A 72,089-nucleotide genomic window follows, 5' to 3' on the forward strand; every position below is an offset into this window, starting at 1 on the left:
TATTTCTCATTGTTGCGGAAGTGGACACAGTGTAGAATAAGGGTAGTTAACCCCTATAACAACGGATTTTAATACCATCTTTTTCAGCGCAAATCTATTTATGACGCTTCCATTAAGTTTTGTGCTAATCGATTCTCAATTAGTGGATGCTCAAATTGAACAAGTTGCAGACACGCGTATTGCTAAATGTACACTTTATTGAAAAGGTTATAATTGTCAAAAAAAACGACCTCCAAAATGAAGTAATCGCTATTATGTTTTGCATGTCTGTAAAATTTTAAAATCGCGTGGCATTTAAAATACGTAGTAAAGGTTACAAAAATTGCGTGCCATACGTTATGCTAAATTTACCTAATGCTGGTGCGTAACAGTGACTTTTTAATGAGTCATCGAGACCCGAGCCGATAATTTCGTAAATTTACGTTCAAGTGGCGTTTTACAATTTCAAAATAGTCTAATAAATAATGTTTTGCATATTGCTTCATCAAAAATTCACGATGGGAAGGATGCATTTGTCTTTTGCTATATAACGGATCGAAACACTCGTTTCAACAGGTTTCCGGAAAACAATTTCGAAAATTTATTAACAATGTAAGCGTATAAATTCGAATGGTGATTGAAGTTTTTCCTTCCAAAAATTAAATTAGGGCTACAAATATTCACATCTTTACGGACTTTTCGCATGCAATGCTTGTTCGGCGGTAAATCTCGGTTTTTTTTTTGTAGAACCGCGACAAGAACTTAAAAAGGGATCGAATTATTTACAACATGCGTGCCTTTAATTATCAAATTTTTTTCCTTAATATCTGGTTGAAGAGCACTCCTGCAATTGTAGGTGAATCTTTCTATAATTTTAATCGAATAGGCCGAATCGTGTTTTCTATCGACCCAATAAATTAGATTAGTTATACCAATGTTAATTGATAGAAGTGAAACAAAACTTCCAATCCGTATTTGAAAAATAGTAGTTTTGAACAACTTTAAGATCCGATTTCTGAGAAATATCATTGAATTTAAAATTCAATGGAAATATGTATGGATAAGGATTAAATTGCGCTCACTGTAATCCAAAATACTTAGATGCTCGTTTTTTGTACTTACCAGATCAAAACGGCTATTTAACCTCTATTTTTGAGGGCAGACGTTGTTTATTTGGGAATTTTTTGTAGGCACTTGAAATGTGGGTGTAAGCTTGTGCCCCCTTCATGAATAAATTTTAATTTTTAATTGAAAGCTATAGGACATACAGTCAAACTTTAAGTTTGAAATGTTGAATTCAGAATCTCAATTCGAAAATTAATTTTTTGTGCATCTTTTCACCTCGAATTGAAAATGTAAAATACGTCTTTTCACGTAAGTACCCTTCTCAACATTTCATGTGCAATTTTTGCCCTCCTTTGTTTTAGCATGAGAATGAATCACACTTTTTCTGTGAACCCTTCATCCATCATATCAGTAAATGTTTTTAGCGCATTTCCACAAAAATAAAAATAAAATGCGCTATTGTGGCCACTTTGTCCGTCCGTCCGTCCGTCCGTCCGTCCGCCCGCTACTTTTGCGACGCTACTAGTTCTTTATCTTAAGAGCTATTGTTCTACTTTTTTCGCTATTTGGTTCGTTATGGTGTCGAGTCTTGTACCAAGGAAGGAATTTTTTCTGTACCGCTTACAAAAAAAGTTATTGTAAAAAAAACAAAAAACCGTTTTTTACATGTTCCATAATTTTACACTTTTGCCGTTTATTAACCATCCTAGAGATCGTTTATAATTTTGCATTGCTATCTGTCGCCTGCCGGTTGGTCTCTCCGTCTGTTCCTTTGTCTGTCTGTCCATCTATCTGTCCGTGTGAACGATAATTTTGTTTAGAAATGTTCGATCGCTTTTACATCTCCGTTAGTTATGAACTGAATTGCATGAAATTCAATATGGGCATAGCTTTAGCCATATAATACGCAATGCCAAAAGTTGAATCGAATCGATTCAAAATTCACAGTGCCCTTTTCGCATCTCGACCATTTATAAACCGAATTGCAAACTTTTTTACTTATAAAAGTATTTGAATGAAATTTGATACATAGGCACTTGGAATAAAGGAAAATCAAACGCCAATTTCAAAATTTGGTTTTGCGCATGCGCAGTGCCCTTTTTTATTTATGGAAGAATTTAAATGAAATTTGATACATAGGCGCTTGGAATAAAGGAAAATCAAATGCCAGTTTCAAAATTTGTTTTTGCGCATGCACAGTGCCAACTTTTTATTTATGGAAGAATTTAAATGAATTGTGATACATAGGCACTAGGAATAAAGGAAAATCTAACGCCAGTTTCAAAATTTGGTTTTGCGCATGCGCAGTGTCAACTTTTTTATTTATGGAAGCATTTAAATGAAATTTGATGCTTTGGCGCTTGGAACAAACGAAAATCTAACATTGGTTTCAAAATTTAGGTTTGCGCATGCGCAGTTCCAACTTTCTTATTTAGAAAAGCATTGAAATGAAATTCTTCTTATAAACTGAAATTGAAATAGCATGTCAAAAATGGATGGCTCATGTGCAACGTATCTTTCATATTTGTGGCCGGATTTTTACGATTTTAACAGAAGTTAAGCATCTTACAAATGGGAAATGAATGCAAGTGGAAATACGCTTTATGTAAATCGTTTACGATTACTTTTTAACTTGTTCAAGTTAGATTATAAAGCTGGCGAAAGGTTGAAAGTGTATCTTGTAGTTTCAGAATTGAAAATAGGGACTTTTAGTTTATTCAACTCTCCGGATTTTGAGATATCCAAAGTTTCGGCTGAAAATATGTCTGTTTATTTCTTGTCCAAACTTCGAGCTCTAAATTTTAAAATCCAGAGGTGTCAAATCTTCCAATTTTAAACCAGGACATTTTATTTCCAAATCGCGACTAATATGCGTCCTTCAGGCCCAAAATTTTAAAACTTTCTACGAGTTTAAAACTTAATTTGAAGCTTCGTTTCAAAATCGCGAAATAAACATTAATTCTTTATTCACAAATCATAATCACGGCATGAATTATTTTGAATACTCCCAGACTTCCAAATTTTCGAACTTTTGGCTCTCAAGTTAAAGTAAAAAAACTGCGAGTGTTCGTTAAACTTCGCTCAGAATCGTCAAACTTCGATATTTGACTTTCCAGTTCTAGGTTTCAGCTTCAAATTCAGATTTCATACTATACACATTTTAAATTTCAATGGAATTTTAAAGTTGTAAATGGGTGACAAGCTTAACCTTTCAGATCTCTGCTTGAAACAATCGTTTTAGTCTGGGAGTTTATAGGAAAAAAGTTCGCACTTTCATATGCTTTTGACCCTTCCCTCTTGGTCAGACTCTTGGTCAGCACGGCTCATCCAATCACACACCACAGTGAGCCACCCCCTGGAAATATAAGCAGCGTCGAAACGGCCAGAAAGCTCAGTGCAGCTGGAAAACCTTGCCCTTAAAGCGACCACTGAAACTGGTGGTCGCGGCTCTTCTTCCACTTTCAATCCGAGGCAGTCTGCTTTTGCTTAAAATGAAGTGAAAAATTGAAATATTGAATAATACGCAGAGTGTTCCATTAAACAATTAAATTGAACTCTTACATACAGGGGTTATCCAATGAGAGATCGTTTTAGTTAAATATTAACACCTCATTAGGCATTAAGTCATCACTCGACAATAATAGAATTAATACTGACATTTTTAAATTGGGCAGGTAATCCTCCCCCCCCCCCCCTCCCGTAATACGAAAATTAATGGTTTCATTTACTTATTTATGTGCTTTACTGAGCTAAGATCAAATAATAAAAGCGCCCTTCTGTTGATATATTATGAAGTTTATAGTAGTTGCGTAGCTTTGTGTATGGAATATCAATTATCCAGTTTTTGAAAGCACGTTTCATTATTTTTATAAAACTGCATGAAAAATAGTGTGCATTTACGTGTATTAACATGGGTACAGGGTGGCCCGCTGAAAGCAGTCAATGCCAATTTTGCCCACTTAAAGACAGTTTTACCAGAAACGCTCGAACACGTCAATTTTAGTTTTGAGGGGGACACCTAAATTAAGTAATACTACTTACATAACTTTAACCCTGAGAAGGGGGTGAATTACCCCCTAAAAATTTTAAATGGGAAGGGGTAGTAAGTGTTAGATAGGTCGAAAGGAATGTTCATTATGTGTTCAGAACGGTTTTTATTTTTCAAATCCGATCAGTAGTTCTAGAGAAAACTCGATTTAAATGGATTTGCAGAGCCGTTTTAAATGTTTCTTAAGTAGGCGTTGAAGTTGAAATAATTGACAGCTTGTGTCAGAAAAGAACGTCTGACATAAGTGCACAAGCAAGGAAGCGAACTTCAACGCCTACTTAATAAACATTTAAAACGGCTCTGCAAATCCATTTAAATCGAGCTTTCTCTGGAGCTACTGATCGGATTTGCAAAATAAAACCAGTTCTGAAGACATACCTTTCGACCTATCTACATTTACTACCCCTTCCCATTTCAAATTTTTGGGGTGCAATTCGCCCTCTTCTCAGGGTTAAAGTTATGTAAGTAGTATTATTTAATTTAGGTGTCCCACTCAAAACTAAAATTGACGTATACGGCCGTTTCTGGCAAAACTGTCGTTAAGTGGGCAAAATTTAAATTGGCATTGACTGTTTTCAGTGGGCCACCCTGTATTTATCCATTTTTATTGAATAGGTAGGTTTCTGGGAAATATAACGTGTTTGTTCGATAACATTTGAGAATACTGGATAGCGTTCTAAAATAATTACTGGTATAAATTAATCCTTTTTAAGATACATACCTATATGTTATCAATTTATTGTTTGTTAATTGCGATAAATATACCACGTAATTAAACTTACATTTCAATATTAAATCTGAAAAATAGGTATATCATTGACTGTAAACACTGTCCAAAAAATAGAATGTTTAGATGTAAATAACAAATTTTACAAAAACTTTATTTTTTAGATGAAAAATCGCTTTTTCTCGTTCAAACATGGATTATACACTGAAAAATTATGGCAATTTTTATTTTCAAAAATTTAGTGGCATTTACTTCCCAGATAATAGTCGACTCAACACGTCACTGGCCACCCTTCTGGACCACTTCCTTTTTGTCCAAGTACCCTACCTGAGTATAAAAGCAGATTAGAAATAGAGCGAGACCCTTCAGGCACTAATCAGCTAATTATATACACTGAACCCTGCGGTTTGGGCGATTTTTCTTTTTGATTATTTTCAGCAGTTCACTACTTTACCTCAACATCTAACTTTATTCCAAGGTAAGATGTTTTACTTATACTTGGCCCTATACGTGTAAAATTTTGCCCGAAATATCAATTTAATTGTGAAAAATTGTGTTTTAGGATTCAGTAATTAATTGCTAATCGGTCATTCTTGATTTGGGGGATTCTGTTAATTTCGAAGCTTCAATTGCGCATTTACTATACTAGTTTGGAGTAATGTAAGTAATTATTTTGAATATTTGGGAGAATATTTTGTATTTGTGTGGTACGCTAATCAATTGTGGAGTTTTTATTTTTGATTTGATATTTGATACTTTTACAGGGGTAGGTTGACTTCCTAACTACCCCCAAACCAATTTCCTACGTTAAATCTTAGGTTCAACTCACACGCTAATCTTGGCTATAGTACAATAAAATTAAAAAAATTAAAAAATGTAAAATAGTTATTTTAATTGAAGGATAAACCAACCTTCAATGGTGAATATGATTGTTTCTTTTAAACCCTGTTAAAAATATCCAAAATCTCGAGAATTTAATTGTACTCGCAGTATAGTCAACTTCAACAATAGTCATTGAAATAACGGTCTAGAAGAATGATGGGGGGGAGTGAGAAATAAAATAACTGTGCAAAAATATGATACGGACACGACCTAAACAAGTGTATAAACGAAAAGTAAATAAAGGAAATAAATAAAACGTCTGTATAAAGGTTTATTTCGCCGAAGCGAATATATAGTTGAAATTTAAATTTTTTATTTAGGATATAAGGATAAAAAGATTTCGAGATACTCAAATATCTGGTATATATTTTGTGGTATGGTTTCTGCGACAAAACATTAATCCCCCGCTCTACACGGTATATATCAGATGATGGAATAAAGACGCGTGTCTCCATTCATCTGAGAAATCTGGTTTTACATTCTAGGCCCTTTTATTAAGCCAGTTGCCTAGATACGGAGCCCTTACTTCCAATCACAGCTCAAATAAAAAATTCCATTCGATGTGGAGTCCAAACATGTATAGTTAGCGAAACTATTGAATGAAATTTTTCGCGCCTTGTTAGTCGACGTTCTCATAGAGCTTTTGTATGGAATAAGTATGATTGATGATCGTGACAAATGGGTACCTATATCAGATATGTAAGGGCTAATGTTGCCCAGGTGTACCAATTTATGAAGGATATTGTTGTATATTGATTCATATTTTTCAATTCAACTATTCTGCCATTTTTAAAATTACATTAGTATAGATACGAGCTTCTGAATAAGTACTAAATAATACAGGAGACGTTATAAAACGTGGGGGAATCAGATTTTTCTAGTTGTCCAGCTGTTTCATTACACAAAAAATCGAAATTTCCGCAGCGAAAAACTACGCTACTGTCCTTTTCAAGTCATCATCTGAGGCAAATTTGCCTTTAAGGCCTTTTTTAATTGTTTCAACAAAAAGTGTTTGCATGGTCTAATTTCTTTCATTTCTGGGAGTTCTTCCTAGTTTGGCAAAAATTGTAGTGAGATTTCAAGAATGATCGTAAGAAAGTTCTTCCCGTCTTAACCCCCAAGAAAATTTTGCTAAAATTTGATTTGCAATCAACCCCTTTGGAGTTCCAAGTTCCAATGGTTCACGCACAGCAAAACAAAGATGGGGGTAATGCTGATTATGACTTGCAAACCAAAAGGAGTCATGCTTAAAGTATGGGATAGTAGCCGAAAACTAGTTATTTTGACAGTTCGAGAAGTCGGTAAAAGCTGTAAAACAAACGGGGGATGTTCGATGTTTTTTTTTCGCATATCGACTGATCCTATTCAATTGACGTCATACCCGAGAATAATAGGTAATGGTATTGAGTCATAGACCGACCGGCATTTATACGAGAAAGCCTGTTATAGATACATATAGGGTTAGCATTGATAATAAATGTAAGGTAATATTTAAAATTAGGTGTTGTAGAAACGTAGATGCGAGTGGTTGTGGAAAACACGAAGCACCCTATTTAGGAAAACACAGGTAAACAATTATTCATATCTTGGGAATTTGTTGCGAATGCCACCTAACCCTTTCCACATTCAGTTATTCCAATTAATTTCACTAAAAGGAAATTGCGTAACATTTGAGTGAGTTTTTTTTTCATTTTAAGCATTAGGATTTCGGAAACCGTAAGACATAGAGATTCGGTTAAATGAGGAAAGAGTTGTAGTTTTAAGAGCTTATTCAAGATATGCTTTTGTTTTTTTTTTAAATCCACAGTTCACTAGATATGAGCGAAAAACAGATTTAGTGATTTTTCATTTACCTAGCTATTGTAGAATCGTTAGTATTAATTAATCGAAAGGATCGTTCGGTATTCAGTTGTAACGGATTTTTATCAGAGACTTGTTACTATAGTATAACAAGTCTCTGATTTTTATATTTGATTTTGTGATAATGGAAACTTTCTCTAAACATTTCTAAATAGTTCTCAAATATTTGAATAACTTAAAAGTATTCAAATACTTTGCGAAGTATTCGAATACTAAATATTTGTGAAAGTATTTGAGTTACAAATACAATTACTGCTTCCATAAAAGTGTTTAATTACAAAGTATTTGAATACTGAAAAGTATTTACAAAATCGAATACTGCCCAGCTCTGGTTGAGATGTCGCCACGTACGAAACTACCTTAAAGAGAACATTTTAATTTAAGCACTTAATGGCCACGTCCGACTCAATTTTCCTTAAAGGGCAGTTGAAAATGTGCAATTTCATGTATTTCAAACAGTTCCAAGATTGGGCATACTAGTTCAAAAGCTACAGCCTTTTGAATTTTCTTTCGAAATTGGTTTCTAGTCTATAACTTTTGATTGAGAAGTCTAATCGAAAAAGTACGAGTTGTTTTGGATTCTACGCACCAAAATTAATACGAAAAAGTGTTTTCCCGAGAAATTTTGGTGTAGTCGATTTTTGTTAAAAAAGGAAGTACACTGCCTTTTTTTTTGGCCGAAAAAAAAATGTCTCAGATCGACCGGGAAAAAACATTTTCTTATAGAATGAGGCCTGTAGAATCCATAATTTCAAACAGTTCCAAGATTGGGCTACTAGTTCAAAAGTTACAGCCCTTTGAATTTTCTTTCGAAATTGGTTTCTAGTCTATAACTTTGATTGAGAAGTCTAATCGAAAAAGTACGAGTTGTTTTGGATTCTACGCACCAAAATTAATACGAAAAAGTGTTTTCCCGAGAAATTTTGGTGTAGTCAATTTTTGGTAAAAAAGGAAGGTTGTACACTGCCTTTTTTTTTGGCCGAAAAAAAAATTGTCTCAGATCGACCGGGAAAAAAACATTTTCTTATAGAACGTGGCCTGTAGAATCCATAATTTCAAACAGTTCCAAGATTGGGCTACTGGTTCAAAAGTTACAGCCTTTTGAATTTTTTTTCGAAATTGGTTTCTAGTCTATAACTTTTGATTGAGAAGTCTAATAATAATAATATTTATTCCTCCACTGTTTTACAAGTAGTATATTTACAAACATAAACAAAAATTAATATGCAAACAGCCAAACCATACAAGGCGTTGAGGAAAAAAAACTCGAGTACGTAATATATATATATATATATATATATATAAATAAGCTTCAAAATATAATATTAAATGAACTAAATGGAAATAATTAAACAAAAATAAAAAATAAGGAATTATATTAACCGGTTGTACTTGAAAAAAACTCATCCAGTGAATAAAACTCATTTTGTTTTAGCCACGATTTAAGTTTGCTTTTGAATTTATTCATAGACTGTAAATTTGTAATATGTGACGGCAACTTATTGAATATTTTAAGGCCCTGGTATATTGGAAAATTTTGTAATTGAGTACTATGTACCTTAGGTAAACGAAGTTGAGTGTTTGTTCTAGTTTTGTGCTCATGTACATCTGACGGCTTAATATACTCGTAGTTATGTTTATTATTATAAATTTGTAGAGATATTCTAAAAATGTAGAGATTTGTTAATGTAAAAAGTTGCATGAAACAAAACTTTCCTCTGCAAGAATCTAAACGGTTCATATTGAGAATCGTGCGAATCGCTCGCTTTTGCAATTTAAACGCCTTATGCACATCAACACTACTACCCCAAATCTCAATACCCAATATATCCTTTACGCTTTTAATAAGAAAAATCGACTTAGCTAGTTTGGGGCAAAGGTCTTCTATATGCGGTGCCCAAGAGAAGGTATCGTCAATTGTAATGCCAAGAAATTTGGTGCATGAGACCGGTTTAATGTGATTGTTATCTAGAGATATCGGGACAGTTGATTTGTACATTCGATGAATGAAAAAAGATGTAGCATGACTTGTTGATATTTAAGAACAGCTTATGATGATTCATCCAATTGTTTATTTGTCCAATGATATGGTTAGCGTGTAATAAGAGTGTGTTATAGCAAGCGTTGTGAATGATCAGGGAAGTGTCATCTGCAAATAAGGTAAATTTAACAGTGGGGAATGAAGCAACTAAGACGTTGATATACATTAGGAATAGAAGTGGACCAAGTACGCTTCCTTGCGGAACACCACATTTAACCGTTCTGTATCCGGACTGGAAGGTATCAATGATGCCAATATTTGTTAAATATTTAATTTCACACAATTGTTGTCTATTTTCAAGGTAGGAAGTAAACCACAGTTTCGCCACTCCTCTGACCCCAAGCTTTTGTAGTAACAGCTCATGCGAAACACAATCGAAGGCTTTTGAAAGGTCGCAGAAAATCCCTATAGTGAATTGTCTCAGGGACATAGAATCGAAGATATCCTGCATGAAATTCCATACTGCAGCTGATGAGGTATTTTTATTTTTTTGAAAACCAAATTGTTTTTCTGTGAGTAACCTATTTTTTTGAATATATTGAGATAAGCGAGTTTTCGTAGCAGTTTCAATTATTTTTCATATTACTGATAGTTGTGATATTGGCCGGTAGTTGTTAATATCTGCCTTTCTTAAAGAGTGGTTTTATGACTGCAGGTCAGGCAAAATTCCATTTGAGAAGGAGGTGTTTATAATGTTTTCTAGGGGGAATTTAAAAACTTCTACCTATTCTTTAATGAGCAGAGTAAACAAACATCATCAACACCAGTAGAACATTTGTTTGACAATGATTGTATAATATCCGCTGTTTCCTGATGTGTAACAGGGCTTAGAAAGAACGAGTTATGAGAATGAGTTAATCCATAAAAGCATGGTTGGTCATTTGACAGATTACTTGATATATGAAAAGCCGTATCAGAGAAATGTTTATTGAATAGCGAAGCTATTTCGTTTGGACAAGAAGTGGTGTTATTTCTATCCAGTTGGAGTTTAATATTTTCAAAGAGTTTAGGTGATTTAGTGTTTTGCTTTATAATTTCCCATGCGGCTTTCGGTTTATTTTGAGAATTTGCAATTAAATTCGTAAAGTACGATGCGCGTGCAACTGCTATGGTGTTCTTAAGTAGTGTGGACATAATTATGAAAATGTTGACTGGTACTGTAATGTCTCATCTCTAACAGCCATCTCTTATTTCGACAGGATGTCTTGATTCCTTTAGTGATCCACTTCAACTTCTTAACAGTTTTATTATTATAGGATTTCAGAGGAAAAGCAGCATCTGAGCATGACTTGTAATTGGAATAAAATATGTCAAGTTTAGCGTTAACATCGTTGTTGATATATAGAGGTGTCCAATCAATTCTACCAAGTAATTGTATAAATTTTACCTTGTTTTTGTTTAAAAAGCATCTGGATTTTGAAACAATTAAAGAAGGGGTACTCTCAATGATGCTTTCCGAACTCAAAATCTGGCAATGGTGATCCGAAAGACCAGTAAAAATATTCTGGGAATCAAATGTTTTCGAAGGAATATTTGTAATGATATTATCGATTAGGGTGGAAGAAACAGAAGTAACTCTAGTTGGACAGTGTATAGTTAATAAATTGATAAATTCTAATTTTGCGTACGAATTTTCAAGCAGGTTAATGTTACAATCGCCGCAGATAACAACCCATAACTTTAAACTAGTTAGTCTATCTAAAAGTAACGCTAAAAGTTCAAAAAACTGATCAATACTCCCCTCTGGGGAACGATACATACATACCACGATAAGCTTACCAAGTCTGACAGCAACATATTCAAAACTTTTTTCTAAAATCGGTACATCTAGAATAAACTCCTTAAAGTTATAATCAATTCTCGAGAATATGATAACTCCTCCATTTTTATATTCAGTTCTACAAAAACTGGCAGCACAAAAATAGTTATCGATTGCTATATTACTTACCTCTAGTCTATAACTTTTGATTGAGAAGTCTAATCGAAAAAGTACGAATTGTTTTGGATTTTACGCACCAAAATTAATACGAAAAAGTGTTTTCCCGAGAAATTTTGGTGTAGTCGATTTTTGATAAAAAAGGAAGGTTGTACACTGCCTTTTTTTTGCCCCGAAAAAAAAATTGTCTCAGATCGACCGGGAAAAAACATTTTCTTATAGAATGTGGCCTGTAGAATCCATAATTTCAAACAGTTCCAAGATTGGGCTACTAGTTCAAAAGTTACAGCCCTTTGAATTTTCTTTCGAAATTGGTTTCTAGTCTATAACTTTTGATTGAGAAATCTGATTGAAAAAGTACGAATTGTTTTGGATTCTACGCAGCAAAATTAATAAGAAAAAGTGTTTTCCCGAGAAATTTTGGTGCAGTCGATTTTTGGTAAAAAAAAATTGCCTTTTTTTTGCCCCGAAAAAAAAATTGTCTCAGATCGACCGGGAAAAAACATTTTCTTATAGAATGTGGCCTGTAGAATCCATAATTTCAAACAGTTCCCAGATTGGGCTACTAGTTCAAAAGTTACAGCCTTTTTTTTTTCGAAATTGGTTTCTAATCTATAACTTTTGATTGAGAAGTCTAATCGAAAAAGTACGAGTGCAATTTCATGTAGGATTTGTAGAGCAATTGTATTTCAATGATCCAGTATCTGGAATTGTCTTTTGTGTATGCAATTGGTACATTTGCGCCTTCTCTTTGGTAATCCCTATACTTTTCCTTATTATTTTCTTGTAATAGTTGAACCATTTCCAATGATATGTCGCCACGTACATAACTACCTTCACAAGAACATTTTAATTTATGCACTTAATAGCCACGTCCGACTCAATTTTCCTTAAAGGGCAGTTGAAAATGTGCAATTTCATGTAGGATTTGTAGAGCAATTGTACTTCAATGATCCAGTATCTGGAATTGTCTTTTCTGAATGCAATTGTTACATTTGCGCCATCTCTTTGGTAATTCCTATGCTTTTCCAAAAGAATTTCTTGTAATAGTTGAACCAGTTCCAATCAGAGCAGGGCAGAATACTTTCAAAAAGTATTTGCATACTAAATACTTGCAGCTAAACTAGATTTGGCGGGTCGAGAGACGCGAAAAATGGCATCTCTGTCCCAAAAAATTGAAAGGGAAGTTCATGTACCAAACCTTTCATCGTCATTTCCAACATTTGTAAAAGAAATTATAAACTTAACGTTTTCTGCTTTGGCAGGAGCCAATGAATCTGACACAAATTTAAACCATTTCAATGCTGCTAAGAACATGAAAAGGAACTTCATAATCATTTTAGAAAATGAAAATTGGAAGCTTAGGAAAGAGAAACGGATGATCATTTTCAGGATAAGATTGCACTTCAGCACAGGCGTTTCAAAATTACTCCTAGAAGCCTTGACGTATCACAGTAGGCACCATTATTATATTTATAAAAAAAATATTGACGAATTTCAAGTGGGCAGTTACTTTGATCACACTAACAGTTGCCGCTATAAATAAGAAAGAAAAAAATCTTTGCCAAAAATTTAGGTACCTACCACAGAAAAGATGACTAACAAAAAATTTTGGTGATATCGAAAATACAAGATATAGAAACACAATTTACGCACTCATCTTTTAAAATTAGAAAAACAACTGTAGCAAAGTAGAAAAGTATATTAAGATTAGATAATTAAGGACAATTAAAATTTCCTATAGTTCTTCTCCCTGAGTTGTGCACGTAATGACTCAATTTCTTGTAACAATTCGTCGTTTTTTCTAATTAAGTATTCATCACAGACATATTCTCGAATAGGCGTATTGTTAATGGTATCAATTTTGGTCTCGATATCAACAAACTGTTTTACGATCGACATTTGCAAGTCGAGAAGATGACGGCGGATATGGCCGACGGCGTCGGCCACTTCCCAAGTAAACTCCTTTTTGAAGTTTGCAACCTGAATTGCCACTTCTTTGGCAAATCGGTCCGCCAGAATTTGATTCTCCTCCTTGATTGTGTCTTTGATCATCTGCTTTATGTCGCCGATTGAATTCCCGCAGGTACCTTGGCAAACATTCGAGCTGATTATTGGAGACTCGGATATCGGGAGATGTTCGGTCAGATACTTCGGGGTGGACGAAATTTGCTTCGCGGAGTTTGCCGGAGTTTTCATCGCCACTATGTTTTCCGACGGTTGATTCGCCAGAAACGAAATGCGCTTGGTGGTATCGGGCCGTTTGCGAAAGTCATCCGTCGTTTCCATCGCTGTGGAAATTTCCCTGTCGGACAAATGACTGGTGCTGTTCAATCCTAACGCGACTAAGAACGAATCCCCCACGTCCTGGGGGGCCTTCTGCGATATATCTTGATCATTCGAATCGTCGCAAGTTATGAAACTTAGGGAGTCGCCGATTTTTTTTGTTGGTGGTGGGACCGGTTCCTCTGGCGCTATGTCAAACGACCCGTGCTCACTCACGGCGCCCGAGAAGATCGCCTTTTGGAAGAAGAGGTGATGTATTCTTTTATCCGCGTGCGCGACAAACGCGGAGAACGGTTGCCTAAAGTTTCGGGAGTCGTAAACGATTACATTTCCATTTTGCGAGCCCAAACCCAAGTAAGTTCCACACGCGCTGTAATCTAGCGCCGTTGTGGAATTGCTCACTTCCAGCTCAATAACGCACTTCTTCGCCGCAAGATCGTAAAAGGCGACGCGACGATCCATACCGCTTGTAATAATCAGGTCGTTGCGAATCGGGGACAATGTGAGATCGGTGACACGTGCGTGATGAGCGGAAACATCGCACAGGATTTGGTTGGTGTTTATATCCCAACACGCCACCATCCCTTCTTCGCTTCCTGCCGCAAACAAATTCCTCTGGCTGCGATGGAAATTTATGGCGGAGACACTATCCGACTTTGGAACTTTATACAAGGAAGACAAATTCGTCGTTAGGTAATTGTAAAGGAGGATATCGCCATTTTCGCATGAAGCCGCCACGTGGCTATCCTTGGAATTGTACCGGACATCCAGAATTGGCGCCGACGCCCTAGGAAATCGCTTTTTAATATTTTGGGCTTTGATGTCGTACACTAAGACTTGGCCGGATAACGTGCCAATGACGATGTTTTTCTTGGTGTTATTGTGAAAAGCGGCGCACGTGGGGTGGTGGATATTGTGAAGTGTTTGCAAGACTTTGACGTTCCCTTTAATACTAATTACTTCTGCAGGTCCACTGTTTGGAACGATAACAAGCCAGTTGCCGTCCCTCCCCCATGATATTGTCTTAACGGGGCCTTCGTGGCTGTTTGTAGGTCTGTAGTACAGTTTGAGATCGCCTTCGGACCATTCGTGAAATTTGATATCGTCCGACGATGTGGCGATTATTGACATGTTTCTGAAACCAAAGGAGAGATAAGTTGCACTTGCATTGCAAATTTTTAAACGCATGCATTTTTGAATTATTCGCGAAGAACCGTCTAAACCCCGCCCCAGAATATTCGTTCCGAATTAATCTTCCGTCCCTCTCCCCCCAACCGGAATATTTGTCACCAAATTCTTCCCGGAAATACTAACTAATTTGGCCTATAAATTCCTTCACAACAGCTCGCCTCTCAAATATTTCTGTCCAAGATATGCAGGAATTTTTCTGGGCGGGTCAAATGCATGGTATAGATTGCTATAATAGGCAACCAACTCAACCCGACTCTATTTTAAACGATAATCTGCGTCTGCTATGGAAACAGTAACTTGATTATTTAATGTCAAATTATAAGGCTAATCTTCATTTTTATTGTTAACGTCAAATTGTGGTTTTTTAACACAAATACGGATAGCAAAGACGATAAGGTTGAAGTATTGACATGGTATCAGGGTGATAACAGTTTTGGGAACTGTAAAAACAGCCCCAGTTTGTCGCGTGTAATGTTGGTTGCCTGAAGTCATCTATTCCATACCGTGAGATTAGTATCATGATTCCCATGTATTTAATTCCCTGTACTTAGGTACAAAACATAATCAATGCCCTCGGTTGATAGCATTGATTATACACACAACTATAATACCTAATAAATGCTAAGGCACAACGTATACTTGATAGATAAAAAAACGTCTGTTACGCCACTGTAAAGTAGAGTCGATAAAACAGGAATCGGTAATCAGCTGCCGGCCGCAGTTAAAAGCCACGTACGAGGTTAAGCCCACTGTAAACCAAATTTTCAAAGGAAAATTAGCAATTTCCAGTTATTTAGCGTGAAAAACACAAACGGTACGTAAAATGCAATTGAATAAACGTAAATTTCAAATCCAATGTATCAAATGTCAACAGAAAAAAACCGTTAAAACTTGCTAAAGCAAATTGCCCAATTTCTTTCAATTACAAAATCTTACACCTACTGTTCAATGCTCACCTGAATAAATTTTGTTGCGTAAAGGAAAATCAAGGAATAACTTGAATAATAACAACAAACCGAGTTTTAATTTTTAAATATTGGGGTACGGTTGTAATCAGAGTATCAGACAGTGGCGACATCACGCATCAATCAAACAACATATTTTTGAGGTTAACTTGTAATTTCCGTAGATTATTTGTAATTATTAGCGCTTAAATAATTGCGATTCTTCTTGCAGATCAACAATGATAACCGACGTACACCTAGCTGTCCTCGCCAACGCGTTGGGAGTAACGTTATTTTTGCTGGTGCTGCTCTACCATTACATCAATGCAAATTACTCGAAATAGTCTATTATTGTGTTATAATATAATGTTTATATCCTTTTTACGTATTACCAGCAACTGAAATGTATGATTAAAGTACTTTTGTGGCTTATTGCTCGATTATGAAATGGTAATGTGTCTTTTAGTGTGCGTGCGTATTTCGCATCTCGTTTTTGCTGCAATTGGCTACGAATTTGTATAATTAAGACGAAAGGAGCTGATTGTCTTCGTTTCATAGGTAGATCGCACTATCACTCTTAACATATGACTAAATGTAAAGTGATGTTGAGAAATGGCCGTTTGGCATGATTTATGAAAGATTGCAAATTGATCAAACACAGAGATTGTGATTGGGCTGAGAAAGGACCTAGTCAGACACTGAATTGATATTGCAATAGCTCTCCAGATACCTAGGCTGGGTTCAGTCCCACCTAGAACCACGTCTTGCTTCCCCCCGAAACTGGTTTTAATGGTTCCTTTACAAATCTATCTGTCACTGGTATTTGTGTGTGTGCGAGGGTATAAGGGAGGATGTAGATGGTATTTAAGCGGAATATGGCCTGTAAAAAGCCCTATAATGGACCTATATGTCCTTCCTGTTGAGGGCTGCAGCTTCCTTGACTTTTTGTCACATTCTTTATGCTATGCATAATTTGGCATGTCTTTGTTCTGGTACACTTCCAGTGATGGATCCTGTTTATCTCCTCCCACTGGTTTAGGGCTTCTTTTATGTGGCTTTTGTGCAATCCATAGAAGGACTCCAATTCTATCGGCTTCCACCTCTGGTTCTTTATATTTGACCAGTTCATATTATTTATTTCATGTTGCCTGCAATGTCTTAATGCCCTGGCACTCACACGGTTGCCTGAATTTCTTTAGCGCCTTTTTGTTGCCTCCTAGGTTTATGAGGGCTCGTTGAGGTTTATATGGTATTGCGGTATATAGACCTTTGCTTGAAAGACGATGGCTTTTTGCCTCACTCATTCCGAGATTTGGCAGTTTAGGCTGCTGACCCCTAACTCTGTTTTACCGTCTTTTTGTTTTGAACCGCCTGGTATGTGTACCACTGCATAGATTATACTATGGGCAAGTTGACCTCTCGTCCTGAAACCAGGATTTTGCCACTGGAGGCGCCTCAAGATGGTGCGGCCGTGTCCTCCGGGAGCCCATATAACCAAAGAGTATACAACGAATATAACACATCAGGCATCACCTTGGTTACCCTAGGGACGTCCCTTTGAACTTTCATAGACGCGCCATCCTAGGTCCTATCCAATCAGTCCAAGCTCCATTGGTCCTCGCATTCGGCCATAATGGCACGCAACGGAACCCCACACCAGCCGATGGAAAGAACCCCCTCTCCATTCCGTCGACAACTGACGCATTCAATCCAGCTATAATGCACCTCCGGGTGTGATACCGGAACGATGGCACCTTAAGCCTCGCCGCAGCTATACCTGCTCATAGGTTCCTGGTGCGCCCATAACTTTGGGTGCTTCATAATATCTGGGCTGCTTTTCAAGCTGCCCTGAGCCAGACCCTGGAGTGCCTCACTCTAGTGATCTGGGACGCTTGGTCCCTGACGTCGGGTTGTCCCACCCACTGACCCGACGACCCATCCTTAGGCTTTAGCGCAGGGCCCGCTTAATCCGAGGTTTTACCCCCGAACAGGCGGTTCCTGGCCATCACCCTCTTGGCGAAGATCCTACCCCGTTACCGGACCACTTGAGGGCCCGGCTTGTTGGTCCCCTCTGATGAGGAGCTCAGGAAGAGTTGTCCCACGTACGAATATTGCGGAAATGCGGTTTCACCTGGGCAGAGCCGCTTGCCCAAGGTTTGTCTGCCAGCCCCTTCCCGAAAGAAAAGGATCACCCCTCGGAGAGGTCGCCCAGAATCCTGCACAGTATGATGAGGTTCATCCGAGCGACAGCCTTCGTCCCTACCAGTCTGGGTTTTAGCGTCATCTACCCACACCGAAGCACGAATCACTTTCCGATCATTCAGCTGTCTGTATGCTGGACGTCGCGCCCTATCTGCCACCCGGGGACGCGCTCGACGGATGCCTCCACCGCGCGGAGGCCGATGTTAGCATAGAACATTGGGGGCACAAATTTTTGGAATATATAGGTATGGTCTGTGCCGTAAAATGTTCGCCAGCAATTATTGGGATTTTGATCTGGAAATAACTCGGAAAGTTTTGTTTGAGGATTTGGGTGCGTAAAACTAAAAACTGATTTGAAGTTTGGTACAAGATCCGGCCCTGAAGAAACTGTGGGGAAGGAGTAGGTACGTGGAAAACCTGCGTCAGAAATTGGGTGCCATCCATGATTATTGCCGTATAGAATTCAAGTTCCACGGTTTTGCCTTTAACGCCCCGAGGTTGGTTGAACGTTTCATATAGGAGCAGGGGCGATATGTGTATTATACAAAAGTCCGCGGTCTTTTGATAAACCTGGTTGCGAAGATTTTGTAATCCGCTACAGCCCTTGAAACGACAACTACAAACTCATGGTATTACCAAGTAGGCAATTCCAAAGATTGTATGTGGTCTTGGTAAGTTGGACTGGCGCATCCTGCGAAATATGCTGGGGGTGATATTCCCAGGCACCAAGTCTGTTGTTTCAATCCGGGAGGACCCCCGTTACCGTTTCGTAAGACGGTGGACTGTTTTTCTTCAAGAATAGAATTATGTACGAGGGGGTCTTCGTGGAAATACTGCCATCAGGATCGCCTGTAGGACCGTATCCTCGCCAAAACCGTCATCCGTGTTGCTAAACGCAAGAGGGGGTCAGTGTAGCGAGTACCGCAGACAGACAGCGAGCCGTCCGCAAAGCCCATCGTCAGTAATCTTAAATTCTCCAAAAAGTTCAATATCCGTTTTGTGAAATCTGATGTAAGTAAGTAAAACTACGTAATTAAATTTACGGGTACAATACGATAGTTTTGAAGTAAGCATTTTTGCCTAGAAAAGATACCTGTTTCAGGGGACGATTTATTGAAGTTCAACGGTACCTGCATAAACCATATTTTTTATTTGTAGACGGATTTTCGAAAATTTTAACAGAAGATATAGGTAGTACTTGTCAAACTAAATTGAGTGCATGCATAAAAAATATAGATTCCGCATGCGCATGCACAAATTCATGACCAATTTTGACAATATGCTTCTTATAAAACTATCTTGGAAAGTTGATTACGCGTGTGTAGGGCCAAAGTCTTAGCGCATTTCCACAGAAATAAAAAATGTGCTATTGTGGCTACTTTTGCGACGTCCCTCTATCTGTCCGTCCCTACGGCTGTGTCGCTTTCAGATCTTTATCTTAAGAGTTACTTTTTTGTCATTTTGTTACCTATTTTTTAGGTGCTCATAATTGTAAGCTTTTGCTGTTTATTGTATGCGTACTTATAAATGTAACACGTGACTTTTGATTAGCCAAAACTTAAACATGAAACTTTTTTGCGATCATTTTGGACCAAAGAAACGCAAAATTTGGTTGAGATTTGAGGAAGCGGTTAAATGCATTGGCAGAGGTAAATAAAATTGGCTTTGTTGGAAACCGCCTTTTGGATCAATATTTATTATGTGCACTTTCTGAAAAAATAAATTGCGCAGGCGTAAACCCAACTTTCTTATTTATGAGCGGTGTTTTGAAGGTACAGGTTAATGGCACATGGTACATGGAGCCAAGGAAAAAATGCAAGTACTAAAATCCATTATAGAGAACACGAATTCTTTAGGAAGTTGAAACCCTAATTTCGAATTTTCGCTTGTCTAAGGCTCTTGAACAAGAAATATCTCCCTCAAATTTCTTTCTTTCTTTGGAGCCATTTAAAAACAACAGTGTAGAAGACTCCACCTGAAAATATATATACGTACGTTTTCCAAGATAACGGCTCGACGGATTTTGTTCAAATTTTGGAAATGTATTACACATACGGAAACGAAAAATGGCGGGCGCAAAAGTGTTTTGAATGCCATAACGGCGTCCAACTTTTTTTTATCAAATAGAGCAATTTCAAATGTTTATTCAGTTATTCGAAATACCTTATTTTTCTGTATACAACCTACAAGAATTGTTAGGTTTTATTACAAAAAAAAGAAAAAAAAAGTCCTTGTTAAAAAACTAAAATATTTTTTTTCGGCAAAACGATTATTTGATTACGTTGGCATAAAGGATGTACCTAAGACTGTCAAACACTGTTTTTTAGGTAGGTATCTGGACCTAAAATAATGGACATGTAAAGAGCCATGGAGAGATGAATGTTAAGAGTAATATATAATCAGACACAAAATAAAACAAGTGTATGGACGTAGGGTAACACGTAGCCAGGTTCAGGCTCAAGTGGAACTTTGCAGAATACAACAATGGAGACCAAAGACAGGATAATGAGCAAAAGAAGGAACACACTGAAAACGAAAAACAAAAACGTCCACAATTGGAACGACCTTAGGTATTATTTGTCCCATAATCATTTAATTATGACCAAGCTAATATCATTTGAAAAATGTGTGAAATAAAATGATGATTCCTTATTTCGATATAGGTTACAGTTTCGAATTAAATCAAACGGTGTCAATTTATCAATATTCATTCGCATTGTAAGGCAAGAATAGTAGGTTAAGAATTGCATGTAATTTATCATTATAGGTAGTACCTATTTTGTCATCATATTGGAATACTGTACCAAATGTAATGGAAATGCAAGAAACAGAATTGAGGTTCTATTGAACCTCTTTAATCAGATGCGACCCATTATCATCAATGATACCTATACATCTATTGTCCAGTTCAATATCAACATTCAAACGTGAGGTACCTCTATACGCGGTGGTCCCTCGATCGACGGTAATTTACGTTTTATTTAACTTTATTTGTAAATAGTTTTAATTAACGTAATTCGCGATGAATTATAAAGCGATTGCATGGGTTCTTTTACTTCTTCCACATAGATACATTTGCACGGAAGTGTCCGAGGAACTGAATCAAAACTTGTACGATGCACTTTGCCAAGCAGAATGCCTTGCCGAGGTGAGTTACTTTCATTTTTGCATTTTTGATTTTTTAAAAAGATAACCGAATTTTCCCACCTCGAGGATAGAAAGTATTACACATCGTTTACGTTAATGAAATTGATTATTTATAAGTACCAGTCGCAGGTAAAAGCGTGGACACATTTTTGAGTTTCGCATAAAATTTGACGCAATATCATTTGGAAATTGCAAGGTTAATAGCAAACCAATGTCACTTGTCTGATAGGCGAGATGTTTAGCTCCCATTAAAAATTGTCATTAATTTTAAACCCTACCTGTGCCTCATTACTCAATACCTTTTCACCCAAAAATGTTTGATGAATACATTAAACATATAGATTGGATGAATGAACTTATATTAATTATTTATGTATAAAAAATTTAACACGACCTTGTTATTAAAATAATCGTCATTAACAAATTTTTTTGCTTTAAAACTACGCATCTTGTTCCTTTTCTACTACTATCGATTATAAATTATAAACAATTTCATCAATGAACTCGTGCCAAACATTTTCTGCTTATTTTGAAATTCAATGTTATGCGACATTCAGTATCTTGATCGATAAATTGTATTAATTCATTCTCATCCCCTAAACGTGAAAAGGGTTGTGAGGTATCACAAATGCATTTTTGTAGCCCATCTTGTGGCCATCGCAGTTCGCTTGATCCCGTTGATGCTACCAAAGTAGCCACTCCATCAAGAATTTGCAGCTAAAGCTCTACAAGAGATTACCCTTTCAGCTACATCCACTACTCTGTGCATAGCAAGTTCGCAGGATTTTCCTGGATGATAAACACATTTGTGTTTACTGGTGGATTCGGCCCCCAGCACCACATCCCTTATGTGTCACTCAACAAGTTTCTCCATTAGTTTTAGGTTTCGGTATGAATACGACTTTTACTTCCCTCCACCCCCAGAGCAAAACTTGCTTTGTTGTAGTAGAGCAGAGAAGCTTCCATCCATCAGCCAAAACCCAGCCTCCTCGCTGTTCCCCCTGAGAAGTGGTTCCAGAGTAATTGGTTTGCTCGCGCAATTTTGAACGAGGGTCAACCACCTATAACCTTAGAGCTAATCAATGTGGACGCAATTTACCTAATTTCACGTTATGGTGCAGGAGTAGATTTAATTGGAAAAAAGTAAAAACTCACTACTGTTGATATCAATTTACAGATCGACGTTTATTTATTCAGTATAATAATAAATAATACGATCATGAAATCGTTTTGTGGACAATGTCAACAGAATTGAAATGCAAATTTTTGATTAATGGATCTCGTCATTCCATCCTTCTCGATCAGAGAGGATCGTGTATAAATCGACCAGAAAGAGCAAAAGGAAAAGATTTGTCGTAGACAAATTAAAAAATTCATTTCATTACTATTTATGATGCCTACATTAATATTTTTTGAGTTTTCTGAACCTCAACCGGTCACTCAATAGTATCGGACCTTGGTGATCGCAAAGAGGAAGTTTATCGTCGGCAATTGACGTTTCGTCTTTCAGTCGTCGACTTTATTCATGCAACCCTGAATTATTTTATAATAATGTTAAAATGTATGTAAATTGAGAACGGGTGATTTGAAATTGAAATTTTAAGTGATGTCATTTGGCAGATGTGAAGATTTAAGATCAAGTTTAGTAAATGTAATGGGACGGAGTTTATTTTTTATATTCAAAAATAGTAGCTCGTGTTCCTCGTCAATCGGGAGGAGTTCATCGTTTTACGGCACAAAAATACGCTTATTCAGTTTTAACACCTGTCTTCCCACATAGCATTCGATATCTTATGTAGGTATATACATTTTAAATCCATAAAGGTACAGGGAATATCCTGTCCATCTTATGTATATACTATGTATATTCATTATAGGTTGGCATATGTATTTTATGTTCAGTATGGATGTGTTTTCCCGAGAAATTTTGGTGTAGTCGATTTTTGGTAAAAAAGGAAGGTTGTACACTGCCTTTTTTTGAGCCCCGAAGAAAAAATTGTCTCAGATCGACCTGAAATTTTCTTATAGAATGTGGCCTGTAGAATCCATAATTTCAAACAGTTCCAAGATTGGGCTACTAGTTCAAAAGTTACAGCCCTTTGAATTTTCTTTCGAAATTGGTTTCTAGTTTATAACTTTTGATTGAGAAGTCTGATCGAAAAAGTACGAATTGTTTTGGATTCTACGCACCAAAATTAATAAGAAAAGTGTTTTCCCGAGAAATTTTGGTGTAGTCGATTTTTGGTAAAAAAGGAAGGTTATACACTGCCTTTTTTTGAGCCCCGAAAAAAAAATTGTCTCAGATCGACCCGGAAAAAAATGTTCTTATAGAATGTGGCCTGTAGAATCCATAATTTCAAACAGTTCCAAGATTGGGCTACTAGTTCAAAAGTTACAGCCCTTTGAATTTTCTTTCGAAATTGGTTTATAGTCTATAACTTTTGATTGAGAAGTCTGATCGAAAAAGTACGAATTGTTTTGGATTCTACGCACCAAAATTAATAAGAAAAAGTGTTTCCCGAGAAATTTTGGTGCAGTCGATTTTTGGTAAAAAAGGAAGGTTATACACTGCCTTTTTTTGAGGCCCGAAAAAAAATTGTCTCAGATCGACCCGGAAAAAAAATTTTCTTATAGAATGTGGCCTGTAGAATCCATAATTTCAAACAGTTCCAAGATTGGGCTACTGGTTCAAAAGTTACAGCCTTTTGAATTTTCTTTCGAAATTGGTTTCTAGTCTATAACTTTTGATTGAGAAGTCTGATCGAAAAAGTACGAATTGTTTTGGATTCTACGCACCAAAATTAATAAGAAAAAGTGTTTTCCCGAGAAATTTTGGTGCAGTCGATTTTTGGTAAAAAAGGAAGGTTGTACACTGCCTTTTTTTGAGGCCCGAAAAAAAAATTGTCTCAGAATGACCCGGAAAAAAAATTTTCTTATAGAATGTGGCCTGTAGAATCCATAATTTCAAACAGTTCCAAGATTGGGCTACTAGTTCAAAAGTTACAGGCCTTTGAATTTTCTTTCGAAATTGGTTTCTAGTCTATAACTTTTGATTGAGAAGTCTGATCGAAAAAGTACGAATTGTTTTGGATTCTGCGCACCAAAATTAATAAGAAAAAGTGTTTTCCCGAGAAATTTTGGTGTAGTCGATTTTTGGTAAAAAAGGAAGGTTATACACTGCCTTTTTTTGAGCCCCGAAAAAAAAATTGTCTCAGATCGACCCGGAAAAAAAATTTTCTTATAGAATGTGGCCTGTAGAATCCATAATTTCAAACAGTTCCAAGATTGGGCTACTAGTTCAAAAGTTACAGCCCTTTGAATTTTCTTTCGAAATTGACTAAATATTTGTGAAAGTATTTGAGTTACAAGTACAAATACTGCTTCCATAAAAGTATTTAATTACAAAGTATTTGAATACTTTAAAAAGGATTTGAATACTAAAAAGTGTTTACAAAATCGAATACTGCCCAGCTCTGGCATGGACGCTAGTAAACTTCCCGAATGTTAGAGGAATCTCTATAGAACATCCATTCTGAATGTATACAACATACATAGAATATCCTATTGAACATCTTTTGCATATTACAGGAATATGCATGGTATATCCAGTTGTCAGTATACCAATATACATAGCATGTCTGATGTACCTATATACATGCATATACATAAGACAGATTATGTGAAGTCTGCCAAACTTATATCCCATGCACATACATCGGACATTTGCGACATACTTTTCCACATTCTATGGATATACAATATCCCACGTGGAATGTACATGGTATATGCAATGTATATAGGTCTGCTTATGTGGGTTTATTGAAGAATCACATCTGCTAATTACTCACTCCTCAAATAATTTAGATATATAGGATCATAACACTTGAGAATTTGTAATTTTAAATTATTGGAGGGGGGGGGGGATTATATTTTTTATATTTTTACATCATGCATTTTACTGTTTTAATTTTAGGGTGAAAATTCCCAATGTGCTCCCACACAGCCTTGTACGACGTGCTCCCCATTGCACCTCAGAGGTAAACAGGAATTGGTAACTTCTGGTAACAACTAAAATTGCTATTGCAGAGCTTAATTTTCGACGAAATGAGACCTTGACAATTGTACCGCAGTTATTTTGCAAAACACACAGGGCTATTACTATAAATTGGGAATCTGCAAAATTGTTAGTGTTTTTATTGGAGACTAGAGGAAATGGTACTCAATGGACCACTGCGACAATGGTGCTAGAGTTCCATTTGCTTGTACGCTTTAACTTATTCACAATTTTAGACGAGCTGTTCGAAATGGACAATGAATTTATTAAAACCAAATAGTGACTACCAAATGAGATTGTGGGGGGTGTCCGCAACTGGAGAAGTATTTGGACCATATGAATCGGCTTGGATCAGAACAACCCCTACCAGTTACACTCCTCTTCAAGTTCCCGAGTTAGTAATACTTGACGCCCAACTCGTGGAGAAACACTACACAGCGTTGGTCGAATGGAAGCCCGCCGAAGGTTGGTAGAATCTCAAATGGCAAAAGGTTAACCGAGTTTTCTTCAAGATCGTTCGTGTTTTTACAATTTGGTGTGGTACGGCAATGATGAAAGGACCATGCAAAACGTGCAAGAGCGAGAAATAAGAGAGGTAAATTGAATCAAAGTTGAAGTCTTAATATTTCTCCATTAACAGGTCGACACCCTATTCCGCTACAGGATAACAGGCCTTGAACTGGGAACGGAATACACCATAAAGATTATCAGCATAAACGGGATCATTACCCGGGAAAGCAATAGCACAGAGCTATCGTATCACACACCGTCGTGCTTGGACGAATTCAACAGCTTGGAGGTGTGCGGTAAGCGAAAGAATAATTTCCGAGGTCCCACCCGCTTTCACTGCACCTTTAACAGTTCCTCCAGCACCAGAAGACCTGAATGCAACGGAAGAGCTTTCAAGCGACGACGATTACTTCAACCGAACATACAGATACAACGTTCAGGTAACTTGGTCCAAGCCTGCCTTGTTTCCGGACAACTACACAGTCACAATCAACTCCTTGAGCACGTCACCCGAGTCCAAAATTGTGGACGGGGTAAGCAACGCATTGCGCGAACAATCTCATCACCTAAGTCTCTAGAACGAAACCTGCGCGACATTCTTCGACGTACCTCTAGAGCCGACGTACTTCATCTACATCAAGGCCTCGTCAAGAGCGGGCGACGGTTTCGCCGATACCGAAAAGCGAATCGCGAGCGTTAAACCGCCAAGGTCTCGTTCAAGTCAGCTGCCAGTTATCATCGGTAGCGTTCTTGGGGCAATAGCGATTGCAATAATTGTATTTCTTCTTTTATATCGTCGTTATAAAATAAGCAAATCCAAGAGAATTCGGAAGCTGCCCATTTCGAACTGCTACGGCGACGACTTAAAGGGGAAGTGCTTGTCGGAAATTGGGAGCGCGCCAGGCGAGTATTACGTGCCCGAAATGATCAACGATGAGTGGCAGCTGAAGGCCAATCAGATTGTGGTCGATGAAATATTAGGCGAGGGGGCGTTCGGAGTGGTGCATAAAGGGTACATTAAAATGGTGGATGGAAGGGAGGTGGAAGTTGCTATTAAAATGCTTAAAGGTGAAATTGAGTTCTGCATGAACTGCTTTTAGTGTCAGGTTTGGTTTAGGTAATCCGAATGCTGAGGAAGTGAAACAGTTTGAGCATGAGATTGAAATCATGAAATCGGTTGGTTCTCATCCACACTTGGTGTCCTTGGTTGGGTGTTGTTCCAAACTGGGATACCTGGGACCGTTTCTAGTTGTGGAGTATTGCGTCAAGGGCGACCTGCTATCATATTTACGAGCAGTTTGGGAGCACCTCGCTGGACAGTAAGTCGATGATTGTCTTGCAGTGTTTTAGCATACCATTGCAGACCCTTAAAGTCACGTTACATAAACACGCCGTGCTTCGTGGAAAATAATCAAATGGACAACAACTTCTCAAACAAAATATATTTACTGGGAGACGATTTTATTTTGGATCCTCGTGACCTTTTATCCTTTGCGCGACAGATCGCCTTGGGAATGGTATTATTACTTAATTAAAGCCACAACTTTATGTCAATTTACAGGAATACTTATCTGGCCTAAGGGTTGTTCATCGTGATCTAGCGTTACGAAATGTACTAATGTGCGAAAACAAAATTGTGAAGGTAGCCGATTTCGGGTTAAGCAGGGACGTTTACCAAGACAATGTGTACCTCAAGACGGGAGCGGGGAAATTACCAATAAAATGGATGGCTCTCGAATCTCTATCGCACCAACAGTACACGACTCAGAGTGACGTTTGGTCATTTGGGGTTGTTTTATGGGAAATTGTAACTTTGGGCGGTAACCCCTACGCTACTATTTCACCGCGCGACATGCTAAGCGTGCTCAGAAGTGGATACAGAATGGAGTGTCCCAAAAACTGCAGTCTTGAATTGTAAGCTACCAACGATATGAACTTTATTTCAACTCTTTTTAATTAGATACGGTATTATGAGACAGTGTTGGAAAGACTCGGCCAAAGAGAGGCCAACCTTTCATGATTTGAGAATAATGCTGGAAAAACTATTGGAAAGTGACAATCGATATGTGAGCTTAGATATTTAGATTACCTAAATTTTAGTGTCGTAGGTATAAGTTTTACATTATAACAATAATTTTAACTCATATTTTTAGTAAATAGTGTTTTAAATTATTTATTGCTGTACCTTGTTGTATTACTGTTAAAAATGAAAGTATTCACACTTGAATTCAAATTTGTTCTGCGTTCCACCAGATATAAATACACACCTAATGAACAAGGCAGTTCTGAAATATAATGTATTATTAAATATCATTACTCTAGACGAACACTCCATTAACAAAAATAATTTTGTTATTGTCTTGTAAGTACGTCACAGGGAGCGTACGTATAGCACCACCTTGTATATTCCATTATGGCATACCCTATACTCTATAGATAGTTGAGTTCTATTCTATGATTTTTAGGTTAGGTATAGGTTTAGTGCGCAGTTGCTAACCCGTCAGTTTACTTTTTGATTTGTTTTCTTTCACCTTCCAAGTTCAAGTTATAAGTAATCAATACCAGTTAAATATGACCTAAATTTCTTTATCTGTTAAGAACAGCTGTTAAACGCCGTTATTAATGTGAAATCATGGATGCATCCCTCGAGAACTTCTCCGAGGGTGAGGTGTCCGATGATGGTTTGAAGATTGTTTTGGAAAGTCCCAAACGGAAGCTACCCCGAAAGTCTAGGACACCGAGAAAGCTGGAACGTTCCGAGCTAGACATAATAGATAGCATAGCGAAGGATCTAGACGAAAAGTTAGACGCCAAAGCCGCTAAAATTAATTTAACGACCATAAACGTTAAAAGTATTTTAAAGCAAGTTGTTACCAATGAACACGTTTTGGGATTCGTGCGTCAAAGTGAGGATCCTCAGGCTCCTCAAACGAAACTACCGTTTGAGCCGAAACTAACTCGAGCTAAGGCCAAGTAAGGATACAAGTGTTTGGTTGTCGGTGTTAAGGTTTTATTGCAGAGAATTATTTCCATCGCCTACTATTACGGCCTTACCATGGTTAAGCCCGAAGCGACCGAGCGAGGTCCAAAAGTTGATAACGGACGATCTCGCAGAAGATTCATCGGGGGACGAATACGTCCCGATGGAAGAAGAGGTAAGAAACAAATCTGGGAAATATGTACACGAGTATTTCCAATAAATTATTTGTTTAAACAATAGTAGGCTGTCACAAAACAAATTTTTTTATCTTTGTACAGGGTGTCCCATGACAAATGCAGAATATTTCCTCAAAAAGGCAACCTTGCATTATTTCAGTAACAAAGCATTAAAAATGGGTTGAATTTTTGGAGTTTAGGGGTTTGGTAGGTGGGAGGGGGTCTAAAATATGCTTCTATCCTTTTCGGTAACCTATTCTAATCATGGTTCTCAACAAAAAAAAACTGATTTCTACCAAATACCTACCTATAATACCTCATAATTCATGAAAGTAATGTCGAAAGAAAGTACTAAGAATGCGCTAGAGGATAACTCCGCCCCTTTTTGATACAGTGTTGCCACATATCTCAATTATGGTCTGACAGTTCCAAAATGAAACGTAAAATGTGGAGAAACATACATGTATTTCCAGAGTAGAGATACCCCCTTGAAATGAACTCATTCAAATTTTAGAGCGAAGACGACCGCATCAGCGAACCGAGATCGGTGTCGCCACTGACCGCCGTAAAAGAACCGGAATCCGAGAAGATCCAATGGAGCGACGACGGCGTTTTCAAAATTCCTCCCATCAAAACGCAAGAGGGAGAAATCGAGGAGGCGAACATCGCGTTGCGGACCCGCTCGAAGCTGTGTTTGAGTTCGACGCCTTTGGAAATCATCGAGGAGGCCTTTATACCGCCGGATATTACGACCGACATGTACGATATGGATTGCGACAACGACGACTGGCGAGATTTCTTGAAGAAGTTCACTCGGCCGCTAGACGAGGTTACGAAACCGTGTGAAGACGAAGAGCACGATCCGGAGTATAATATTCTTGCGGATGAAGAGGTGGATAAAGGTTGGTAGTTGTGCTTTCGGCAATAGATGATGCATATTTCTGGTGATGCAGTTGGCTATTGCAAAATTGCAGTGCAGACGTTTCTTGAAAACAATGTAACACTCCTTCAGGGGTAGCGGGAGGGCGAAAGTTTTTTTTAAAAACTCGCTTTAGAGATTAGAGCTGTGGGTTCGCGATTTTTGAAGGGCGTGCGCAGTCGAACGATGTAACGGGTGGTCTCTTTAGACTTAAAAAGTAATTTTTCGAATTTATATTTGACTATAGGAAGATTTACACACGTACCGCTTTATAGCGAACAGAAACAAAATTACGTCTGGAAATAAAACCGATAACAACACGTATTTTGTGGTGTTGGTGTTTATTACTAAAGATAAGCGAAGAGAGGTATCGTGTATGCGGGGATTTTCGACAGCAGACGAGGTCGAACTTTAAAACAGCATCTTATCTAAATTGAATAAATTACAAAAGCCAAAATTTGAACAACAAATTCAAGTACAGCAAACCAACTCTGTGCTTAATCAGAAATAATCCCCCAATATTCTCTATACAGCATATCCCTTCATTATATTTGGTGTTTAGACTCAAATGACTTTGTTTACACAACAATATATCAACTAAAATCATATGGGTATTAGAGTTTCATTGAACCAAAACATTAGACTTCGAATTTCAGATCTTAGAAGCAGTTAAAAGGCCAAACTGAAGCAAGGTAAAGAGCATAGAAAACATTTTTTATTATAGCAGATATTAAATTGACATTTTAATAGATTTGAATGAGTAGGCTAAGTCGCTCTTTAACCGTAAGTGTAGATAAAATGAAATAGATGATTCTGCATTCTTCATTATTTCAAATGGGACGCGGAGCACGAAATAAAACGACGTTCAGAACATAATATAATGCTGTTTTTATGGAAACCTAAGCTAGCACGTGCGATTTATGCATATTCCTGCATATTTGTGAACACATCTACTTTTAACTTCTCTGTTGCAGTTGACAAAGAGGAATTACGTGCAGACCGTGCTGTAAAAGTCTCCAGGAAAGAATTTAACGACATGTTGGCCGAACTATTCGAGTACGCGAATAACTTTGAAGATAACGATGAGAACAACGCTTCCGTTAGCACTATCAATGACAGTCAACTGGTCTCGGACATTTCAGACATTGTGGATACAACCCCTCAATTAGTATGCTTGTAAACGAAAATTGGGATTAACTGACAGCTTTTTCAGGTCGTTCCACCGGTCGACGTGCCAGTTATACCGACAATTGAACCGTCGTCCGAGTTAATATATTGCGAGGCCATGCGAATGGATCAAAAGCTCTTGCTCGAGCAGCAATTGCGCCAACACGTACAGTTACTCGCTCAGCATTTCCTGTTATCGTACCAACATCCGGAATATCACGATTTGTCGACGGAATTTAAAGCTTGCTTGGTACAACTGATCGATTTGTAATTCAGAATTAATTAGCGAATTGCGTTTTAGTATAACTATAATTGTTTGGCGGAGTTGAAGGAGAATTCTATTTTTAAGACGTGCAATTTAGATGGCGCTATTAAGTTGATGAACGATTGGGAGAAACAGTTTCAATTAAATACGGACGAAATAAAAGAAATGAAAGCGTAAGTATTGGGTAAAGAACCACTCGTTGAAATAGCAGGCAAATTAAAGTAATTTACAAATAGCACTAATTTGCATAAACATTTGGATTTACGCGTTACTTTTTCATGGTTTTACACAGGGATTTTGTGGTACCCTGGGGCGGAACGCACAAACAAACACAAAGCTAATTGATGTTGCTTCTGGAACTTCACTTCTTTAGTGGCACTTAAATTTAAATGCAGACGACGTCGACTTTGTTTGAATTACAGATGTAAAAGTGGCTCTTTGATGGTGGAAAAACTGTCTTTTACCGGTACTGGGAACTGGGAAACGAAAAAAACCACATTGATGTTTTCCTCTGCTATTTAAAACAATTTGCCATTCTTTTCAACTTTTGGAACAGTCTTTTCCTTTTTTTAATAATGCTCACATTGAATTATTTGACATGAAAATCACATAACAGAATATTATGCAGGTTATTAGTTGACCGTGGTGCTAAAAGTATCTCCCTTATCCCCCCATCCCAGGTTAAAAGACTTTGGAGAAGAGGGTAAATTCAATTTCTTATGAAAATTGGTGCCACACTGCCTTAATACTAATCGTGGACTATTTTAATCTTTGTTTTAGGTATGTCTGTCGAGTTCTGCATGAATCGTAAGTACTATCAAACAATGTGCAACACAAATTTATTCCCTCTCCCTTAGCCAAACGAGTAAAGCAGCCGGTATTGAATACATAGTCACTTTTCCGCCGTTAATCATGGAAACAATTGCCAGGAGCGAAGTCTTTATTTATCCCGATTTATTACCAATTATACCATTCAAGTCTACGTCGTTATTTAGCAAATTCATCGAGAGTTATACTACGTCTGAAAATCAGTAAGATTCACATTCGCAAACTAAAATATTAACCGTGTAATTTAGATTAGTGGCGCTAGGGTTGGAGAAGTTTACCCCCGACTTGGCCTGCGACAAGTCCAATTTAAACGGAAAGGGCGAGGTGAAACTTAAGCGAGTGTGCGCCTTAATTCAGAAATATTTCACTCCGACAAAACAGATTACAAGGTTGTATTGCCATATATTTAATAGTAAGCATCCTCGAGCACCAGGAAATCCGATAAAGTATTATTTTCAAAATAGAAGAGCTCCCGTTGTTATTCATTATGTTAGAAGTTTGGAAGAGTACGGGATTCTTCCGCCCTGTAAGAGGAAGAAGGAAATGTTACCGTATCAGTGGAAGATGTACCTGTATCCCCATTGCGCTCCTCAGGTTAGTAGTATTACTGAAGGTCATAGTGTTATGCTTTGATTTAAAAAAACGAAACATTATAGAGAACCCACGAAACCAAATTTGGATGGTCACACAAAATGAATGAATTTGACACACTCCACGTTTGTTTCCTCTTTAAAAGACCTACAGTCAAGTATCAACTCATTTACAATTAAAAATTGGCATCAGTTGATGTACATTGTACAATGATCGTAACTTTTTAAAGACCCTGTACTCGATAAGATCTGGCAACTTCGCCAATATGGCGGATTTTGACAGTCATTAGACAGCTATCAAAAATGTAATAAAATAAATAAACATTTCATTTTCAGGGTATACTTCTTCCTACGTCTTTATCAGTCCCTACTACAATAACCAAGGTTCAACGTCCCCCCGCTTTCAACAAAAGCTTTGCGACGAAGAATTTGAGAAGACGAACCGTTCAGCGAATACCCCTTCATTCGAACTCCAGAATTGTACCGCAACAGTTAACGCCTCGAAATCAATCTCCTGCGACGTTCTGTTCGACACCGAAATTAACTTCCAGTTGCACTCGGAAGCACCTCGACCAGTACTTCAGATCGCCGAGAGCGAATAGACTCGGCAACATCAGTCCCAAGTTAAAATCGTTTAAATTTAATTCGTCCATTTTTAACAATTTAAGAAAGCTCGATCAAGACGAGCTGAACATGCTGCCCAGCATGCCATTTCTGGACGGTAGTGCGGTCGGTGAAAGTAGGTCGCCTGTGGCTCAATTGAACCACTTGGATGGTGTGGAAACTGAACCGCCCCCTGCAGAATGTGACGATGATGAGGACGCAAATCAAAAGGTATTTTTGCCATATTTCGTATTGTGGAAATTGTATTTTAAAAATTACCAAAATCACAAACCAACACTTTCTTTTGTCACGTAGTATTTTTTTTTTTAATTTAAATTTTATCTGGCTACCGAGCAAACATGCGTACTCTGGGAGGAGGACTGTTAGTACTGTCACTTTACCTAATAGAAATATTCTTTTGTATCAGGAGACTGTACTGTACGTGGAGTTGTTTCTGTTCCTAACTCACTTAGAATCCTTCTATATGGCTGCAAGGAGAACATAATCAAGGAGGAGGTGTTTGAGTAATAATTTTAGATATACAGGGTTAGTCATAAATGTGTGGCACACCAAAATTAAAATTTTTAATGGAATGGAACACCCTGTATATTATGCAAATGCTTTGTTACCAGTCTACAAAGTGTTAAAGTTCTACTGCACATTTTACAATTTAAACCTTCAATTTATAAACAGGGGATTATCCAAATAAAACTAGCGCCTATTTTAACCATTTTAAAAATTATACTACTGAAAATTGATTTGTATTTTTTTGTCCATAACGAAAAAATTACGAGACCAAAATGTTTATAAACAAATCAGAAAATCAAATTCTTGTTCCACAATCTGCCAGTGGCGGGCTTAAAAAAAGTTCATGGAAATTTTAACGACCCCCTGTCATTTCTTCTATGGTTTCTGGTTGACATCTTTATCTTGGACAGAGTGTATACAGTCTGTTTCAAATTAAGTAGGCGCTATTGCTAACTTTCTTAGTTGTAGACTTAGAAAGATGATTAAATTACCAAAATTGGGTATTTTTGTTTACGGAATCTAAATCTGTAAATAAAAAAAAACGTCAAATTTTTCAGATAACAAAAATGCGACTTTTATATGGAACACCCTGTATCATATAACACCTTATTAAATTCTCTACAAAATTTCTTAATGCATCATAAACAAAAACTTCAAATAATCAAGATTTTTTAATTATTTTCATTTCGATCTAGTTATCCATAAACATAATAAATTGAAATTTATTACTTCACGCTATTTAAGTTTTTTTCTTAGAGTATATGCCCTCGACGCACCCTGAAAAAATCAAGAAAATGGAAATGTTTTTTAACCTTTAATTAATTTAGCAGGGGTATCAATAATTGTAACTTATTTTATTTTTATATAAACAGAAAAAATCTTCATTTTTTTGAAGTATTTCGGCTATTGTAGAGAATGTAATAAGCTCTCATGTGATGTAATAATATACAGAGTGTTCCATATAAAAAGTCGCATTTTTGTTATTTTCTAAAAAATTCGATGTTTTGTTTTTTATTTACAGATTTAGATTCAGTAGACAAAAATACACAATTTTGCTCATTTAACCCTCTACAACTGCGAAAGTTAGCAATAGTGCCGACTTCATTTGAAACAGGCTGTATATGTAATAACAAAAAGGGACCTCAAATACTTCCTTGAGGAACACCAATGCACACTTCTCTACAGCTACACATTATCATTACAGGATAACGAAGATGATATCAATGCTCTGATGATTGCAAGTTCAACAATTCGAACACCTAATCGCCGTACTCAATCCGCCACAGATAAAAAACGTGCCCGATTACAAAGGGAATACCTCGCAAATTTGGCTATGCTAACTCCCGAAGACCCTGTATATCTACAAGAAAAAGCCCAAAGTAATATAAACAATTGAAACTTTCAAATTTAAAAAAAAACACATTGTAGGTTACGCGCAAGCGTACTTCGACAAGGTTAAAGAACGATTATCTCCCGAAGATTACAAGGAGTTTATGGAAGTGCTGAATAACTTCGAAGAGAACACTTGTAGCGTTACCGAGCTGTACAAACAAATCGAGTCTGTTATGGGAAGCGAGCATTCCGATCTCAAAGAGGAATTTTTAACCTTCCTCATGCCCTCACAAGCCAAAGAAATCGGAAAACTAATCCCCTACTACACCCTCAGTAACATGTCGCTATTTCTGCGCAAATTGGAATTATACTTCAAAGATCAACCGGCGCAGTTACGTAAGATCTATCGTAGCCTTACGTATTTAACTACCTGCGTCGATATCAATATGGAACGTGTTAAGGCAACCATCTTGCCGCTACTCAAAGGTAATAATTTGCTAACCGACTGGTTTTTGCAAATTTTCCCTAGCGAGCCTCCGCCGCCCAGGTACGTCATTGCCATTTACTGTGTCGGTAGGTGTAGTTTTAATTTGTAGCCTGCTGAACGGCGTTTGGGAGAGGATGGAAACGAGACGTGAATTTAACTTGCACGAAGATGTCTTCGAAACGGTTAACGTTCCTGAAATGGAAGATCATTACGGGGGTCACAATTGTGTTTGTACGTGTCACGAAAGTAACGATGTTACTTTTAAGTCTCCTGGACAACACTGTGTTAAATGTGGACTTAAGGTAAGTTTGATTAAGTGATTAATTTAAGTTAATTAAAATTACTGCATTTTTAAATTGCGAAATTTTATTCTTTTTTTAATGATAAAGTCTAGCATACCGTGTGCCGTCAGGGTGCGCGGTGTTAACACTGGGAAGTTGATGTAGGTCTTTGACGTGGCATGCGCTAGATTTCATATGTTTTCTAAATATTGAATCAGGAATTGATTCATTTTTTGTATATCAGCAATAGGCTTATTAAGGCTCCTCTGTAGTCAATCCGCCATATTGGAAAAATAGCTAAACTTTCTTATGAAATGCTGCTTTTGTAGTTGAAGTCTAACAAATTCTCGATAGTGGATATTCTTTGCAATGATGAAAAGAACGGCGGTACTTAAAAAAAGTTGAAATATCGGTCTTATTTTTTTAGGAAGATCGATGAATAGAAAAATGGTTTTTTGTAGATAACGGCCGATGTAATGAGAGTAGAAAAACGTACAGCACCAATTTGGAAATCCGGCAGTATTTACTACGGCGGTACTTAAAGATATTATTTCCATCTATTATGATAAGGCATATATTTTAAAAAATATGTTTCGCGATCTTCAGAAAAAAATCAAAACGCTAACGTAAGGATAGGCAACTTAAATTGCACTTATAACGCCTGAGGCGACAACTCATTACTTGAAAGGGAAAACAAAAGAAACTACCTGGCATTACCCTACACATTGTTACGCCGTTCCTAATGATATGGATTAGATAAATTACTATTTATTATTTATTTATTTGAATGCTGTTGATTTGTAAATCATAATGTCACATATTCCCAAGACGAAAAATGAATATCCTATTGTAGGTGCATTGGAAATAATTTTTTATTTCTAAAACCTTTTGCATCCCATCAGGATGCTTCAAGAAATAAAAAAAAACCCTATAATGAGGCTGTAATAATATTTCCCTTTGGCGGGGCGGAGGGTACGTACAATACTCGGTACTTCACATATTATATCATAAGTAGTGCTGAATATGAACTCTGTTTTATAACAATGCTTTCAAACTACCAGCGTAGCACTTTGTTTAGTTAGATCCAATCAATCAAATATGACTAAATTTCACGTTTGTGTATATTTCCCATCTAAAATTATCAATTTCGTCAGATAGTCCAGTATGCGGAGCAGTTAGAAGGGCCGATTCCTGCAAAATGTGGTGTAAACGATTTTAACGTTTTAAATGGTCCATTTGGGTTCAAATAACATGTAGTTGAATCGACGCATGATTTTGTTTTCTTTAATTTTCTAAAGAAGTGTTATTCATAAAATATGGACCGTTTTTGAGTTTTAAGCGAAAAACTGAAAAAAGTCCGAAGGTTTTTTGGCTGCCAAAAGTTGTGCCGGGAAAAAATTTGTGCGCACTCTTCAAACCCAAATGGACCATTTAAAACAATAAAATCTTTTGCAGGTCAAAATTATCTGCATACTGGACTAAGAGTAAGTCTTCGTGAAAATTATCTATTTCGAAAATGTGACCAAAAGCAAAAGATGCACATGCCCTTTGCTTTACATAAAGTTGCGTCCAATAGATAACAAATGACACATATGCATTTTTTCACTTATATAAACATAGGAAACGTCGTGAACCGGTAAATTTTTTACTACTACCTACTTCTTTTTTCAATATGGACTAATATCAACTTTATCAACAGGAATATTTGTCCCTCAATAAATAGGAGGATCAAGTAAATTTTATTTTTACCTTTGAATTCAGGGCAAAAAAGTGAAGTCATCTTACCGCACAATAGATGTTGGGAAAAATTCTCCATGGGTCGTGCATAGATATAAAAAAGATATAAAAGACACCTTATTAATAAAGCATATTATTCCACCACTGAATGTATTCACGATGGGTTTAGTAATCTCTAATTGTTAGTGATTTGATTATTTATTTATTTGCTTGTTGTTAGTTGATTTACGTTGTTTGTAATCTCTACTATATATTTTTAGACGAATGTAACCGCTTTTGCGTAGTAGCATGAAAAATAAATATTATTATTATTATAAATAAGTAATACGTTAAATGGACAATTGTTATTAATTTTTGAAAAGATAAAGATTTACTTAGAATCAGTATAAATGTTATACTTTTAATCATTGTAACAGAATTTTAAATGTTAGCTACCATAGAATTTTTGTTGTTGTTCACCCTTGTATATATGTATAAGTAAAGAAAGATTTATTTTAGGTGTTCGAAGTGCCGGTTTTTTTAGGATCTACCATACCTAAATGAATTCATTCATGCACATGTACCTAATAACTATAAAAATCTATAAATCAGTAAAAATGATTAGAACGAATCACAAGAAATAAAGGGGTAATTAAAAAATGTTATAACAAACAATGCTAAGAGTCCGGAGGGCAAACGCGATATTTTTGAAGAATCGTGCACTTTTGTATAGAAGCATGAATTTTTGTATACGACTTACCTATACCCCAACAGTCATTTTAAACATTAGAGCCACTCTGGCTCTCTGCCAGGGGGGGCGTAGGGTGCCCATTTCAAAACGGCCGTTTTAGCAGTGGTATCCATTCGGTAATAATTCTGCCAACTCGGAACCACTAGGGCTAGAACAAAATTAAAACACGGATTTTGTTGAGCACCATCTAAGCTAAAAGAAATATTATATTGATATTTACCCTAAATGTATTGAGTGTGGCTTTTTTTGGGGTCAAAGGTAACCTTGATTGTTTTTCCCACAAAAAGTCGAGAATTTAGGCTTTCTACACTCAAAATACTGTTTTTATTCATCTTTTTAGATGTATAGTTAAACTTATTAACATACATAAATTAAATTAATTAAATTAAATTAATGAAATTGCAATTTTATATTATTTGTTGTGTCCTATTCTTCGTATTTTCTTTTCTTTGTAATTACTTGTGTGTCTGTGTCTGTTATATTTATATGTTATATTTATATATCTACTATTTTTTATTATTTATTGACGTGTAAATTAAATTAAATTAAATTAAAATCTTATCTTTATCTTAAAATGACTGTTGGGTTATAGGTAAGTCGTATACAAAAATTCATGCTTCTATACAAAACAATGCACGATTATTTGCTAATCCTCTGGACTATAATCTAGTCCACTAATTACATAAAAATCACGTAATTTACAGAAGGTGTCATTATAGAAAAATGCAGTAAATGCATTGAATATAGTAATTATACACCAAGCTAGAGAAGTTGATTTTCTTAGCCGAGGCGATGAAAAGTCTTCTCTACCGTGGTTTATTTATTATTTTATTCACTACTAGCAGATGAACTGTTTTAACACATATTTAAATATCATTAGAAAACACGATTTTGGGGATTTTAAGTACCTATAATAGGTAGGTACTTTTGCAAGAAGGCTGTGACTTTGACATTACATTATTTGTAAGTCGCATTTTGTGTGTTTCGCTAATTTCTGTTAAATAAATATGGATTCCTAATCAATAAAATCCATTATTATTATTGTCGGTGCTTCTTGTGAGAACTCAGGTCTAGCCTGGTTAACTAATCTAAACTAAAATTATTATTATTATTATTAACACAAAAAACAAAAATGTGAATGCAAAATTGAAAATCAATTTTAAATTAAATAAAACATCCCATGCTAATTTAGACCGTTTTTAATATAAATTAAGTTGCTGAATTGAACTCAAAGGAAAAGATCACTGTATTACCGACGCATCGAATTTGAAAGTGTCAAGATGGATAGCGAAAATGAAAATAATGAAGTTGTACGCCGCCAAATATAACAGAAACGGCAAAAAAATTATGTATTTATAGCCGGAAAAGTCTAAATATCTTAGATCGATCTAAGCTAAATATAAATATGAAAATTTCACTCCCATTTTCTCGACCTAAAAGACATCTACTTACTACTTACAAAAGGATCTTCAAAGTGTAAAAATAGGAAGTGAGGTTAAGTATTCGTACAAATTCTGTTACTTCGTAGTCGCACATGCCTGTTATTTTGTCGTAGTTTTGGTAGTACCCGCATTATTCAATGGCCCGTATGAATAAAAGTAAGCAAATGCTTATACTTGCAAAATTCAAAGTAAATACTCGTAACTGCCCTTTCATACTGGTCTGTTTAGCATGGTTTAGCAGCGCTGCACTGCGTCCTGTCCTTCTGCTTAGAAGCGCTGCTAATTCGCCCAGTGGGAAGGAGCACTTACGAGTATTTACTTTGAATTTTGCAAGTATAAGCATTTGCTTACTTTTATTCATACGGGTCAATGTTTAGGCGTTTAGCTATAATTACATATAGCAATAAACCCACAATTTAAACGATCAAATTTTAAGAAATGAGAAACGAAAGCTTGACAACCTTTTGATACCTCTGATATCATCTCAATTGTCACACAGTATGACCAATTTTAAGTATTTATAAAATAACTCAACTGCAATTGGTTTAGTAACAAACGTCAAGTTTGAATATTTTCATGAAATTTTGCCAAATATTCGTAGAAAAAGTATAGTATTCTATTCGCATGTAATGGCTATTACACATTCTCATGAGTAAAAGCCACCATTACATGCTCATGGAATAATATACTATTATACAACGTAACAGAAATAGGCATTTGTGCATCTCCAGTCAAATATTGTACAGCTTTTCGATAAACTTGTTAACATAATTAGTCCTTGATCATTATACATGGTCTATTGTGTTTAACAATAAAAGGATAGATACATCGTTGGTTTCACTCAAGGAGATCATGTAGCAGTGTGTATTGTTGGTGGTCTAACCAATTGCAATCACACTGAAATACAAATTGACTACAGAGGAGCCTTAATTAGTAAGTCGCCTTAAACAATTTCCCATGCTCCCATTGCAGCGCAGTCTTTATTTGCGTATGAATTGAAAGGAAGATCTAATGACTAATTGTACTGTCCTTTGGCAGTTCTTTCAAGGTCGTGTCTACATTCAAACTGCAAAAGGACTACGGCTAGCTAACGTTACATTCAATGGGAATTCTGGCGTCGACCACCATCTAAGGTTGAATGGTTTACATGCGGACAGAAGGAAACGAAGATCGGAAGTAAGCCCCTCGAAACAGTTTGCATCACCGGCCAAAGATAGTCACGACGATCACAGGATATCATTGGACAGCGAAGACGACGCCGACGGCTTGAAACGAAAGGGTCGCACGTCCAAATCGCCGAGGAAGAAGAGGGTGAAATTTAGGGACGCAAACGAAAAGGTGGCGCCGATTGAGGTGGCGTGCGAAACTCCGCTACCATCCGAGATCGCGGAAAACATTCCAAATTCTGATGAAAACGTAAAAATGGCGGCGGCAATTTCGAACATCGACGAGTGCGACGGCGCCAATGAAAAACCGTCGATGGAGGACGCGGGGGAATGGGACTGCAACACGTCAATTGAATCGGTCGAAGTACGGCACAGTCCCGAGCATAGCGCCGAATCCGAATCTGAATTTTGCGAAGAATCTTCTCAAGATAATATTAACACCGAGACCGACGAATCCGCCGAAGAGTTGGAGAGCTTAAGTAACTCACCGGTTCATAGCGACAACAGTAATAGTAACCACGCTCCCGAAGAGGTGTCTTGGACGCGGGACGAAGATAAAATAATTCTTGAAACGCTTCAAAAAGAATGTGGAAGGGATAGCGCTTTTGTTAATATTTCCGAGCTATTGGAGAATAGGTCGGTTCTTCAGGTTAAGGAAAGAGTTCAAACGTTAATGGATTTGCTGCAGAAAATGACATCTGCTTCAGAGAGTAATTCGCAAAAGTAATTGTCTTTAATTTGTTATAAGTGAACTACAAATTAGAATTAGTATTATTTATTTAATAAAGTTGCATGATGGCTCTGATAGTACTAATTTTGGGATTACTCATTTGAAGGTGATACTGAAATTGTAAGTGGCTGGGGTAGGCTTTGAATATAAAATTAGGAAAAAGTCTAAGTAAATGGGAACTTGTGGTTCCGTGACAATCGGGTGAGCTAGTGTAGCTTCCTTCGTTACGCTAACACCCTGTATATGGTGTGGTTGCTGACTTGTTTGCAGGCTTTTTGTGGGATCCAAGCCCATTTAGCCCCCGTAATAAACTACGGGAAGTAACAGAGACACTCGTCCAGAGGTCTGTCAAGGTTTTCTAAAGACTACACTTGTACACTGCCCTTTTTTTTGCCCGAAAAAAAAATTGACTCAGATCGACCGGGGAAAAAACATTTTCTTATAGAATGTGGCCTGTAGAACCCATAATTTCAAACAGTTCCAATATTGGGCTACTAGTTCAAAAGTTACAGCCCTTTGAATTTTTTTTCGAAATTGGTTTCTAGTCTATAACTTTTGATTGAGAAGTCTAATCGAAAAAGTATGAATTGTTTTGGATTCTACGCACCCAAATTAATAAGAAAAAGTGTTTTCCCGAGAAATTTTGGTGCAGTCGATTTTTGCTAAAAAAAGAAGGTTATACATTGCCTTTTTTTTGGCCCGAAGAAAAAATTGTCTCAGATAGACCGGGAAACAACATTTTCTTATAGAATGTGGCCTGTAGAATCCATAATTTCAAACAGTTCCAAGATTGGGCTACGGGATCAAAAGTTACAGCCCTTTGAATTTTTTTCGAAATTGGTTTCTAGTTTATAACTTTTGATTGAGAAGTCTAATCGAAAAATTACGAATTGTTTTGGATTCTACTCACCAAAATTAATAAGAAAAAATGTTTTCCCGAGAAATTTTGGTGCAGTCGATTTTTGGTAAAAAAGGAAGGTTATACACTGCCTTTTTTTGGCCCGAAGAAAAAATTCTCTCAGATCGACCGGGAAAAAACATTTTCTTATAGAATGTGGCCTGTAGAATCCATAATTTCAAACAGTTCCAAGATTAGGCTACCGGATCAAAAGTTACAGCCCTTTGACTAGATAAAATAAAAGAAATTTGATTGCATTCTTTCAGCTTTCATCTGCAATACCATTCTAAGGGAGTTTCTCACAATCAAACAAACACTGTATATGTATATTACCAACAAAATAGTTATCGATAACAAAAAATGAGTATCCAATGAATGACTACATACTAACTATACTACTAAAGCACATTTTACATCACGTATTATACATACAATTTTCTTCCTCAGCCATAGTGCTGTCAACTTCCAATTCCTTACATTCGGTGTCTTCCTAAAAATGTAGTGAAATTACATGAAGGAACTAGAAATTTCTACTTACGTCAGCTTCGTTTTGTAACTTCTCTCGAACTGGTCGATTGAAAAAGTTCAGCTGTAACACAAAGTTTATCATAACTGACTGGTGGTATCGTCTCTATTTTACCTTGTACAAAATCAAGACGATGATACACAGTATTACTAGTGCAACAAAAACTCCGCCGATGTAAAACCAATATGAGATATCCGGTTCTTTTGCAGAGCCAATTAGTATAGTCGGTATATGGTAGGTGGTACTAAAACTTTTACGATGAGTGACTGATGGTTATAAAACCAAGTGGCTTACGTTTTCGACTCTAGAATGGATTCTGCAGTTGAGCTGAACAAGATTATATCTCTTTCACTGGTGATTTGAACTAAAAATCATTGATATAGGTAGTGACGGAGTATTATGTTGAGCTCACTTACTCAAAACGTCAACACGCGCTCGAAATTTAAATTTGGCGACCATCGGTTGATTTTTGGCAAGTATTTCTGAACTAGAGCACGTGATCTTCATACAAGTTACGTTGTCACTTTTACAATTGACTAATATTGTTCTGTTGGCAGGTAGATCGAAAACATCAGGAAAGCTGAGTTGTGAGGCATCGACGCTTCGCCGAAACCGATTTTCTTCGCGCGAATTATCCTGGTCCAATTCTGAAGATTCGCCATTCGAACCATCGTCGGAGTAGAATCCCAGGTGATAGTCGGTCTTACACGTAACCGCCTGATTATTAATAATCACCTAGAAATTGTAAGAATTTTGACAATCCTCTAAGGCCTTGGGTGTGATCGCTTACATCAGGTTCGTAGACGCCAAAAACAATCTGATTGGTGAACAGTTCATTTTGAATTTCGACCGGAAAGTAAAACGTAGCGTTCATTCCACTCATAGGACTAGGACCTACATTTTTAAGATAATACTCCTGAGTGAACTCCACGGTTTGTGCTATCATTTCCTTATTCTCATTTACGAAGATGATCGAATCCGGGAACGATATCCTAAAAGATTTCCGTTAGCATGTCAAACGAATACCCTCTTTTTTACCCCGAAATTTCTACGCCGTTTTGGACGCGTAAGGGGATGTTTATCAACACTGCGTTGTCGTCCGGATTTACCTCTTCGCCTCTGCTTTGAACGGTTACATTAAACGTTAAGTTTTCAGTTTTGGGATTTAGTCTTTTAATATCAAATTCGAAAACCAACTCGCTCTGAAATGTTCTTACAAAATGACGGGTCAACCGAAAAAGTAATAGGTACTTACCGAAACGTTGGGCTGTAAAACGTTACTGAGAAGGCATTCGTAAATGCGAGAATCGTTCAGCTCACATTTGCTGGACACTAGAAGTATTTCGACGTCTTCAGGGAACGCCATAAATAATTGGGAGATGTACGCCGGTTCTCCGTCGTTTCTAATTTGTACGTGGAATTTGATTGTTGAAAGTTGCCCAATAATTAACGAACTCCTGGAAAAGAGCTCTTTTTGACCACGTACCTAAATGCCGGCGTCATACTTACACGTTAGTTTGAGTGGTCACATTTAGACTTAAACTCGGCCGGCATATGTTGTCACTGCCGCAACCACTGGCGAATGGTATGTTTAATTGAATGAAGGTGTTATCACTGGGATTGGTTACTGGGCAATTTGCGCAGAACTCTAATAGGAACAAGATTAGACAAACTAAAAAGTGAGCATTTCAGACAGTACCTGATAATTCTGGATCTATGAGCGCATACGACATTTCAAGCGTAAATGGTTTAGTATAATCAAAGATACCCTCCTGAAACCGAATTATGTTTTTTTGTGACTTTATAATACGATAATGTTTTTATGTTAAAAAAATTAGTTTAATGCCGACTAGCCTACATGACACTCCGAACGTTGCCACGTATAACGCCAATTTAAATTATTGGTAGGAGCGTGAGATATTCAAATAAGAGGGTTTCTATTGTTTATTTGGCAACTTAACCAGGGTTGTGATCTATTCAATTTTTATTTTTTATAATTCCACGGTACTTACCTGTATCATAATAAGCACTGCATCACAAAACGTCTGATTAATTTCAAGAGCAATGGTTCGAACCGAATCAGAATTATCCTTAGCTCTTGTATCTTTAGACAATGTGACATTAACGTCAACCTTCTTCACATTCTTCGACGAACTCGAATAACTCATACAATACTTCACAGTAACCTCGCTCGTATTCAGCATCAATTCTTTCGCCATCGACAAGAGCTGCGGTAAAAATTTAATGACGGGCCTCGACCTGATAATCACCACATCGCCGGATTTGTACGCGCCAACCGCGATATCTGCAAGAACAAAATTTAGCAAACCGTAACTTCGGGTATGCCTGATGTACCGTTGTGAAAATTATTGTCGGTGTCCACCCCCCTAGAGATGGCAAATCCGAAACCGCGCACGGATGACTTAATTGATTTTCCCAAAATTCGCTGACTGTAATCCTTGCTTAATCCGTGCTCTCCTCCCAAGTAAATGTAAACGGCGCCGCTTTCTTCTTCGTAAGGTGCCGAAATTGCCACATCTGTAAAGGACGGGGATATATTATTCTACGTCCACGACCTTGTCTTAAATTTGCGTTTACGCTTACGTTTACGCAGTCTACAACCCTTGCGCATGCGCCCGTGTCAGAGCTTGCGTTTACGCATATGGTTTACGCCTACGTTTTAGCATTATTACTTTCCTAGATACATATTTGATAATCCCGATAAGAAATACACATGGTGTAGGTACAATTTTACTCATCTCATTCCTAGCAGTAGTCATATCAATACGTACTGTTAATATATGTTAAGTAATTACTGTGATCTGAATTAATGAACAGTTTGAATAAAATAATTGGATGAACTCAAAGTCCAAAAACCAAAAATCTGAAAAAGAAGTAAGTACTTAGAATCTGAAAAATCAGAAGACAAAGACAGACCGACAGATGACGAAACAGAAACGTGTTATGACGCAGCGGTTGCAGCCATCGACACCGAAATCCTCACGCAAGTCTCAAAATGAATCAACTGGACGAGACATATGTATTGGTGAAGTCGAAGCAAATACCTTGAGAACGAAGTGGTGTCAGAAGAGGGTACTCGTAAAAGGTAAGTGGAACGTCATTATGAGACATATCTATTGATGATTGTCTGTGCAAATATATGAAGAATGAAGTGTCGGAGGATGTTGGAACCAGGCGGCCTTTAAATGTTTGTGTCCCACACTATTTTCAAACATTTCAAATGTTTTTTAGTCACAAAAAGGGGCAACTTTGCCTACAGTGTTTTGCGTTGGGGTCGTTCCGGTATGCGGGCTCAGCGAGTGCATAAGTAAAAATTGGGTGGGAGAGAAGGATGCACTTTCGATTCAAATCAGTAGGTAGTACGGTACTTTAGCGTGAGAAAATTCTGGGGATCGTGGGAAAATATTTCGGCAGTTGGCCACGGTCAAATTTGTCTCAGAAGCCTGTAGAATCCATAATTTCAAACAGTTCCAAGATTGGGCTACTAGTTCAAAAGTTACAGTCCTTTGAAATTTTTTCGAAATTGGTTTCTAGTCTATAACTTGATTGAGAAGTCTGATCGAAAAAGTACGAATTGATTTGGATTCTACGCACCAAAATTAATAAGAAAAAGTGTTTTCCCGAGAAATTTTGGTGTAGTCGATTTTTGGTAAAAAAGGAAGGTTATACACTGCCTTTTTTGAGGCCCGAAAAAAAAATTGTCTCAGAACGACCCGGAAAAAAAATTTTCTTATAGAATGTGGCCTGTAGAATCCATAATTTCAAACAGTTCCAAGATTGGGCTACTGGATCAAAAGTTACAGCCCTTTGAATTTTTTTTCGAAATTGGTTTCTAGTCTATAACTTTTGATTGAGAAGTCTGATCGAAAAAGTACGAATTGATTTGGATTCTTCGCACCCAAATTAATAAGAAAAAGTGTTTTCCCGAGAAATTTTGGTGTAGTCGATTTTTGGTAAAAAAGGAAGGTTATACACTGCCTTTTTTTGAGCCCCGAAAAAAAAATTGGCTCAGATCGACCCGGAAAAAAAATTTTCTTATAGAATGTGGCCTGTAGAATCCATAATTTCAAACAGTTCCAAGATTGGGCTACTAGTTCAAAGGCTACAGCCCTTTGAATTTTTTTTCAAAATTGGTTTCTAGTCTATAACTTTTGATTGAGAAGTCTGATCGAAAAAGTACGAATTGTTTTGGATTCTACGCACCAAAATTAATAATAAAAAGTGTTTTCCCGAGAAATTTTGGTGTAGTCGATTTTTGGTAAAAAAGGAAGGTTATACACTGCCTTTTTTTGAGCCCCGAAAAAAAAATTGTCTCAGATGGACCCGGAAAAAAATGTTCTTATAGAATGTGGCCTGTAGAATCCATAATTTCAAACAGTTCCAAGATTGGGCTACTAGTTCAAAAGTTACAGCCCTTTGAATTTTTTTTCGAAATTTGTTTTTTGTCCATAACTTTTGATTGAGAGGTTTAATCGAAAACGTACTAATTGTTTTGGATTCTATGCACCAAAATTAATAAGCAAGGTGTTTTCCTGAGAAATTTTGGTGCAGTCGATTTTTGGTAAAAATGGAAGGTTATACACTGCCTTTTTTTGAGCCCCGAAAAAAAAAATTGTCTCAGATCGACCCGGAAAAAAAATTTTCTTATAGAATGTGGCCTGTAGAATCCATAATTTCAAACAGTTCCAAAATTGGGCTGCTAGTTCAAAAGTTACAGCCCTTTGAATTTTCTTTCGAAATTGGTTTCTAGTCCATAACTTTTGATTGAGAAGTCTAATCGAAAAAGTACGAATTGTTTTGGATTCAACGCACCAAAATTAATAAGAAAAAGTGTTTTCCCGAGAAATTTTGGTGCAGTCGATTTTTGGTAAAAAAGGAAGGTTATACACTGCCTTTTTTTATGCCCCGAAAAAAAAATTGTCTCAGATGGACCCGGAAAAAAAATTTTCTTATAGAATGTGGCCTGTAGAATCCATCATTTCAAACAGTTCCAAGATTGGGCTACTAGTTCAAAAGTTACAGCCCTTTGAATTTTTTTTCGAAATTTGTTTTTTGTCCATAACTTTTGATTGAGAGGTTTAATCGAAAACGTACTAATTGTTTTGGATTTTATGCACCAAAATTAATAAGGAAAGGTATTTTCCCGAGAAATTTTGGTGCAGTCGATTTTTGGTAAAAAAGGAAGGTTTATACCTGCCTTTTTTTTGAGCCCCGAAAAAAAATTGTCTCAGATCGACCCGGAAAAAAATTTTTCTTATAGAATGTGACCTGTAGAATCCATAATTTCAAACAGTTCCAAGATTGGGCTACTAGTTCAAAAGTTACAGCCCTTTGAATTTTCTTTCGAAATTGGTTTCTGGTCTATAACTTTTGATTGAGAAGTCTGATCGAAAAAGTACGAATTGTTTTGGATTCTACGCACCAAAATTAATAAGAAAAAGTGTTTTCCCGAGAAATTTTGGTGCAGTCGATTATATGAAAAAAATGGAAAGCTAATACGATGGTTTGGCGTAAAAAAATTTTTGTACAAAAAAACTAATACATTTTTGCTCTAAAATAATTTGGGGAGTCAATAATCGCATGTTATGAATTTTACATTGAAATCCCAATGATGCTTTACGCAAGTCACAACCCTGTACATCATTGACAACAGATGTCAAGCATTTCTAAAATATGAGTTAGAATTTTGGTATGTGTAGATCAATCAAAAGAAGAAGTTTAGGTTAATTTATTTTTCAATATATTCAACCATTTAATAAAATGTTGAGTTTTGATCATCAACCAGATCTAGTGGTTACGCACCAAGAGATGAGATTTTGATTGGGCCAGGTTTCCTGGCCCACATTTTGATACAATTTAAAGTAATCATTTCAAATGTTTGTAACTAGCCTTTACAAATGACACATGTAAAGTTCAGCCAACAATAATTGCGTACGTAGTCCAACCAAAGCGCCAAGTGGGGAATTGCATGTGCCCGCCCATTCCATCAGAAATGTGCTGCTGTTCTATGCATGTAATGTCAGCACAAATTATGTACTTCATTGCCCATTAAATCGCATCATGAACGTTTGTAATTGTCAACCTCACATATTGAATTTTTACCACTATCGCTCATTCAATTCATTGAAGTTTAGTCAACAGATTGGCAAATCTATATCAAATCCATTGCTACAGGTATTGTCATCGAGAATGATGCACCAATTGGGATCTAGTGATAAAACGATCTTCCAGGCAGTTAATCATTCTCTGAGTGCATTCAAAGATTCAATATATCCTAAGGGTGTAGTTCGCAAACTATCGAAAACGAACAGTTTACGTGTGAAATTAAATTAAAAACATTCAAATAAAAAGTGTAACCCCGAGGAGATATAAATTAATTAAGTCGACATAAGTTGGTAAGATTAGGTCTCGTTAGGCGAACGTAATTGTAAATTGATTAAATTTCAAAACATAATAAGAAAGCTGGGCTAATAAGTAAATTAAATTGCGACTTATGCATTTTATTCCATTACAGATAACTTTGGCTGTAGTCGAGAAAACTCATCAGAAAGTATTAGGGTTAAATTGAAAATATGAACTCAAGATTCATTTTTAATAAAAGTTCTGTCTATATAATAACACTTCGTACCTTTCTTTTTCTTTTGCTGACAAATGGGACGTGGAGTTTCATTTTGACACACTTTAATATTCTTCATTTTAAACTTTATTACAGTAACTGTCACTGATGTATTCCGCACAAGTGATTGATCGTTATTGAAGTAGACTAAAAGTTCTATTTGTTCCCGAAAAAAAACTTTTCGCAATTGTGAGCGGATGCGAGCTTTATATTTACCTCATTTTAGTCATGCGAGGGAGCTCGTTAATTATTGCGATGCGGTCGTGTTCCTGCTGGACGTGGACCTAACGAGTTGTATTTTGATGAAGTTTCCCTTTATTAATTACCGATACGTTCGACTTCCAAAAAAGGAAGGCGCAGCCATCTGCAGTCGAGTGTTAGTTTGCCACGAGAACATCTGCGCGACGACCTAACAAGCCAGCCAGATAATTGGAAAAGCCTCGAGAAATAAAACGATTCGACCGCGTGAAAACATCAGATCCAATAATCCGAGATTTACTTGGCACTGGAAATAATGGAATGTTAGTTCTATGAGGTTGATGATGATGATGACGTTATCTCCCGAAACTCATCCGGACGCCATTTATACACACGGAATTATAATAATAGTAGATAGTAATGTAGGGTAAGGGGTGGTAACTTAAATGGACACATTAGCCCGGAATGGTTCCATTAGTGGTTTTTCAGCGGGATAATTGCAATTTGTTTTTAGTTCCTCTCGCTTTTCAGGCGGGAGAAGTGCGAATTGAGATTGCTTGAGTCGAATGTAGGTTTCCTTTTTTTCCTAATTTAATTTCAACGCCGTACTTGAACTGACATTTTTTAAATTAAAATTTCAAAATTGCCCAATCCAAAGTCACTTTCGTAATAACGGTGCTTGCAAATTATTTATTAATTTTGTGACGTAATAAAATTAAGCGAGTCCGAAGCTTTTTTAATTGACGCTGTGTTTCTGTTGCAGGTGGGTCATAGCAGCGGCTTAATTGGTAATTGGGTAAGTCGCTGTAAAGTGTAAAAGACGTTAAAATTTAGAATCATTTTGCTCTGCCTTTTTGATGTTAGTAAAACACACGCAAACGTCATCTCAATCTTCATTCAACTGCTTTATGGGTAATAAACTTTTTTTATTTATGCTCTTTAAATTGAACTTTCGAAATCGGAGCTTCTTTTTGCGTATAATGCTGGAAATCTACCCGAATTTAATAAAAATATCTCATTTGATGCTTCGTATACTTTCATGGTGATTGTCTTGAAATAAAACTTTCGTTTAGTGCCTGCTTGTTGAGCAACGAGGACAAATTCTACGCTCATTAAATTGTAGGGTGTAATTCCGAAATGAACTGATAATTTAAGGACAATAGTTATCCGAGTACCCATTTTTCGACAACTGTTTCTCTAGATTGAAATAATGCCGAAGATGAGAGCGAGCCACCTTGTAGAGTAAAAATACGTGTTGATAAGGTAATTTCGGTCGGAATTCAAGTTATTTCATAAAACCTGGGAAATTTTTATTCCAAATGGACACAGAATAAAAAATTTTGATGAATGGTCATTTTGATTTCTTCTTGTAAATTTAGAATGCATAAATAAAGAAACATTTAATGGTAATCGTAAAGTTTTTAGCTTGGCAAGTGTTATGGGACAAAAATTAATTTGTTTTGCGATAAACACTGCCACCTGTGAGATAAACAACGCAGGTGTTGATCAATTCGTAAGACGGAGCGGAATTTTGGGTATCGTCGGAGAACAACGCATCTCGCTTCTCTTTAAAATAGCTGGAATTAAGTGTAAACGGCGCTGCCACGGGTTTTTGGTCGTCTGTGGCGCTATTTTGTACCGGTAGTCTATCGGGCTATGTAATTTTTTTATAGAAGAAAAACGTAGTCTTCATGTTAATTAACAAAGTAATGTGGAAACAAGTTGGATGTTATGAAGAAGTTGGTTACTCTCGGACTTTCGAGCTCAAAAAGTTTGTTAAAAAATGTTTGCTTTCGAGCCAGTTTGGCGTATTACGAGTGAGTTTTTTTTTTAGAAGATTGTGACAGATTTGTGTGGAAGTGAGCGTTTTCCCGATCATCGCATATTTTTGTCCTGGCCAGTTTATTTGGATCATTATTAACAGAACTGCGAGTACTTTTCGAGATCTCTGAAATTGTTTTTCGATCGACCGTTTTCTAAACGGAGGGTTTTGTTTTCAAAAGACACGGGCGTAATTTTTTGAAGTTTATTTCTGGTTCCTTATCAGGGAGTGAGTTGAAGGAAGGGATGGGTAATTTGTTTTGTTTATTTTAGTAAATTTAGATTTGTGGGGTGGTTCGCAGTTTCCATTTTTAAGTTAGAAATCACCTTTCTATTTGGGGTATTTAAATTATATACGGTGTTCCTCTTATAATGGGTTCCGGAACTATGGCCACAGAATGTGTGATTTGATTTATGTGCTCCAATTGACAAAGAAAATTATCTGGGTCGCACAACCGATTCGAATAAACACACAATTAATTCATTGACAATGACAAAAATTTATTCTGAAACACATGAAACAATTAAAACAAAATCCTTGAAAGGATGAAAAGCGTTCAACGTTTGTTTGGATATACCCCGCACACAATCGGTCGATATTTAAAAATTACAAAAGATCTTAAATTACTTATACATTTTGTCTCTAATAATTTAAATAATCTGAACGTAAAACGTTTGCCATACTTAAGCGCACTTATCAAAGACACAAAAACACTCGCTGACTGCTTCAGTAAATTTTTGGTGGCTACTCGAACGATAGAAGCTTTTGACTTTTAGTGAAAGACAAACCTTTTAGAAAGCTAACCCTCCTACACACTTTGATATGAAACCGACGAACTGCGAACAAAACGAATAGGACTCACTGTTCGCTTCTTCAACATTTTAAAACAACACCGCCAAACAAAATTACACTTGATAAGGCTAGCTTCGAATGAAAGCGCCCCTCTTACGCCAGAAATAATGCGCACAACGTAAAACACCAGTATCTCTTCTAACAGAGATAAGTACACGTGCGTTGATTGAATTTTGTCTGATAAAATCTAGCAAGCGACCAGGTGTAACCTTTTTTAAATAACGCAAACTTCACCAGATTTGTCTAACTTCTCATCCAACAAGTGATAAAATTTAAACAAGAAAATAACACGCAATTTCTGATTTAAGAAATTCTAACACAATAAACCAACTTTGTCCTTATTCGTAAATAATCCCCAGATTTACGCTTAATAAAATCAAAATATTGTCAATTACAGTATGTGCCGTCATAATTTTTGGTGTTTTGACCGAAATAACGTCTACATTACGTTGTTTATACAACAATATACAGGCCGTTTCACGCAAACGTCAGTATTGTTGAGCATTGTTGAGTATTGTTGAATATGGAAGAGTTTTTGAAATTCAAGTCAACGGAGCGAAAGGTGCAGGGCGCTCAAGAAAAGCAGTCAAACGAAACGAATTTTGAAAAATCTTGAATACCTTGAAAACCTTTGATGCTAGGTATAGGGAAATTGGTATCAAACGACGTACATTTTCATGTAGCTTTCGAAAATGCAATAAAATATAGGGTGTTCTATTTAAAATAAGAAAGTTGCTATACACTTCCGATGTGAAACGATTGACATAATATTTTTCTTCGGTAGAGAATAAAAAACTATGTTGGTAAACAAATGTGCAGAATTAAATTATTAATGGTAGTCTGAATACTTTTATGTAATGGTTTACGTGAAACAGCCCTTATATGAGCCTTTTTCAACCCCCTGACTATACACCCCTCCACAACAATTTCGTAACAAAACCAAAACCGTTGATAAAACTTTAACATATTCTACCAAACTTAGGGGGGCGAATGGGATCGGGATGACACAGTTCGATGCAGCATCGACAGCTTTCCAAAGAATGGTTGCATGACGTATCTATGATCAATGGTAGGTAATTTATTCCTCCTCCACCGCATATATGTGTGATGTAGCAGATTAATAGTATTTAGGCTATGTAATTCAGGAATAACTTGATAGTATGAATCTATCGCTGAAAACCCTAAGATTCTACAATCTAAAATCTGTTGCCAAGATACATGTGGATATATAAAAGGCTACCTTTGAATGAAGTCCATAAATAACCACCTTCAGCAATGACCAAAAATTTTCAAATTAAGATATGCAGGAATAGCTCAACAGCGTAGAACTAGTGCTGAAAAGACTCTAGGGTATTCCTTTATCTAGATATCGGTGAATTTATAAACGGTGCCCCAACGAACAGACAAACGGCCGCCGTGTGCGCCTTAACAGATCGGTAGCTTTCAAAATAAGCGATGCAGGAATAACAAGATAAACGAATATAATGCTGAACACTCAAAAGTTCTACCCTATTCGGGTCCGTTAACTTGGCCCCCCCCCCCACTGAGAGATTTGATAGTCGTATTATTTTGAAATGAATGCGCTCATATGCGCCACCGATAATAACTCTTGCGCCATTATCGTTTTTTAGAAATCCGAAAAAACATTTGGGGGGGGGGGGCTACGTTCACTTGGCGCCCCGTACGTACGTACGTATTTTGTCCCTTGTAACTAGGTCACCTGATACATTTGGTTATGCGCTCAATTGCGCCACTTGAATTAAAGCTAGCGCCATTACGGTTAAGCCGTGACAAATTTTCAAAAAGTGGGGGGGCCAACTTAACGTTTTTAAAAGTTACTTTTTTTTTACATCTTTTCATACGAAATTGTACTCTCAGGTATGCGCTGAAATGCGCCGTAAAAAGATATCTTTGCGCCATTATTGTTTTTTGGATATCCTTAAATATATTTGGGGGAGGCCAAGTGAACGGAATCCCCCATAACGCATTTTGCTACCGGTATTTGTGCCACTTGATACATCTGGTTATGAGCTCAATTGCGCCACTTGAATTAAAGCTAGCGCCATAACGGTTAAGCTATAAAAAAATTTTAAAAAGTGGGGGGGGGGGCTAACTTAACGTTTTCAAAAGTTACGTTTTTTAACATCTTTTTTCTACTACATCGTACCTTTCATCATGCGCTAAAATGCGCCGTAAACAAAAATCTTGGCGCCATTATAGTGTTTCAGAAACACTATACAGGGTGTTTTTTTTGGGAGCTTTAGTTAAACGATTCTGGGAAAATAAAATAGGTAGGTTTTAAAAAATTTGTATTTAGGAGTTACTCCGAAGGCCGAATCGATGTAAAATATTTTCAAAATGGACGCACTTCCGGAAATAACTTTTGAAAACGCTTAGTTAGACCCTCCACTTTTTAAAAATTTTTTATGGCTTAACCGTAATGGCGCTAGCTTTAATTCAAGTGGCGCAATTGAGCGCATAACCAAATGTATCAGGTGACCTAGTTACAAGGGACAAAATACGTACAGGGGGGGGGCTACGTTCACTTGCCCCCCCCCCATGTTTTTTCGGATTTCTAAAAAACGATAATGGCTGAAGAGTTGTTATCGGTGGCGCATATGAGCGCATAACGAGCGCATTCGACTATCAAATCTCTCAGTGAGGGGACCAAGTTAACGGACCCACCATATTCGGTTGCCGATCTATTTATAAAAAGCTAAAAGGCGTCCGAATAGCCGACAGTTAGTGAAACAATAAGCTTCTTTATAACTATCCAAAATGCGCTAAAAAATAAGATGATTTAAGTGCTCGATTACTCGCGCACCCTCTGTGGGGTGTGAATAGTTTTTCGTGCCAGTGCAGCGCTGACCGATAGCACTTCAACGAATAGAGAGCGCGTCTATTTTTCTTGCCAGTAGCTGTTGTGAGAGGGTAAGAAGTAATATTACGAGATAGTGAACAATAAAAAAGATTAGTCCCTGGTTTTACAAACAATGATTAAGGATAATAATTGATTAAAAATAGAGTGGAAAACACCTCGCCTAAAAATCGAATCCTGAACCATCATTTGCAAAACCGGGATTAGAGCCCATTTTAATCACCTCTTCGTCTCATAAACCAACAAGTTTTGCATCGATGCAGTTTAGATCTGTAGACTGGATTAGTTGATATCGCATCGTGTGGTTTGTTAAAAGCCTTTTTAACGATATGAACCTTTTTTGTGTATTTGTGTCGTCTCTCTCCCACTGTTAGGCAATCTTCACTGATCTATAGTTTTGTTGTTAACGTGTAATGAGTTTTGAGCTAAACCTTTCAGAATAGTTTTGCTACAACCAATGATAATTTGTGTACTATTCGTCTATGTTCTTGTTTTATCATCTTCACGTGCTTTCTAGGAGAAAGGTGTCGGGACATTTCCATTTATTAAATAAGTATGAGAAAGGTGCGGAGTGAAAGTTCAAGTTGTCACATTTGAGAAATTGGGTAACGAAAAGCGTCACTTTTGCGTTGTAGATTAAAGCTCTCGAGGAAAACAGCTGTAGGATCATTTATTATAATGCTTAAGATTATGACCTAACAAATCACGACGTCAATTTTTTGTTTTAACGTCATTATTCATGCTTTATGAGAAAATGTCCGATAACTCACCATATAATGAAAGTTTCATATAAACGAGAGTAAAAGTTATGATAAATACGGGCATTAGTCAGGAATTCATGTCGCTCGAAAGATTAAGAAAAAGCGACGTCGCGTCGGTCGGTTTAAGTCATAAAAATGCAACAAATAAATTATGCGCGTTTGGCCCAAATGTATAGACAGCTCGAAAGTAGTGTGACGTGAGGACAAGTCCAATGGTCTATTCGGTTATAAAACAGAAAGGGGGATATGCAATTTCGCCAGACCCCACAACCTATAAAACAAAAGAAACGCGGCCAATATTAGATTTTGATGCGAGTGAACAAACCTACAAAAACGATTTTCCCATTTTCCGCGTGTAACGTTGCTGTTTGCTTCTGGCGGTTCCGGATCAAGGAATCTACGCACGTCTTCATTTATGTGCGGTTGTGTTTGACGCAGACTACGGGCTTTTAGAGAGGAGTGGCACCCCCATCGCGTATAATTCCCGGGACACTTTCCAATGACACGATTTTCCTATTTATACCCAACGGACGAAAACGCGCCGTCACATTTTTTTTTTTGAAATAATAGCCCCACCCCCTTCCACCCTCGAGACGACACGGGTTAAAATATCACTCCTAAATACGCGAGTCACGAAATAAACCCCAAAGAAAACTAAAACAGAACTTTGCGCACGAAGATGGAAAGTTTTACTCGAAGTTTCGTTAGCATCAGCAAGTCGGCTAAATTTACAATAATTTTCAAATATAGTTTTTCCATTCCTTTTCATTACCAACTTCCGCAAAACTTTAAGAGCGAAAAGAGTCTATATTTGGCATTAATTGCATTACTTGCACGAAGCTGCGGTTTTAGAGCGTTTTGTCAGCCGTTCGAAATGAGAAAATTACAGACCATGTCTGAAAGATAAATTGTACATTAGCTTTAATTTGTCTTTCAATTTTCCATTAAAGTTTCTTTAAATAAAAACTCCAATTAGAAAAGGTAATTAGGACGATCGCATGCTGAATTGAAAATATTCCAATTTTCGTCAATTATTTCGAGGGAAGAACAATATTGGAAGCTTTGTGTTTCGAGGCTATTCATCAATTATTTAATTCCAATTTCTCGACACAGCCACTAATTGTGATTAATTTGGTTTAGTGTATCCGAAAGCTTATCATTTATTGCGATCCATATCCGCCATTTACTGTTCCTTTTATCGCATTTTCTATTCTTCCGGTAATTCAACGAATTTCACCTGCGTGCAAAGAGAAATGGAACACAAAAGGTACCTACCCTTTAGAAAATATGGATATAAATTTTATTGGACGTGCTAATTCTAGGAATATGTAGATACTCCAACATGAAGAGAACAATTAAGTAAAAAGAAAATAAATAAAATGCGGATTTTAGCCAATCCCAATATCTTTGTCCAAAGCGTTTGAAGCTTTTTGAGCGCGTGATATAATATGTAATAAGTACTGATCGGTTGTTTTTGGTGTACGGTCACTGTAATTAATTGTTTGAGATTCTCTGGCATACTAAAATTCTATCATTGCGTTTACTGGCATTATCTGTCGGTAGATTTGTCAACGCAAGGCGCATTTTTTTGCATTCGTAATTTCCAAACACGCCTTGGGTGAAAACCATGTAATTGTAATTTCCAATTATGGTTATTTCTGGCGATTGAAATTCTATTTTTTCTGGGTTGGACGGGATTTCTACATTTTTTAGTCTTTGGGAGGCTATATTTTGGTTTTCACTGATTCCGTGAGTATGGCCATTTTGTCTAATCCACCTGATTAATTTATGCATTCTTTTAGGTTTTACTGTGGGAATTGAGCTGACCATTTACCCTCCGTTGCAGTAATTTCATTGTTTATGAATAGCCAGCCCTCTCTTTGCAAGAGGTAGGTTTAGACTATGTTAGTACATGCGGATATTTTTTAGGACTCCAGTACCATTATAAGGATGTTATCAATTTGCGGGAATCCTTCATTTACACCTACTGGAAATAAAATATACGCGTCATGATAGAAAAACCAAATCAAACTTTAATAAAGAAAAAAAATTAAGGCTAACAACGCCCTTTTTATCACAAACATAACCCGTTTACAAAAAAGACCACTTGTTCACAACGTAAACTTTGTTGGCCATCTTCAACAGTCAAAAATGTGAACGTGAAACGTCAGCTGGCGCCTCCACTATTGCGGTAACCGTACGAGACCCCTACATTAGATAGAACTTCGTAATTAAGAAGGAAGATAAATTTAAGCGAAACAAGACGGGAGTTAATGAAATTAAATTTTGTAACTACATTTCAAATTAATAACATTCTCGGCTCTTAGTAAAATCTTCTTAAGCGATTATGCGCATATTTACTCGTCTAAGTTTTCTTATTACCGATTTCTCCATTTAAACCCTCACGAATTCTCCTACTTTTCTCGGAGACGTCGAAAGAAAATCAATTAGCGGCGAGTAGTAGCTTAAAAGATACACAAGTTTGTTTCGTCATGTTTATTATACGGATCGGTTTTCTTGCGAAATCGTTTCGAGTTTTCGTATTCTTTTAACGCTTTACACGAGATATGTTATTCTACATCCTCTCCATTTGCTTGTCACATTAAATAACTTTTGGACATTCGCCAAAGTGTAATCGTAATCTCTTACTACTTTTATTACTTTGTATTGATTCCGCTTATTTATAGCTGATAATTACTTGACTGTTTTTAGTGACCTGGAACGTGAGGCAATACTAACGTTATTATTAACAGTTTTACAGTAAGTAAAGAAAAATTGTTCCTTATATCGAAAATAGATTCCCAGAAATCGTTTGTTACCACAAAAGAAATTTGTACCGTTTTCACACTCGACCGATTCAGCAGAAATATTACAAATTCATGGGCCCAAAAATTTAATGGATAATTTTTTTACAACTCTGTACTAAATATTCCAAAAAGTTCTGACCGAGCGGTGTATCGGTTCCTTTTCGGCACTGGTCGGAGTACTTTTGGGGAACGTGCCAAAATAGATCGACGCCTTTACAAATTCTAACGCAAATAATCTTTTGCTTCACCGGAAACACCAGCACGTTTAAATAGTTTGTATAGTTTATGCGATGGAAACGCGTTTTACAACCTACGCGATTCCCCTTTGGTAGTTTTACACCGAAATCTCCCGAGAAAACTGTATTTGGACCGGTACGGTTATCGCTCAAAAACGCATGCCCGCAAAAATCTCTCTCTAAGTTAATCCCTACCTATTGAACCATAGTTTTTTAAGAGACAAAATGAGTCGCCTTACCCTCCAAAGTGCATGTTAGTCATTCGACGATGAAAGATTTGCATTTGGTGCAAATGTTTTTATTGAATTAAAATGCAGAATGCTTTCGGATAAAAAGTCATCCTCAGTGGCTCTTTGTTAGTAGTTACAAAGAGGAACTGAGGGTGTCTTTTTAGCCGAAAACGCTCTGCATTTTAATTCAATAAAAGCATTTTCACGAAATACTAATCTTTTGTCGTCGAATATATATCTACGTACACTTATTATCTAATTATCTACTATTATCGCTAACAGGTTAGAAGCAACGATTTCCGGAACTCATTATGAGGTTACCACATAGAATTTAAATTTTCAAAAGAAACTTTAACCTTCCCTACAAATTTACATTAGTAAAATACTTCCACCAACCCTGTACACTCCTAGCTATCAAGTTATCATCATGCGCACTCCTAAAAAACGCCTAAATTTCAACTTAAAAATTCGAAAAAAATGTTTTATTTATTTATTTATTTAAGAAGGATTAAAGTGCAATACGAAACACCATAAGATCCCGTTTGTAATAAGCCCTTATTTAAACACGTTCTTGATAATTTTCTTTGGAATAACTGTCAACAAATGTCAAATGTTACGTCTGTGGGTTATCATTCCAAATGATGATTGAGATTTTCCTCATTACGAAAGAAAATTACATATAATTTATATTGTGTTAGTTATAAAAGCTACACTTCCAGTAATTTTTCTACCCTGAAGAATAAGTACCGTTGACCGGCCTATTATAGCCATAAACTGAACTGTTTTGCATATAACGAGAAGTAGGGGAAACTAGTGCAATAATTAGAACATTGTCAACTCCCAGTCGGAATTGGTTTAACACAACCCCCAAGAAATGAATGCTATTGCGTCAAAAAGGCGAAAAACGCAAATATGCTTAAATTCTAAGCATTTATTAGATTATTAACATAAATTTAGTAGCGATTTATGATAACCCCTTCAGTAATGCACAGAAATGTTGAATCATATTTTTGCGTTTCTTAAAGTTTATATATGTCTTCCATACGAAAGAGAGAATATAAATTAAATTTGTGAATTTGCTTTTTTATCGAAAATACTTTACAAGAGAGTCGATTTATTGATGAAATGGGTTCTCTTTTAATTTGAAAAAAAAACCACATCTGGCAAGACAACATGTAAAAATGAAATTTAATTAATCTCTTAGTATTCTTTTACCATGTATATAGCTTTTAAATAATAGTAATTGACATAAAAAGATTGGGGTTCCATATCATACCCCATTCGACTTTTCCTTGGACACTTTATATAATCGTTAATAGTGTAACGTAAATTAAACAGCGTATAGGTAGACATTCGCACAATATCGTTCAAGTTTTTAAAATTGACGGACACAATAGCGAAGATTAGTGTCAGCTTTTACCTTCATCGCACATTTACGCCATTGTTTTTTCAACACTAATCGCCCGCGCAATAAATCCATAATCCGGTAATATTTAAAAGAGCTTTACGTATAAAACATGGCATTCATCGAGTTTAACGTTGTATAAACGCGTTTCCAACGTGCCCGACTTAGGCCGTACAATTCCTTTAAGTCCAAAATTGCCGCTATGGAACCAATCAATCGGGCGGAAAACGCGATTGAAAAATCATGCGTGAGCGGAATCTGGCTATGGACTATTTGGAAGTCCACTCAGGTCCATAAATGTCAGTTATGCATGAGAAATGGTAGAAGGAGACGGTTGCATTTTCTTGCGATTAAGATTGAAACGTTAAAAAACAATAAATCCCCGTATTAGCGATAAAGGAAAATATAACGTTATAGGCTTTAACCTGTCAAAGCTTTCGCTGTATAAACCTCATAAAATTCCTAATAATAATAACGTGGGTTATAAAATTGTACACGACTTGCTGTTTTTTTTTTCTTTAACTTGTTTACCTCTGTCATCTACGTTTAACGGCGTACTTAACCTTTCATTCAATATTTACCAGCTGTTAAAATGCTGCCTCTGCTTATTCGGCGACAGTTTTCATTGTACTAAAAGGGAATTAAACAAATACTGTGCGTAAAGGTCGTTAATTTTTGGGGGGCATTATTTCTTTATAACCATCAATAAATGTCCGAAACTAGAACAGTCGATATCAATTTCACAAATTGAGACTGATCACCTTTGTGTTTATGCTTCTCCCGGTTTCAAACTCCCAAATGCCCGCGGTGTATATAGATAGGTCCGTCAAGGGTGGTTGAATTCCGAAAAGTTTTAGGGTAGATTCCCAGCATACATCTGTCACTAATTGACGTTATTGTAGCCCATTTTTTACCGTTTGTCAATTGTAAGTTTGGACGCTACCAATCCGTACGGCTTCGCTATATTTGTGAAGCAAAAAAACTATACAAATCTTCCAAACATGTTCGAAGTGTCGAAAACATAAATTAATCAATGTCCCGTGACCGGTATAAAAAAAGGTTGGCCAAAATCAATAAAAAATTCCGCGCGAAATTAGTTACCCGCATAAAAGAGTTGAAGCATGTCGTCATACGAGAAATATACCTGAGATATAAAAACTTTACAGCTTGAAATAGTCCTAGTTCGATACGCAAATAAAACGGAAATAAATGGACCGTACTAAGCAAGATTTATAACCTAGCGCAGGTCGAGCAGTAAAACATTTATGCTCTTGTATTTACGTCATGAATTTGTAAAACTACATTTCGTATTCGTATCGGTGCAATGTAGCGCATGCAGGTGGAATTTGGGCGTATCTAAAACACCTTTCCTGTATAATCACAAAATTTCGTGACCGAAGTCGTAAACGTTATAATAATCATATTGTGTTAAAAAATTATACCACAAATGATAAGCAAACATTTATGTTGCACAAATTATGATTGCCCTGATAACTTCCTGTAATGACTTAACTTTGCTTTGTTATTTATATCTCGTACACGATTACGTTATACGCGTATAGTTTATCTTGCCGAGTGTAAAAGCAGGTGACAAAATTTATACTGCTAACGTAATAATTACGTTATTCTGAAGTGAAAAACAGTTTAGTACTTTTCAGCACCATACAATGTCTGAATGAGCAAACAGGCAAAAGGACGTGTACTTACACTGAAGGTATACGGAATGTAAATGTACGTTCACCTCATTTTTCTGTAAGGTTCCCAATCTGTAAAGTAAAATTTTGGGATAGAGTTGTTATACTAAATTATCCTTATGATTCGGTGCATAATTTTCTATAATGCAATAGTCGCAGTGGGTACTATAAGAGAAAATGGGTTTGTCTTGTAGAGAGAAGCCAAAGGAACAAAAAAGACGGAAAACAAGATACATTATAGCACAGAATGCAAAATCATTTCTTGTAGAAACTTGGAGAGGAACTTAATATCAGCGAAAACGAGAAATAAACCGAGAACTTACTGTTCTTTTTGATTTCTTTTCGATTCCTAGACTTTGCTGAGTGCGAAGGGAACAAGTATTAATAGTTACAGGGTTTTATATTCACTTACAATGTAAAGTAGGTTTCGAAGGTTATACAGTGCCTTCACAATGATAGGACAAATTAATTATTAATTCCGGTATTTATGTTCTTATTTATTCTTTAATTCATTTACGCGTAAATATTGCAGGAATATGGCAGCAATTTTAAAATCATTAAAATTCGACTAACAACACAAATAGCTATGCAATCAATCAATCAATTAATCTTCAATGAACGCCAAAATGGCAAAACTTTGACAATATAAATGATAACTAAAATGCGATTTTTTCTTTTCTTTTAGTACCCCCTTCATCCACTTCTCACCTCCTCCTGCCTCATGCAGCACTTCATTCCTACTTCTCCCTGTCATTTCCACCTCCGTAAAGTTCCATAATCTATGTTCTCTTCTTCGTGTCCGCATATTCTACATTTTCTTTCTTCTTTTTATGCCTCTCTCTTCATTTCCCGCAATGAGTCTGGCTAATGTATTAATGTTATTCCTCTCTTCCCTCAAATACTTTGGTAGCAATGTATTTGTGCACCTAGATCCCTTTTTGACACCCATTATCCATCTTTTCTCATACTCCTCTTCTCCTTTCGCCCTCAACACGTCCGTTTCCATTTGTTTCCCAATATTTTCTTCTTTTTTCCTCCTCCATTCCCTTTGCGTTCATCTTCGTTGTCAAGCATTCTTTCACCAGCTTCCTTTAATTTGGTCTCCTTCCGTTTAATCCTAATACCCATTTATAATATCTTCTTTATACTTTTACCAGTTCCGCCCATTCCTTCCACCCCCATATCACCGTTCCAATCTCCACTACCTCCTTTTCCTTAATTCTCTTATCTGTGCATTTGCTCCATTGCTTTTTTGCATTTGGTACTCTAAATAAGGCTGACCTAAGTGGGCAAACCAAAACACTTCCCTTCTATTCTTACCCTCATCAGCCTTGTCTCTCCCTATAATTCCTTTGATTCTGTCGTTTTTTCTTCCATTATTTTTCCCATTCCACTCTATCAAACGCTGCCTTTAAGTCCATGAAAAACCTTGAACCATTTGCCATTTGTGCTTCCTTCCTTCTCTATTCCATTTCTCTTTCTAGTCGTTCGTTCAGTATTACTGCATAGATTCTATACGCAATAGTCATTATGGTAATTCCCCTATAATTTCCCACGTTGCTTCTTTTGAAAATCGGCACAATTACCCCTTCCTTCCACTATTCGGGTAAACGCTTTCATTTCCATTGACTTGATTTCTTATCCTTTCCTTGAACCTATCTGTAGCGAAAATCCAGGCCTCATTACCTCCCTGCCACTTTCCCTTTCTTCAGTATTTTTAATTACTGCTCGATCTCTTATCTTCTTATCTCATCTCCTTCGCCCTCCTCTCTTCCTACCTATTCCATAGCCTCCTATTTCTCCTGCTTTTCTTGCAATAACTTGACAAAATGTTGTTTTCAATCCTCTAATTGTATTTGCCTCCCACTTTTTCTATTTGCTTTTTTTTATCTGTTTATCACCTTCCAAAAATCCTTTTCTGTTTTTATTTCCCTTATTTGCTCTTAGTACTTTTGCTGTTTCCTCATCCTTTTTTTTTACATTTTCTTTTGAACTTTCTTTTGTTCTCTCAACTCTTTCTCCCCCTAATTTCTTTCTTTCTCCATCATGCCGATATATCAATTTCTCTCTTCTCTTCTGTACTCTCTTTGTCCCTACCACTCCTTTGTTTTTTCTCTCTCCTCCCCTTCAGTTATTTATTTCCCCGTTATGGATTCTTTTCTATCATTGCACTCCTTGTCTGTATTCCCTCCAATTTCTTCTCCTTGTTCCTTTAGTCTCCCTCTATACAGCTCCGAATTCATTTTTTAAGTTCTTCATCCCGTTTATGTTGTATATCGTTATCGCTATTAGTTTCTTTCCCTCCACCTCCACTCGTCTGACCTGCATTTCTTCCTCCTCTCCCGTGTCATCCCCCCATTCCGATATCCATTTTTTTACCCCATGTAAATAATACCTCCTTTTGTTCGTCCCTTCGAAAATTGGTTTTTCATATATATTATTCATTAGAAATCCTGTTCTTTATTTTTTCCCAATTCTTTTGTTCTATCCATGATTCTACCATCCCTATATGACATCATATCCTCTTACAAACTCCCACAATTGAACGTCTTTACGGGAATATCATTTTCATGTTGGCCTTCTCCATTTTTACTTGGCGTTTCTGTTTTCTTCTGTTATTCGGGTCTGTACCCTGTACCCTCCCCCTCTCTCCCGATCTATGTTTTCTTTTTCTGTTAGTTTCTCCCTCCATACTCAGCCCTTTCCTCTCTAGTTCTTTTCCTGTCTGTTCTCACTAATCCCTTGACTTTGGTACTCCAACTGTATTCTTCATCTTCTACCATTAGTTTCCTATATCCCCATGTAACTTTCTTGCCTATATCCAACTACCCTTTAACTTTCCCTTTCCTTTCATAACCACCCCCTTCTTTTCCCACGATGGTTCCGGGATTGCTTCCTTATTTCCCCTTACTTCAAAAGTTCTCACGGTTTTACATTCACCTCTGCTTGTAGGTTTTCTGTTAGCCATTTCCCCGTTCTCTCTCTCGCTCTTTCCCTTTTTTACATCACCACTCCCTTTATCGTTGTGTTGTTCTTTATTTGCTTTCTTTCTTTTCTCTTTTTCCACGAGTTTTTTTCTCTTTCTATAAGTTCTTCCTTTTCTTTATCCCATTGATCTGCCTTTCCTTAATTCTTCTATTTTCTCCATTACTTCTCTTTCATTTTACTTTGTCTCGTTAGCCGCTCTTCTTATTTCCCTATTTACCCTTCCATCAAATTCTCCATTGCTTATAACTTTTTTCTCCAATATATTCTCCATCGGACCTCTGTAGGGAAACAGTCAGAGGATCCTCCTGTTCATCTTCATCTTCGTAGTCAACTTGAAGGCAGTTCCCTGGCAATTTTGGGATGCTGGGGAACATTTGAGGCTTGCTTTTTTGCAGCCACACTTCGCCCTGTCACAGTAATTCTTTCATCGGCAGAAAATCATTTTTAAAATATCCTTCGGTGCGGCTGCTAACTCGCTGTGCACTGGGACCAGGCAATTGTTCGCAATCCTCTAACTCTCCTCCTGTTTAGCAATGTAGCACAGGATTTTTTGAGGATCAGGATGAGCAGGTTCATTTGAAATCAATTCTTGCACAATGACAGACTTCTATCCCACTTCCTGGACCTTCAAGTGGAATAAATCCCAGTTTCCCAGTGAGCAGGGACGTAGGCCTCTTGGTCAGTACAGAAAAGCCTGATCCTGAACTGAATCCATTCGATTTGACACTTGGTTGAACATTTAGAAGGACAGACCAACCTCTGTGCTTCTTGGTATGATTTGGAAAACTTCATATTTGCTGAAAGATCGATTAATTTTCTTGAACTGTATTTCCTGTGGAAGAAAAGGGCAATCTTCAGTACTGAAGAAGTAAAAGTAGGGAGTCTGATTACTGAGGTTATGGCTTCTCTTTCTCTTTGTTTTTTGGATTCTCTTCGTTTTGTTCATTAAGCTTCCGAGGATTCTGGAAGATCATCTGCATCTTTAAAGAAGTCATTGGGTGGGGGGGGGGGGGGATTCCTTGAGATTGCAAAATTTACTCTGAGTATCATACCTAATGATTTGGGCGGCTTTCTGCACATTCGGCGAGTCTTCCGGCACTTTCTTTATTCTTTTTTCTTCATACCAAGCATCACGTAGGATTTGTCTGCCGGTATCCATAACCGAATCTGTTAGAACCTTCAGAAACTATGAAACAAGCTTGAAGTTGAGCTTTTATAGTTTTCCATAGAGGGTTTTCCATCGTGAATTTTAATCTGTGAGAACTGGCAGTCTGTTTCATGTTGACTAAACTCTCCGCAAATGAAACAATTCTTCTTGAAATCGAACTTGGGTAATACAGATCGCAGCACCGATGTTTTTGGCTGAGCAGATGTTGATGCGTCTTGTTTCTTGAAAGCTGCGATTGACTGGGTCCTCGTGTAATTTTTTCTACACAACCTGTGGGCGAGAGGTGAAGTCTCATTGGTCAGTTGGTTGGTTTCGCCGTTAACCCTCTTTTTACTGACTTTTTCATTGAAACCATCTCTATTTCACCCACTTTAGAGGCATCAGGACTCGATGCAGTCACTTCCTCATCACGAACAAAACACTCGCTGGCCATTTCGACGACATAACACTCACTCACGTCAGTCCCACTGACAATAAAGAAATTTGATTGATAAACATTCAAAAAATTGTCCAATTGAGGTTAAACTATCACGCCCCATAGGGATTAGTGTAGGATATAAAAATAAAGGATAGGGCTCTTTTATTAGAAATTACATATTGCATTTTTTCCATATAAATAAAGTTAATTATCGTGCATAAAATAAAAGAAAATCGCCCCAATAGGTAAAATTACTGGAAAAGCCAATAATAAAGGAGGCACCCCAAAACGGAAATTTTCCTATTTGTGCGAAAAGGGATAGGTAGTTAACCACAATATCATAATTTTCCGCAAATCATCCTTCGTACACTATGTTAACTAACCCAAAACATTTGTTTTCCCTCCCCTTAATTGGACCACAAGTCCACAACTACGATGAAAGGTTCGATATCGTCCTTTCTCAATCACAGTCCATAAACCCCGATAATGGACGAAATTAATATTAGAAAAAGGAATATTCAATCGCGTGCGCGTTTCGAAACCCGCGAATTCTATAAAGGAAATGCGGCCGATGATTTATGATACTCAATCAAGTACGAACCCTGTTCCATTGTAGTCATTTACCAATAAACTAGCGGCATTTATTTCTAATGTCAAAATAAATCATAAATCACTAAAATTAGCCCACCCTACCGCTTCTAAAGTTCGAAACGAAATGATTATTTCGCATGCCGCATAAGAATTTCGCCCACCCTTTAAGTACTCGAGGGAAAAACTTTGGGACCGTTTCGAAATCGTAATAACGACCAAAATCCTTATTATGAAACTTCCCCTAAGAGTAAGGAAATTCGTATATCAATTAGCGCTGAAGTGGTTCGTAAAGTTTTCCTTTAATACAATTCGATTGTAAATATCAAGATACATCCCTTTCCGGGCGATTTTATTGGGTGCTTTGGCGCTATTCAGAAAAAATTTGATACCTAGACTATTTATGGCGCATTGTACAATAAGACAAATAATACAATAACTCTTTGTTGTAAATAGAATTCTTGAATGCTTCGGGAATAACAACAAAATACTTCGCCCTCGCAGTCGCTGTCAGAGTCAGGATTGGCCTAAAAGCAAGCACCGATGAAATATTTCGATATTTCGTGCTTTGAATCTAAATCAAGAAGGGAGCTTAATACAGAACACCAGTATGCATTTTCTTTATTAAAATACGTCAAATCCACTTTAATAAAAAAGAGAATAAAAGTGATATTGAGATTCGTAGTCAACAACACACATAAATTGCGCAAGAGCACAAATTGGGTACCTTTAGTACAACGGGAATACGGATTAATTTGATTTATACATTAGCATTCAATCCATCAAATCTGGTGTCTTTTCCTTTCCGAAAATATAAAATTCTCTACACTCATGGGGGACTGATTTAAATTTTTCCGACATACACTCGCCCGCGCTCTGATTGTATTATTTTGATTAAAAAGGACGTCCTATCCTGCTCCTGTTTCTTTTTGAGAAATGGAGTTTTACGCGAGAAATCGCTTTTCGTTTGTTACAAAACATAAATAAATTATTGTATTTCGAAATGAAAGCTATAAACGGGGGGTGTTACGAGAATTCTTGTTTGTCAGCGAGGCAATCGTTCAAATTGAAACGCTTTATTCCGCCCTCTTTTTACGTATGTGTGTGTGTGTTGATATGGGAGGACAATGCGATTTTCGAGTTGCAATTCGTTTCGAGATTAAACCGCTAAGATGAGATTTTGTTGCCGTGGATACGCCGCATACCTACTCATATAAGATGCTGGGTAGCCTTGTATTTGTCACGTCTTATTTCTTTTAACGAAATATGGATCCACCGGAGCGAAGGACCTAACAAGGTAGATGAATGAGATTCCCACACAATTCAAATTTCAAATACCTGCGAATGAGGACATTAATTTGAGTACGGAGCCCGCATCCGTCAAATTATCTCGGAAATGTTCATTTCTTAATATGCCAATTTATGCATAGTAGGTTGTTATTCTATAAGGGCATAAAACGCCTGTTTTTTTTAAATATCGCATAACTAAATGCAGATAAATAGGTAAATAGTTAGATGTATTACTTCGCGTAAGTAGGTACTTTGTACATAAACATGCCCCCATTTAAGTACACTTTTCTTTTTTAATTAAACGGTAGAAATACGTATTCACAAGCTAGTCAGATATAACAGTAAATTCTGTATAATAGCAAAGTTTACGGGGGAAGGTATTGGATGTTAAATGGAATACTGCATATTATTTAAAGCTAAAAAGACAGTGCTATCTTATCGGAGACTGGTGATGTCAAAACTGAAGTGCAAATATCTGAAAAACGGAGTGTCGGAGAAGGGTACTCTTAAAGGGCGGTTGGAACGTTTGATCAAGACATACACACTGGTGATGTTAAAACTTCAGTGTGAATATCTCGAAATTGAAGTGTCAGAGCAAAGTAGATACCTACATCTACCAAGAAGATAAACCTTACCAGGCTATCGGTTTTTAAAAAATACGTTTTATTTTCACAAGAGCTTTGCGAGCAATTATTTATGGATTTTAAACATTTTTGCCAAATTTTGTTGAAATACCAAAGTTGAATGTTTTTCAATGAAAAATACAAAGTTAATCTGTCATCTTGGGTTTTGACTGAATCCCTGGGCCGTGATTGATGGGGATTTCGAATATTTGAATACGTTAAAATAAAATAAGTTACAATAAAATGACAGTACTATACCGCTTTTTGATCATATTATTTAAGAAAGAGTTGCTCTATTCGGCTTTATAAAAATTTAAAATCAAATATGCCTACAACAGGAATTTATGGAAAGTGAATGACTCTTGATAATAAATTCGCAATTATTTGTGAAAGCCTGTACCTTCTGAAGTTGAAAATAGTTGCTAATGACGTGCCAGTATGATAATCAAAAACATATAACATACAGGGTGATGACAACTGTCACGAGAGGTATGTCTGAATTTCTGTTTTTTACATAAAGCGAATAGAAAAAATTATACAATTAACTGATCTGGTAGGGGTAGGTTTCTCGATCTTTCACGTAAGGACTTTTCCTTCGGAGATATTTAAAATATAAAATTTATTTTACACGTAGGTGTCAAAATGTGGAACAACTTAAAAATGTAAATCAAGCAAAGAGAGTGATTTTATTATCGCAAAAGTTAGACGACAGTTTTAGGACCGTCTAGGCCATTGTTTAGCAGCAAACAGTGATTTAACTTTTTTTGTAATTATCTCTTTTTAACGCATTTTTTGCACATTTATTTGTAAAAAGGTAGCTTTTAATCTTACCTTGGCCGGCTGGCTAGCTGGATGGTAGCAAATAAGATCCCGTAGAAGATCGCTTGTAGAAAGATGAGTATACTTGTACCTACCGGGCCGCATAATTAACAATTCTTTAGGGACGAGGCTTCATGACGGTGTGATTTTTGTCCTGCAAAAGATAGGAAGAAACTAAAAATCACCTCACTATTATGTAAATTACATATAACTTATTTAAGATTAGAAAACTATCTGAGACATATAGGACATTATTATCAAAAGTTGAAGGTTTTTGGACCATTTGTTGGAAATTATTGAATGAACCGGAATGAACAAGACTCGTCCAAATTGCTTGAATGCCTCTCCCAACACCAACTTTTCACTGCAACTGCAGCGGCATTTGTGACGTTTAGACCATAAAGGTCAGTCCGCCTTACCGCTTATTTAATAACTGGCAAGCGAAAGTGTATTTCATTTTCATATAAATTTTAAGGTAGGTACTGCGTCATGGAACCAACAACCCCAAACTTGTAAAGTCCTTAAGAACATTTGGGTGTAATGCTTGCCAAAACCACGTCTTTTGTTTAAGTTACTAATGATTTTGGACCTTCTACATTAATTCAAGTTATTTCTAAATTGTCTTTAAAAACACACCAAAACTTCTACTCCCAAATGACATCGTTTGTGGTTGCGTTACCACCATAATAATTTCATTTCCGACATTCCTTAACTAACACGCGTCAACTACAGTATTTTTAGTTAATTTTCATATCAAATTTAATGAGCCTGGTTTGATAAATAGCCCCCAAAATTTACTCTCGTTTTAGATGTTACACTTACCCGAGTGGGGCACTCCTTAAATAGGTGTGCCTGAGTATTAAATATATTTAATAAACAATACATTTAAATCCAATAAATACATTAAATCCCATTAATTACGTGTCAATTTCATTAAATACATTTAAATAAATACCTCGTTAAATACAATTAAATCCCATTAAATACACTTAAATTCCGGCTTAAATCCAATTAAATTCCGCTAAATAGCAAAAATGCTGCAAGATTGCTTTTAAAAATGATAGCTGAAAATCTGAATTACCTTTACCGCGCGGTCAAATTTGGCCAGTGTCACTCTCGGAATCGATCTTTCGGGCGTTTTGCATTTCCCGCAAAGTTATCACTGCGTGGGTGACACTAAAAAGGGTACGTTGATTTTCGAAGAGAGTATTATTCTTAGGGTTTAATATTTACGAGAATACTTTTTATGGTGAAATGGTAGCACCGTTTAGTTAGGAAAAATTCCCAAAATTTTCGAAAACAATTTATTACATGTGAATGTCTTGAAAAAATTAGAGAGCATCCACTGGTCTAAGGGCCTTGTCTCACGACACGATTTCGACATGGCACAAGCAGAAGACATGGATTTGTTCCACTA

At 36.7% G+C, this 72,089-nt stretch overlaps 4 protein-coding genes and 1 long non-coding RNA gene across 5 annotated transcripts; 3 read left to right on the plus strand and 2 right to left on the minus strand.

Moving 5' to 3' along the window:
* Positions 1 to 13,253: 13,253 nt before the first annotated feature.
* Positions 13,254 to 16,129, minus strand: LOC116181240 (protein NEDD1-like). The gene is made up of 2 exons (XM_031501541.1): positions 15,973 to 16,129; positions 13,254 to 14,960 (listed from the first exon to the last, which is right to left on the minus strand). The coding sequence occupies exon 2, from the start codon at positions 14,954 to 14,956 to the stop codon at positions 13,268 to 13,270; it is 1,689 nt and encodes a 562-aa protein (XP_031357401.1). The 5' UTR covers positions 14,957 to 14,960; positions 15,973 to 16,129; the 3' UTR covers positions 13,254 to 13,267.
* On the plus strand, positions 15,674 to 16,392 carry LOC116181241. The gene is made up of 2 exons (XR_004147220.1): positions 15,674 to 15,830; positions 16,193 to 16,392. It is a non-coding gene; the product is annotated as an uncharacterized LOC116181241 (long non-coding RNA).
* Positions 16,393 to 21,082: 4,690 nt separating this feature from the next.
* Positions 21,083 to 28,101, plus strand: LOC116180281 (tyrosine-protein kinase receptor torso-like). Its single transcript, XM_031500188.1, has 13 exons — positions 21,083 to 21,127; positions 21,232 to 21,310; positions 25,283 to 25,346; positions 25,396 to 25,550; positions 25,600 to 25,828; positions 25,876 to 25,958; positions 26,004 to 26,169; positions 26,225 to 26,406; positions 26,452 to 26,941; positions 26,991 to 27,192; positions 27,237 to 27,390; positions 27,435 to 27,787; positions 27,834 to 28,101. The coding sequence occupies exons 4-13, from the start codon at positions 25,548 to 25,550 to the stop codon at positions 27,955 to 27,957; spliced, it is 1,986 nt and encodes a 661-aa protein (XP_031356048.1). The 5' UTR covers positions 21,083 to 21,127; positions 21,232 to 21,310; positions 25,283 to 25,346; positions 25,396 to 25,547; the 3' UTR covers positions 27,958 to 28,101.
* A 236-nt stretch (positions 28,102 to 28,337) lies between these two features.
* On the plus strand, positions 28,338 to 41,918 carry LOC116180280 (GON-4-like protein). The gene is made up of 14 exons (XM_031500187.1): positions 28,338 to 28,846; positions 28,893 to 29,028; positions 29,544 to 29,931; positions 30,923 to 31,116; positions 31,162 to 31,365; positions 31,417 to 31,553; positions 32,161 to 32,187; positions 32,238 to 32,411; positions 32,457 to 32,802; positions 33,135 to 33,632; positions 35,134 to 35,308; positions 35,358 to 35,808; positions 35,858 to 36,050; positions 40,977 to 41,918. The coding sequence occupies exons 1-14, from the start codon at positions 28,506 to 28,508 to the stop codon at positions 41,829 to 41,831; spliced, it is 4,119 nt and encodes a 1,372-aa protein (XP_031356047.1). The 5' UTR covers positions 28,338 to 28,505; the 3' UTR covers positions 41,832 to 41,918.
* A 1,126-nt stretch (positions 41,919 to 43,044) lies between these two features.
* On the minus strand, positions 43,045 to 46,584 carry LOC116180006 (integrin alpha-PS5-like). The gene is made up of 13 exons (XM_031499827.1): positions 46,537 to 46,584; positions 45,614 to 45,821; positions 45,271 to 45,563; positions 44,958 to 45,030; positions 44,768 to 44,906; positions 44,514 to 44,715; positions 44,297 to 44,460; positions 44,049 to 44,250; positions 43,675 to 43,993; positions 43,553 to 43,622; positions 43,373 to 43,502; positions 43,271 to 43,321; positions 43,045 to 43,222 (listed from the first exon to the last, which is right to left on the minus strand). The coding sequence occupies exons 1-13, from the start codon at positions 46,582 to 46,584 to the stop codon at positions 43,148 to 43,150; spliced, it is 1,974 nt and encodes a 657-aa protein (XP_031355687.1). The 3' UTR covers positions 43,045 to 43,147.
* Between the last annotated feature and the right edge of the window lie 25,505 nt (positions 46,585 to 72,089).

The sequence above is a fragment of the Photinus pyralis genome, unplaced genomic scaffold, assembly GCF_008802855.1.
Source record: "Photinus pyralis isolate 1611_PpyrPB1 unplaced genomic scaffold, Ppyr1.3 Ppyr1.4_LG9, whole genome shotgun sequence".
Lineage (NCBI taxonomy): Eukaryota > Metazoa > Arthropoda > Insecta > Coleoptera > Lampyridae > Photinus > Photinus pyralis.

What these genes read in the sequence shown, in the direction of transcription:
- LOC116180280 (XM_031500187.1), top strand. Translation starts at nt 28,506, where the DNA reads ATGGATGCATCCCTCGAGAACTTCTCCGAGGGTGAGGTGTCCGATGAT. An exon ending in TATACTACGTCTGAAAATCA is followed by an intron (nt 32,412 to 32,456) that starts GTAAGATTCACA and finishes CGTGTAATTTAG; the next exon opens with ATTAGTGGCGCTAGGGTTGG. An exon ending in AGCGAGCCTCCGCCGCCCAG is followed by an intron (nt 35,809 to 35,857) that starts GTACGTCATTGC and finishes TTTAATTTGTAG; the next exon opens with CCTGCTGAACGGCGTTTGGG.
- LOC116180006 (XM_031499827.1), bottom strand. Translation starts at nt 46,584, where the DNA reads ATGCACTCGCTGAGCCCGCATACCGGAACGACCCCAACGCAAAACACT. An exon ending in GTGACCACTCAAACTAACGT is followed by an intron (nt 44,716 to 44,767) that starts GTAAGTATGACG and finishes GCTCTTTTCCAG; the next exon opens with GAGTTCGTTAATTATTGGGC. An exon ending in AGCGCGTGTTGACGTTTTGA is followed by an intron (nt 43,623 to 43,674) that starts GTAAGTGAGCTC and finishes AATGATTTTTAG; the next exon opens with TTCAAATCACCAGTGAAAGA.
- LOC116181240 (XM_031501541.1), bottom strand. Translation starts at nt 14,956, where the DNA reads ATGTCAATAATCGCCACATCGTCGGACGATATCAAATTTCACGAATGG.
- LOC116180281 (XM_031500188.1), top strand. An exon ending in AGTCCAAAATTGTGGACGGG is followed by an intron (nt 26,407 to 26,451) that starts GTAAGCAACGCA and finishes CTAAGTCTCTAG; the next exon opens with AACGAAACCTGCGCGACATT. An exon ending in GACAGATCGCCTTGGGAATG is followed by an intron (nt 27,391 to 27,434) that starts GTATTATTACTT and finishes GTCAATTTACAG; the next exon opens with GAATACTTATCTGGCCTAAG.